Here is a 69,398-nt window from a genome sequence, read left to right as displayed (position 1 = left end):
ATGCTGCAATTTGACCTTAAAATGGATTTGACATTTTATGCAAGGAATTTATTTAGAATTCTATTATAGAAAATGATGCTGTAATGCACTCAATCCAATAAGGCTAATATAATGTGCTTATTACTTTAGCACTCTTGGTTCGCTGTGAAATGTCAACCGAATAGACCAAGCAGGCTATCGTTTACTGAGCATGAACATAAGGGGTGGGGCCACACTGTATTTTGCATTAATTTTTTCCAAATGAGAAGCAAGTCTTTGACCTATAGTTTTAGGTAGCTTCTGTCTGTCAGTTGTCATGGGTAATATATTGTCTTTGACCTATAGTTTAGGTAGCTTCTGTCTGTCAGTTGTCATGGGTAATATATTGTCTTTGACCTATAGTTTAGGTAGTTTCTGTCTGTCAGTTGTCATGGGTAATATATTGTCTTGGAGAAAATGCTTAATAAGCTATTATGGTGACATTGATGGCCACCTCTTCAGCACAGGACATGTGCTGAGGTCCACAACCACGTATAGTCAATAAGGATCATTTACATCCAGCCCTGCCTTGTGTTTTGCATCATTTTATACATCTTTCAAAATGATTTTACTAGTGGACAAACACTTCTTGAACCAATTCTACCAGAAATGCTCCCTTAAAATGATGTTCTTGAGGGAGGGTTAGGAACTGGAACGTGTGTCCAGACAACAACGGAATGGGTTGGTGACTGCCTGGCAAGGTGGATTGCATTGCACATACTGTCCAGAAAGCATTGGGGAAAGGAGGAAACCAAAAAAGGGCCATTTCATGATATCAGTGGGCGATGGTGTATCATCCCATCCCATGATGCCCAGTCCTCTCCTCTCCCACCCTGGTATCTGATGGTGATGCACCACCACCAACCCCTCAGTGCTTTATTGGCTAAATGAGCAGCTGTGCCAGGAGACTGGGACCCACCAATTTCCCCTGGTCGCCTTCCATTAGTGCTGTGTGATCCATCTGGTTGGAGGTTCCCACCGGGAACAATGACCCAGTTAATTTCTCCTCTCCCTAGCCTAGTAGATGGTGATGATGTGGATGTTCCTGTTTGTTTGTGTATGTGGAGTTGGAGGCCTTTAATAACATGGCACATCTGATGTGAGTGTTAGGTAATGTTAACATTGAGGCACTGGGATTAGAGGAAATATGGAAAATGTGAACACTAAATGTGATATTACCTGACACTGCTGTATGGGCAGTGTATCTGTCTGTGAATGCATTTTATTTTTTTACAAGTACCGGTACACCGCCACCGAAAGAGGTACAGTATCGACAGGGATGCAAATCGAATGTGCAAAGCAAAGTACAATGGTCAGAGGTATTTCATCGGTGTCTTAACGGATTTGAATAGGCCCACAAACTCATGCAAATACTAGTGCCAATTTTTGAGTAGGATTTGAATGTGAAACCTCTCTCTTCGAATTCCCTGTGCATGTAATCAAAAACACGTCTGTAGTGCTAATCATGTTGATATGGAAGTGTATGGTACAACAAATACTGTTTTGGTGAATTTAAATAATACAAATAGGCCTACCATAGTATTTTCAGTCACATTCAACTGTGACGGTAACAATCGAGGTCTAGCGGGCGGGAAATGTAGTAATTTGTAAATGTAGTTTGTGATAATGCTAGTGTCAGCCATTTTCAGTGTATTTCACTAGATGATTGAGATCTTGCTGTAAAATAGTTTTAATTCGTTTTGATACTGCAGCTTAAACAATGACATTTTGTGTCCACTAGAATCGACCATAATCGCAGCAATGTTGAATCATTAACAAGTCCTTGTTAAAACATAGTAATAGCCAGATAATAACATAGTAATTATGCAAATATCCACTGGCAAATTCCAAATGTAATGATAGCTATGCTAAATAGAGATTCAAAATGTCATTTTTATTTTATTTATTCAGGTAGGCAAGTCAGTTAAGAACAAATTCTTATTTACAATGGTGGCCTACCCCAGCCAAACCCTAACCCAGATGACGCTGGGCCAATTGTGCGCTGCCCTATGGAACTCCCAATCACATCTGGTTGTGATACAGCCTAGAATCGAACCAGGGTCTATAGTGACACCTCTAGCACTGAGATACTGTGATTTAGACCGCTGCGCCACCCGGGAGCCCCCTTTTAGAACACAACACAAACACGCATACATTTTGTTCAATGTGCTTGTAATGAATGATAAATGCCTGCCTGCCTGCCTGCAGTAATCCTAATCTTGTTTCTGTGCATTAAGTGGTTCGTGGATATCAGAGAGAGCCCATTAAATGATGAAGCTCTCTCTCAGATTATACCAGATTAGAGATTATTCTCCACAGTTAAACCAGACAAGGCTGTACTAGCATAAATATACAGATTACAGAGCTTTACGTATTTTAGATGTGCTATGTTAGTAAACCGTGCACTTAAAATACTGAATTAAGTATTATTTTATATGCCCAATTTACTCTGATTCTAGCTGCCGCTCTGCAGCCATGTTTGTGATGGTGTTAAACAACTAGCCTCCAGGTGAAATATGCCAAAATGATTAGGATCAGATCAAACCCATTGATCAGGTTGAGACCAGCAGAGGACCACGAGACCTCTGATGTAGTTGGAGTCGATTACTCACCATGATAACACTGCAATCAAATCATGCAATCTGATACGCATGCCATGTACAAACATAGCGCATATTACATTACAAGCAGATTGGTTTGTTCTGACGCAGGCACTGTCCATCATTCTAATTGGACATTTCTGCTCTTAGATGGAATCCTAATTTTGAACTTGATATCTCAGTCTGGGCGATCTACATGAATGTTTTAAGTTTAAATTCTCATGCTGTTTTTCCATCCTTTGTCCCCACCAGGTGACTGACTGAGTGACAGAGGACTTCGACGAGGCCAGGGACCAATCCAAAATGAGCGAGCTGGAGCAGCTGCGTCAGGAGGCGGAGCAACTTAGGAACCAGATAAGAGTATGTGTGTCAGAGAATGTTACTGATCTGGGCACACATTTACAAAGAGTCCCAAAGGCTAGGCATGCTGATCTAGGATCAGTTTTGCCTTTTCGATTACAGGATATATCCTAGATCAGCAATCCTACTCTGAAACGCTTTATGATCTCAATGAAAGCAGTAAAACCATTGGGTCTAGAAGAGAAGGGGGTTGGTGGAAAAGGGAGTAGGTCTAACACACCATATTGAGAGGTGGGATATTTGCCTGGGTGAGATTGAGAGAGATTGCTGATGCTTGTCTAACCACTCTCTGTCTCTTAGGATGCCAGGAAAGCATGTGGGGACTCAACCCTGACACAGGTATGTATCACAGATACCCACATAAAAGAGAGTATGGCTGTGTTTTGACAGCCAGCCAAATTCTCATCTTTTTTTCAATAATTGATATTTTGCCCAATCAGATCAGCTCTGTAAAAGATCTGATGTGAAAAGATCTGATGTGCGAAAAAAGATCAGAATACAGTGCACTACATTGACACAGTAACCCTGTGATGAACTTGTCTTCTTTACATTGCTTTTCTGTGTGTTTGTGTGTCAACCAGATAACGTCAGGTCTGGATCCCGTGGGGAGGATTCAGATGCGGACGAGGCGCACTCTCCGTGGCCACCTGGCTAAGATCTATGCCATGCACTGGGGCACAGACTCTAGGTGGGTGTAACGTTATGCCAACCCATGAGGGGGCTTCTCCCTCTCTTCACACTCTCTCACTCATATACCACACATGGCGGTACAAGTGGTGCTTTTTTTGATGAGGTATAACACAATGGCTCTTTGTCTCCGCAGGCTCCTGGTCAGCGCCTCTCAAGATGGAAAACTGATCATCTGGGACAGCTACACCACTAACAAGGTGAGATCTGCTCCCAAATAACAACATCTCCCCTGGTCTCACCAAGGGGCCTGGAAAGGTTGACTCACTCTCAGCAAACTAGGCAGCCTTCAGGGATTGGAAATTAAATGGGAGCCGACTGTGTGTTTTGACTCATCTCATACTTCTACTTACATCATAACCTACCAGAGTCACTTTGCCATTCAAACATTGTAAATTATATTATGCAATGGCTCCCCCTGAAAAGATTCCACAAATTCAATACAGAGGAAGCACAATGAACTACTATTCTGCTCCTGCTCTGTCTGGATGTGGACTTGGGTCTGGACTCCTGCCTGGCCCCGTTTACGATACTACGCTCTCCTTGTCCATGCCTTTATTCTGTGACACACAGTGACCAACTCTTATCCCCCCCTCCAGATGCATGCTATCCCCCTGCGCTCCTCCTGGGTGATGACCTGTGCGTATGCCCCCTCTGGTAACTACGTGGCCTGTGGAGGTCTGGACAACATCTGTTCCATCTATTGCTTGAAGACCCGCGAGGGCAACGTCAGGGTCAGCAGGGAATTACCCGGACACACAGGTGAAGAAGAATTACTACACACAAATACCTATGTGACTAAGCTTGAGTCATTTTGTGTTCATTTTTATTGAGAAATCATGGAAGTGTCTTAGCTAGGTTATGTGAGTTTATTTGATCCTCCCTGATTCTAACTTCCCCAGTGACACTACATATGGTTGTGTATGCAGTTCAGTTGAGTATTCCTACCTGTTCCCTCTCCCACTGGGATCCCCAGGTCCCAAACCCCTAAACAAGGAAGACTTTAATTCACATGGCTAATTAGTCACAGGGCAACACAATTATAACGAGCTGAGACATCAGCCTGAAAACCTAGTGAGTCCCTTAGCTGTGTTACAGCGCTAGCTCACCTGGGGCTTTTAAATTACTCACATTCGGGAGTACGGGTATTGTTGAAATGAAGTCTTCCTCCTCGATCACACCTACAGCATCATTTCGCAAAATGGTACGCAGCATCATCTGGATATGTGTGCAACAAAAGTTCCAACATTCACGTTCTGCTACCATTTCTGTCAAGCCGTCTACGCATACAGTCTGACGCACACACACGTTCAACGTATGCACAGCACAGAACGCACTGCAACTGCGTCTGCAACTCAATGCTGCAAGGCAAACGCAGCATTCCATTGGAAATGAATGTACTTCTGGTGTACCAAAATGTAATGAAGCTGTTTGTGTGATGGAGGCGTTAGTAGGAGCACCATACATTGATATGGTGTGGTCAGTGTTCTACTAGATGTTTTTATTTGTGCTACAGGTTACCTGTCCTGTTGCCGTTTCATCGATGACAACCAAATCATCACAAGCTCAGGAGACACTACCTGGTGAGTCCTGATGGATCGGTAACCAAGGCTGATGGAGAATGCAAATATAAATATACTACAGTATATTGTCTATACGTAACTAGCTATGAGCTAGCCTAACCTTACACTCAAAATGATCTGATAGCAGTTGTTAAATCCAGTGGGTCGCTCTTCTGTTCTCTTACCCAGTGCACTGTGGGACATCGAGACAAGCCAGCAGACCACGGTGTTTTCTGGCCACAGCGGTGACGTCATGAGCCTGTCCCTGTCTCCAGACTTCCGCACCTTTGTGTCCGGAGCCTGTGACGCCTCCATTAAGCTGTGGGACATCAGGGACAGCATGTGCCGACAGACGTTCACGGGCCATGAGTCTGATATCAACGCAGTCTGTGTGAGTGTGCTGACCTGCTTTCTGGTTCATGTCATGGCAGTAAGCCAGGAAACCATACTCTAAGACATGTCACCTTTCCCAAAGTCCTTCATGTTAGCTGCACTAGCTAATTCTGAGTGTCTAATGTACCTAATGCTAGCTGATATAACCCATGGCTGTCACTCCCTCTCTCTCTCCTCTACAGTTCTTTCCCAACGGCAGCGCCTTTGCCACCGGCTCCGACGACGCCACCTGCAGGCTGTTTGACCTGCGCGCCGACCAGGAGCTCAGCCTGTACTCTCACGACAACATCATCTGTGGCATCACCTCCGTGGCCTTCTCCCGCTCCGGACGGCTGCTGCTGGCCGGCTACGACGACTTCAACTGCAACATCTGGGATGCCATGAAGGGAGATCGAGCAGGTCAGTGGGGTGTGGTGGGGTGGAGTAGGAGCGAGCGCCTGTCATTTAGCTGGCAGCCATTGTTGTATAGTTGTGTCTGGCTATGCATCAGACCCGTGACTGAAAACAACTGATCAAAAAGGGAACGTTATATCTTCTAATTTCATTGAGATGTTAGACTTCAATTCACAAGCTGATCTCAGTCAAATGTAAATCAACCCTCAAAGGGGTCCCCGTGTTAACAGTTCAGGGGTATTTCAAGATGGTAGATTGATGATATAGCTAACCAGGACCACCATATATTAACACTTGTTTGTTTGTCCCTCTCTGTGTCAGGAGTGTTAGCCGGCCATGACAATCGCGTGAGCTGTCTAGGTGTGACTGATGATGGCATGGCGGTGGCCACTGGGTCCTGGGACAGCTTCCTCAAGATCTGGAACTGACAAGTTACCTGAGCCATGCACACACACACATTACACACACACACATAGACACATACATACAGACACACACATAGACACACACACACATACCCACACGCAAACACAATATTGATCATACAAAGTATTCACATCTCACATTTTGGTACACATAGTTTGCACACTGTATTCACACTGTACGTAAAGATGTACACATACACACATACACATTAAAACATTGTACATAATATATATATATAACGCCAATTAGGTATGAGTTTACACAGACACACAAATGCCACTTGCAATTGTACATGTTACCAATCACATTGTATGCAGGAAGAGTCCACCAGAATTACAAACAAATGCCCACACTACCCACAACAGATATATAGGTACACAGTACACACACAGTTATAATACATTTGTAATTGGAACTACCTTTAAAGACGTGACCAAATTCAATAAAATCCTGACATATGCTAAACTAAAACACGCATTTGAAATGTCACAATTTACCAGATTTTTCAACACAAATGTATTCACACACACACACACAAACTTTAAGTGCATGCACACATACATGCACACACACACTTTAAGTGCATGCACACATACATGCTCACACAAACATACAAAAATATATACATGCACACACATCTACAGTACATGTTTATTTCTGAGTGAAACTCCAACTCTTGAGCTAAATGGGGGAGACAATTCTGTTTTTCGTTTGTTTACTCTGAAGTCCCAAATATCCTTAAATCTGATTTTCTGTGCTACAGTAGGTTTGTGTGTCTCTGTAACAGGGTGAAAAAAGTCACAGTTGAAGGAATAGAGAGTGATGGGCTGGAAAAGCATGGTAATAAGTGAATCCAATAACACTCAAGACACTACAGACAGGGAGATAGAGAGCAGAAAGAATGCCCAACTTTCCACAGTGACACTGTTAAAGGAAAATCAAGATAAACCAACAATTCTTAAAGTTTCTTCTGGCTCAAACAAAATGCTATCATGTAGTTACTGTTTTTATAGATATGTACACCCACATATATAAGTAAATATATGATAGTTTTGATTTTGATGTTTTTGTTGTATTAATTTTTTACGCCTATTTTATTCATGTTTTCCCTGTGTGCCTCAGATACACTTTAAGGATAATTAATAGAGAATAATGATGAAATTAAACTAAATGAAATCAATAAAACGAGAGATTCATAAGGTGAGCGAGATTATCAAGAGACAACTCTCAAATAAGCAGGGGGCAATATTCATACTTTGACTTTGTCAATATATTATGTCAACTTTATGATGGTATACATTGTACATACTATTAATAAATACACGTAGCCTCTCTTGCCAGTTTTGGCCAGTTGTGTACTTCTTTTTTAACATTGTAATTTCTGTGTTTAAAACCATGCATGGTAGTTTTCAAGGGAGATATATGGGGATCCTGTTCAGCACACAACTTCAACATAAACAGTGAATTTTACATGCTTTGATGACCCAATTTAACCTTGATGAAACCTACCTGATGTCCAGATTTCTGCTCTAATTTCTCAACACACTACTTACTATAGACTGATTAATGATATAAATAGTTACTGGTCATTTTTAGAATGCTCAGATAATGTATTCATGTTGCGTTCTGATTCTTTACCCTTTTTCCAGAAGTGTGCACCCGTTCCCTCCCCACATGGGGATTGGATTGGTGCATACCAAGACCAGGGAGGGAGTTCCCAACAATAGTTTATATATACACACTAGATGAGAACCTGTTTTGAAGCCACTGTACCTCCATCTTGGCACACCCAACCGTTGTAAAACATATTTTGGAAGCTAAAGAAATGCACTTTTTTAACGTCTAAATTTGTATTGACAAGTTTATTATATTAGACGCTTTAATGCATACTTATATGTGAGCTAAACATACAAATAAAAAAAATATTCAAATGTTTTCCTTAAAGTATAATTGTTTAAAGTTCTAATGTTACTGTCCCCACTACATTATTTAAATACATGTCATTTTGTCCTTGAAACATTTACTTGAAATACTGTAGAATTCCATTCATTAATTTGGACTGCTTCATCCGGAGTGCCAATATGGCCGACCAGTGGCGTCAAAGCATCTCATTCGCCAATACATAGCATCAGCAATCCAGGGTTTATATACATCACTGGTTTCCACCATGTTCTTTAAACCAGTCTATTCCTTTTAATTCCACAAGGTGGAGTATAAATCCACACTTCAGGGAAATGGTTGAATATTGGACAGCAAGCATGATAAATGTGTCTGTTGGAGTGAAGTCCTGCATGATGGTGGTTGGGAACTGGAGGCCATTTATACAACACATGCTTAGCCCATTCTCTCATTGGATTCATTGTTCCTCATGCTTTACACCCAATCTATGAATACGGATACTATTATAGACCGTTTAAGATGAGATCAATATAGTTTTATTTTTCAAACAATTCTTCATCAAGACTTTTACAGACTCATGAGTTCATTCAACACAATCTTTTAAAATATTAAAGTTCATCAGTCTAATACAATCTGAAGTTAACCCCTCAAAGCAGAAACACTAAACAAACATGGTAAAAGACATTTCATTTCTCAAAAACAAGAGATTGAAAAAAGAAAAAAAAGTAGAAGAGATTATAGACCCATCCAAAGAAATCAGCTTTTTCAGCTTTCAGACGTTCACCTGTACTGGTTCCCACAAGCACCTATTAAAAATCACAAATCCATTCATACTTTAATCTTATTCTACAAGATCCAAGATTATGTTGTACAGCAGGGATTCCCAAACTCGGTCCTGGGGCACATTTTGGTTTTTGCCCTAACAGAACAGAGCTGATTCAAATAACCAAACCATCAAGCTTTGATTATTTGAATTAGATGTGTAGTACTAGGGCAAAAGCCCTGTTGTACAGTATTACTATATAATATATGTGAATGGAGTGTCTGATTAGTGTGTGACTACATTGGGTGGAGCAGGTCATTGCCTTTATAGCAAGAGGCAGGTAATAAAACACTACACAGAAGCAGGAAACCCACCCAACTGATTATCATGTATTATCATTTATCATTCATTTATTCATCCTCCTCATAAAGGCAATTACTGGATAAACGCATCAATGCAAAACTAGAATCACAACTGTTAGTGATGTTTGTGTATTATGCTGACTGTGGATTACAAAGTAGATTTTCTTGGGATTAAGACAAAAAAACAGATTAAGCAGTGTATGGGTATCTCTCAATTATGAGACACAGACAAACAGTCCATCTTACATTCAGTTTGCTAAAGGCCACGATAAACACCCTCCCACCAAAGTCACACAGACAGAGACAGCAGAGAATTCAATTTAACACTCATATTGCTTATGAAGGAGAAGTGTCAACATTTGATAGGGCAAGGACAGCATTCGTGATATGCCTGTTTTGTGGGGCTGAAAAATTTGATTCATTTAACAAAGCCCATTTTACTGTTACAACTTTGTCGTAACACTACACTTGACTGATACTTTATATTTAGGATTGACAATAGAAACGTTGCTATACAAAAATTAGATGGCTCACTTGATGACAAATTGTTGACCCTCTCCATCCACCCACCTTTCTGTCTCAACTGGCTACTCCTGCATCGAACAGTACATGTCTTCAATAGACTGGTCACTCCCTCTCAACCAATAGCATGACTACTAGTTAGGCTGTATCAAGAGGAATCTGTACTTCACCTGGAAAGACACGCAGCTCAGCCATCACTCTCATGCATCTGTCACACCCCCAAAACAGTCCAAACATTCAGTCTTAACGTACACCCACATTCATAGCTTTCCCCTCACTACTGTAGATTAGAATACATTGTGCTTAGATTAATTAATATACCAGACAGTAAAGTATGTTATAGAAATCTGTTTTATAGATATACATTCATTTATTTAAATCTCTCAATATAATTGACATATCCTTTAATAAAATAGTTCTTTCAGAATATATTAAGTTGGTTACTTTCCCACTGCATCTCAGCCAGCCCACACACTTGACCACCAGCAAAAACCTGCTTCTTTATCGCCATGTTTCTAGCCCCTCTAACACCACACAACAAAACCCAGGTCACTGGCTTCAGTTTCATTTCAACATATGAAATACTATTCAACTATTCGCAACAAATGTAAAGTAGCATATGGCTTTTCTATGGTATTTTGGCCCCCCTCCCACCGTCTAGAGAACCATCAAATCAAGAGATGCATTTTTATAGGCATATCATTTTCTACATTCCAAATTCGTTTGCTGCCATCAACTGCACATTCTCCCTGTGCCTATATTCTAGTCACATGAATGTGTCATACAAGCAGATTGTATGCATTGAATTAAATTGCATGAAATTAACGATGGTTGAAATTCTCTAGAGAATGTTTCCTCTTCCACATGGTGGCAACAGATACAATCCCTGTAACTGGTGAGTCCATTCAATGTTTAAAGAGCAGTAGGTAAACATTGCAGTTATTATTACAGAATGAAATATATAATCATTGACAATGTAAAACATTAAAAGTTGTTGAAACATATTGGGCCGTTCTGGTTTCTATTTAAGTGCACTTAATTGGCACAGAACACCATTCTTAACGAGGGAGGCAACTATTTATTATGTTGTTCCGTCTGTCAGTAACACCTCTTCTTCATGAAGTTCAGAGTTAGAAGATTGAGTGGGGGGGGGTCATATTCACCCCTCCCCCAACACCCATCTCCCAGTCTCTTCCCTACTCCAAGGCACTGCTTAAACTGTAAACATGGCAGTTTGGCTAACTAAGATATGAGGACTTTTTCACAGCTGCCAGAGGTACTTGTTGAGTGTGTGTAAAATGTGACATTTGCGATATCAGTCACAAATGGCACACAGCTGATATTGAATGCACTAGGCTAGCGAGAAACTCATCTCAGAATTGATACGGAATTGTGATACAGGATAAATGGCTCAGATATGTGCATGCAAGCATGCTCACATAAGAGTAAAATAGACTAATTGTAACGGAACTAAAAAAGTGTGTCAATCGATTCTGTTCTTTACACCCTTATATATTTTAATATATATTTAATGTTATAATATATATAACATTAATTTAGCATAAACTACATAACATACCCACAGCTTAAGCATTTCCCCTGATCTCTAAAATAATCAAAGCAGATTCATGTATGTCCAGAGGACAATTGGGAACTTTGGTAGGGAAAACAATAGCAATTACACTATATTCAACAACTTGTTGCCTTACAACTAGTTTGGTAAGATGATAAATGAAAGTGCCCAATGAGTTGGAGTCCTCTGGTTCAGTATTGCAGAGACAAATATGACACAAAACTGGGCCTGCTAAAGCATCAGTGAGTGGATTTCAACACTGGCTCAAGAATCACACAGCTATTGCTTGGAACCACACTGATAGCTCAGTATTATCCACTGCAGCCCTATCCCTACAAACCAACATCTGAGTACAAACGTAACAAGATCCATACCAATGAACATAAAATACATCAATAACAGAGGTTACAGACAGAGTAGATCTAGCAAGAGGGAACTATTTTTCACTGGATTACAGCCGCCAGATGAGAGCCTGAACCCCAGCACTATCCCCCAGGTAAGGATCATGGACACCAGCTGCCATTATAATATTCTAACAAGCACATCACTCGCTCACCCAATTCCTATGTCCTCTATATTACGGTCACATCAAAACCTTCATACTTCATCACCCCTCGACCCCCACATCTTAAGTCACCTCACTGCCTACCTCTGGTACATTTTACACACAACAAATTAATTCAACCTAAACTCCCCTCTCGGAACAAGAACTGCACTAGAACAGCATATATATTGCAATATAACGGCAATATAACAGTAGAGAGTAAAAGTAAGAATGCCAGTTAGGCTAATACCAAATACAGAAACAGTACAGATAATATCAATTGTTTGCAGTGATATTGTTTAAATTCTTAACAAGAGAAAAGTTTAATATCATAAGTCTGTTCGATAGGCTCCTAAAATGGTAAATAGCTCCATCCCCGATATGAAACACGGGGAGAATAAAGACATATGAAAGAATGACGCTAGAACACAGCAATATGTTCCATTTTACCAGGGACTAGAATGTTACTATGTTCACATAATGGATAGTCTGTCTTCCGAGGAGTTTAAAAAAAAAAACTCCTTCCAAAAAAACCCATCAAAATAAAAACATGAAATCAAGTTTTAATCAAATACCTATTTTTCTTTTTGAATGATGAGTTGAATAATTAAACCATAGGGAATCTGAAGCATGTTGAGTGTTGCAACAATACCTTAGGGTGTGCCAGTGCAGTATATATATCAGGTCAGTGGCCACACCCTGAATGGAGGCGCTATATACACGTCTGCCGGTGACTTCAATCTACCCATGTTCTCTTCCATTTAAACATGTTAGATACCGTCTATTTACAATTCAATCTGGACTTATATTGGTTGAATCTTGCTTTCTTTAAAATGTATTTCACCAGGAAGGAATGTTTTTAACATACCCCTAATAAGAAGGAACTAACTACGGTAGTTTACAACTAAAACACAGGCGCACCAACTGACTGAGGTACAACAATACAGGACAAGTATATACAGTACAAAGTAGAGATACTACATTAGAAGCCTGTAGTGATGTCTCATAGGTAGCTACCATTCCAGAGGGAGATCAATCAGACCAGGGGAGTCAGAAGATGGCAGGTGAGATGGACTCATTGTCGTGAAGCTTTAGGCTGGAATGGATTTACAGTATGCTTGTGTGTTGGCGAGCGTGCGTATGGGACTATGTTGCTTCACCAGTTCATGATGCAGTTCCTGTTCAGGGTCATGAAGTAGACCTGGCTGCTGCCTCCGGAGCGCACAGAGGCAAAGAACACCTGAGACACACATTAACAAGACATGAGGCTTATTACTCATATTCAATGAGACTCCAGTGCCTACAGCTGTACGTACCGGAGGCATAAACATAGATGACTTAAGTAATATTTTGAATACCAATGTGTGTGTGTGACCCACCTTGTCATTCCTCTCACAGAGGAACTTGAGCCTCTGGGCTCTCTTGTGCATGAAGACTCCGTCCAAGTGGCCTGTCTCTACAGCACGGATCTCTATGGCCTTTTCTCCCCAGCCCATGATCTGGTTAGAGCAGATATGTGCTGCACACAGGGAGAGAGAGAGAGAACTCAGAACATGCCAATTTCAAGAGAAAGAAGTGTGTGTGCCTGTGCCTGCGTGCAGGTACAGATGTGCCATACCAACGGAGGTGGGCATCTCGCCCCACTGCAGCACCACATCTTTGATGATGCGTCCGTAGGTGTTGACGTAGACTCCCTCGTCCTCGTAGCACAGCAGCATCTCCATGCCGTCTGAGCTGGGCAGGAACACGATGGCATGTGGCATTATCTGGATCTGGATCTGGGGACACACAGGGGCGAAGGACTAGAATCTTGTTTTACCTAACAGTTGAATGCACTGATTCTACGTCGCTCTGAATAAGAGTGAAGTGGCTAAAATATTAAATATATGTAAATCTTGAAAGAAAGTGTTAGAATCTGAGGTTTTCACATCAATACCTTTCAGGTCTGGGCATCTAATCAATGAAACGTATCATTATTCATGTTTTATAGATGTTTTAGGTGTGAATTAATTCCAAAGCTTTATTTGATTTGTCTGCGTGCGTCTTGTTCCATGAGGAACTCCTCCACTCACATGCACTGGGATGTAGATGTCATAGTTGTTCCCAGAGTCGACATCGATAGCGTGGAAGCCAGCACTGGAGCCGTAGATGACCTTCAACCTCTGTCCTTCCTCCACTGTGAGGTCAACCAACTGGGGCCTGTGGGGCAGGTCACCAAAGGACTAGAGGAGAGTGAGAGAGGCAAAGAGAGAGGAGAACATGGGGTGTTTTGAATGTTGTTCTGGTTGACTGGCTGAGGGGAAATAGAACTCCTGGCATTTAGAACAATGAGGCAGGAAAGGTGAGACCTACCTTGAAGGCCATGAATTTGTGATAAGGCTTGGGAGCCCAGGCGTATACCTCCACCGCGTTCTTCATAGCTATCACCAGGAACTTGATCCTCTCATATTTCACTAGACACATAGAAAGCGGGATTAGAGCCATTATGTGCCACTATAAATAAACAGTGCCAAAAAGGCAAAACCAAATGTGTAAATATACATTGTTAGAAAAACAGAATGCATTGATAATAGATACACGGTTCAATAACGGGTCACATCACTGTTACTCCATCTCCTCCCTTCCTTTACTCACCCACTTTGTAGTGGACACATCCCTCCATCTCCCCTACAGTGGTCCAGCCCTGCTTCTTCTCCACCTCCGGGTCATTGTGAAGGATCTTGTTCCTCAGCCAGGCCAGGTAGTACACACGCACCTTGTTCTTCTTACCTGGGATGGACACACACACAGTTATATAGTGGATAAAGGGCTTAGTAGCAACAGATGGAGTTTGTGATGCACAGGTCCTTTTCCACAGGTTTATTAAATGAAGTGAAACGTTCAGAACGTCACAGATAGAAATGCTCAAGTCAGAATCCTGTTAGCTCTAGCTGAAGGTTTTGTGACGTTGCACTCTCCCAAACAGACCCCAGGTGAGTGCAGAGCAGTACTAATCAATCACCTGATATGGTGATGAGCAGGTTGAGTCCCTCCAGGACGTCCATCTGTTGGAACCTGCGGGAGTTGATGAGGGAGTAGACCTTCCCCTGACCACTACGGTCCAGCAGCTTCAGACCGTTCTCCGTCCCCACCAGCAGGTTCACACCTGGGGACCACACACGCTTAGATACAAATATCCCCCTTAATGCAATCAATCAGGACGTACAATGTGTGAAAAATGTGATATTCAAGCTGGGTGGAACAAAGCATGTTACACGTGGTCATTGAAATGCATATCATTCTATATTTCATTTGAATTCTGTGGCTCATATGATTAGAGTGTGGGCTATAGCCAAGACCAGTGTGCCGTCTGTCTCACCCCAGAGAGCAGCACAGAGGATCTCAGAGTTGAACCTCTTCTTGTACTTGCGGATCTCGGGGGTGTCGCTGTGGGGGCGTGTGTTGGTGGGGTTCACATTCACCATGGAGCCTTTCCTCACCTCCATTTTCAGCTGCTCAAACCTGGAGCCCAGGCCTGGACACAGCAGGAGCAGAGTTAGAAGGAGGAGAGAAACACAAGCCGTAGTTCTCTATGAATGCTAAAACTTCCTTAAGGGAATGATAATATTGAATCAAGCTACTGTGGGCAACTGCTGCCCTCCTGCTGGTGAGACATTTCCATGAGTTAGATTTACCAACAGCAGTAAGTAAGAGATGCTGATGATTGTGAGCCGAGTACTGAAAATAGAGACACTGGAATAGGAAACTAGGTAAGTGAAGGTATATAGAGGAACCTCATTTAACCCCTTATGATAATGACTATTGTCTGTACTTACTGCTCACAGAGATGGCATCCACAGGGCCTGGTGGTTGGTACATGCCCAGGTCGACAAAGGTGGTGAAGGAGGACTTGCCACTTGACGCCTTGACTAGACCCCTGGACTGATACTGGGGGAAACAAGAAGGGAGTGAGAAATACCACTGGGAATGGGGTTTACGGCAGAGAAACATGTACATGGAGAGACAGATTAGAGACAGATTAACAGTCAGAGACAGACAGTCAGTCAGAGACAGACAGTCATAGAGAGACAGTCAGAGACAGACAAATGGTCAGACAGAGAGACAGACTTACATCATAGACAGAGTCTTTCCCAGGGGAGGAGTGGGAGGCGGAGTCAGTGGGGGAGTGGGAGGGCTGCACCACGTCAGGCAGGTTGGTGTATCCATTGTGGCTCCGCTTCTCTGGTGTCTGCCAGGCAATGGGGACAAACCAGTCAAACTCCCAACACAACCGCTACATAAGAGTAAGCTAACCACCCACACACCCCCCCCCCACGTCAGTCCTATAGGTGTGTGTTTAATGCAGATTAGTCCAGTAGGCTACTTCCTGAGAGACAGATGACTCACCCTCTGCACCAGCATGGTCTGGTCCCCGTAGCCTCCAGCCTGCCCCTCCTCCCCTCCCTCCCCCTCCTCCTCATGAACCACCATGGTGTTGACTGAGTCAGAGTCTGCATCCCGGGGACTAAAGAAAGACAGGAGAGGAAGTCAGGGAGGAAGACGGGAAGGAAACAGAGGAAGGTGACAGAGCAGAGGGCAGTGGAGGATATGGAGTGGACAGGAAAATAAAAAAGACAAGGAATGGTCAGGGTGGCGGTAAAAGTGGACAATGGGCTTTCAATAACATTAAGTAGCTATGTCTCTAGAAAGCAGTTCCTTTTTTCTTCTTCCTGTTTGTCTGTGTGCCTCTCCCACCCTGGTACTGACCGGTCTGTGGGGCTGTCCTCCTCCTCATTCCCCTCTCCACTCTCACTCTCCTCACTGCTCTCACTGCCTTCGGAGGATGAAGAGTAGTCGTTGGCCTTCACCGGAGGTCTGGGCTGCTCCTCAGGGCGCTCCTTAGCATACAGCCCATGGTCCTGAACACAAACAGGCACACACGCAGACGACACAGACACGCAACAGACATTAGGGAATCATAGAGCTGGGCGTTTCCTCAATAGTTAACATACTTTGCCAGCATACCAGGACTATGGCAGGCTTGTGTAACTTTTAACACAGCAGCCTGACATAGTGGAAGCAAAAACATATCACAGCACACACAGAGATACTAACCTCTCCTATTGCTCTCTTGTAACTCTGTGCATTGGAAGAAGCAGTGGACAAACAGGGAAGTGAGTGCAGAGGAAAGGGTGTGATCAACAGGTACAGAAAATAGGATCATAAAAAGAGAGCAACTGTTAATGCAGGTGTCAATATCCAGGTGTAGGGATTGGGAGTGAGTGCAGATATTACAATAGTGCAGAATAGTCAGTGAGGAGAGCAATATAGATTTCTACAAGTGATAAGCTTAAAAGAAGATGAGTGTGATAAGGGTGTATAAAGTGTTGTCTGATTATCCATCACGCAGTGTTCAGAGTGAGGGGGTTTTACAGGTGAGGGGTACTTACAGCAGGGCGACTGGGGCGGGACGAGGTGCGAGACTCCCCTGGCTTGTGCCCCTTCATGCGCCCGTCATGGCCTAGTATGGGGGAGTCCATTTTGGAGGAGCCTGAAACCAACACACTAAATATCACATCATTGTTGGGGTTTGCTTTCATTTCGTAAAAGGGATCAAGAGATGGAGAGAAAAGCAGAGTCAGCAACAGTGTGATTTACTCACTGAGTATGCGGTGCCTCTCCAGAGAGCCAGTCTGGGGCAGATTGGATACAAGGTGCATGCTATCTCCTCTCTCCCAGCGGTCGTTGCGGCTGAGGTCTGGGTTGCTGTTAAGGAAGACACCAAATCAGTTATCTGGCCTCAGCAGTCAATATCATAACTGTGTCATGATCTACCATCATTCATGTGTCATGATTAGAATCAGAGTAATCTACCCTGACATGCATCTAAAGGCACATCTGTGAGAAAGGGAGTAAAACAGTTTCTGATGGGTGTGTTGGAACACCGTCAGCTGATTATTTTGATGAATCACGATAAACCAGATGTGTTGCTTAGAGTGGGAACAAGGATTTTAGCCACAACTCTAATAAACACGGCTTACCTGTGAAATATTTTCATGGAAAATGTCAGATACCTCCATGTTGTCAGCTTGCAGCAAAAAATATGAATAAACATAGGTGGACTTTCTGGAGAAGGAAGGAGGGACTGGGCTTTGGCAGAGGGAGGCACAGGCTTTGTTGAGACAGATTGGGAAGTGTTTTCCTCCAGAACCTAAATCAAGTAGTGGGAAATTGTGCGTTCTTGACACCGAGATTAGACAAGAGTAGCTCAAATGTGTCCTCCTGAGTTACCTGGCTCTGACTGGATGCCTGATGCCAGACGAAAGGTTGGTGTTGAGAGCTGTGGCAATGGAGGCTGTCCTCTGGGGAATCTGGGAAAGATACAGTGAAATACCACATTAACATATAGATCTATATACCCTTTAGAGAGCTCCAGACTGCGACCATTTAGTACCATTCTGTGACCCCTCGACTTGGCTGTGCGAGTACATTTTTTTAAATTCTACATGGTCGCCTCTCTCAAAACGTCTAAACCCATGATTTGGTCAAACAGTAAAGCACATTATCCTTATGATTCCTGTCATTAAAGTGTCTGCCTGCCCCTGTAAACTGGGGCCTGCTGCTGTGTCGAGGGGGGAAAAAAATGCGGCGGGATAATTTTTCTTTCTGATTGTATAAGATTTCAAAATCCAATTGCGGGGAAAACACAGCTATCCGGTTGTCACGGTCAAAGAGGTGGTTCTCAGCTTTCTGTAGTATCATTTATAGAAACAAGAGAAAAGTAACAAGTAATTAATGAGCAGCAGTAAAAAGTAACAATATATACAGGGGGGGGCACAGAGTCAATGTGCAGGGACACCGGTGAGTTGAGGTAGTATGTACATGTAGGTAGAGTTAATTAAAGTGACTATGAATAGATCACAGCAGAGAGTGGCAGTGGTGTGGAGAGGGGGGGGGGGGCAATGCAAATAGTCTGGGTAGCCATTTGACTAAATGTTCAGGAGTCTTATGGCTTGAGGTTAGAAGCTGTCTAGAAGCCTCTTGGATCTAGACTTGGTGGTCTGGTACAGCTTGCCATGCGGTAGCAGAGATAACAGTCTATGACTTGGGTGACTGGTGTCTGACAATTTTTAAGGCCTTCCTCGAACACCGCCTGGTATAGAGGTCCTGGATGGCAGGAAGCTTGGCCCCAGTGATGTACTGGGTCATCCGCACTACCCTCTGTAGTGGCTTGCGGTCGGAGACTGAGCAGTTGCCATACCAGGCAGTGATGCAACCAGATGCTCTCGATGGTGCAGCTGTAGACATTTTGAGGATCTGAGGACCCATGACAAATCTTTTCAGTCTCCTGAGGGGGAATAGGTTTTGTCGTGCCCGCTTCACGACTGTCATAGTGTGCTTGGACCATGTTAGTTTGTTGGTGATGTGGACACCAAGGAACTTGAAGCTCTGCTCTCAACCTGCTCCACTCATCCGTCGATGAGAATGGGGGAGTGCTCGGTCCTCTTTTTCCTGTAGTCCACCATAATCTCCTTTGTCTTGATCAAGTTGAGGGAGAGGTTGTTGTCCTGGCACCACACAACCAGGTCTCTGACCTCAGCCTGTAGGGAGGTCTCGTTGAAGTCGGTGATCAGGCCTACCACTGTTGTGTCATCGGCAAATTTAATGATGGTGTTGGAGTCGTGCCTGGCCGTGCAATCATGAGTGAACAAGGAGTACAGGAGGGGGCTGAGCATGCACCCCTGAGGGGCCCACGTGTTGAGGATCAGTGTGGCGGATGTATTGTTACCTACCCTTAACACATCCTTAGCTTAGTGATGAGCTTTGAGGGCACTATGGTGTTGAACGCTGAGCTGTAGTCAATGAATAGCATTCTCACATAGGTGTTCCTTTTGCCCTGGTGGGAAAGGGCAGTGTGGAGTGCAATAGAGATTGCATCATCTGTGGATCTATTGGGGCGGTATGTAAATTGGAGTGGGTCTAGGGTTTCTGGGATGATGGTGTTGATGTGAGCCATGACCAGCCTTTCAAAGCACTTCAAGGCTACAGACGTGAGTGCTACGGGTCGGTAGTCATTTAGGCAGGTTACCTTAGTGTTCTTGGGCACAGGCACTATGGTGGTCTGCTTAAAATATATTGGTATTAGACTTAGACAAGGAGAGGTTGAAAATGTCAGTGAAGACACTTGCTAGTTGGTCAGCGCATGCTCGCAGTACACGTCCTGGTAATCCGTCTGGCCCTGCAGCCTTGTGAATGTTGACCTGTTTAAAGGTCTTACATCGGCTGCGGAGAGCGTGATCACACAGTCTTCCGGTACAGCTGGTGCTCTCATGCATGTTTTAGTGTTATTTGCCTCGAAGCGAGCATAGATGTAGTTCAGCTCATCTGGTAGTCTCGTGTCACTGGGCAACTCTAGGCTGTGATTCCTTTGTAGTCTGTAATGGGTTGCAGGCCCTGCCACATCTGACAAACGTCAGAGCCTGTGTAGTATGACTCAATCTTAGTCCTGTATTGACGCTTTGCCTGTTTGATATGGCTTTGGGATACGGAGCGCCGGAGATGCGCATAGGCCACTGCGATTGCACAGGCCTTATGTTTATCGGGACATTAATGTTAGATTATTATGTGGCTACTAGCAGTGGGTATTATATTTAGAGTTAACGATCTAGCTAATGTGTTTTGAGTTTCCACTTACTCAGGCAGTGAACTAGCCCCAAATAAATGTAAATATTGGTAATTCTGTAGCCCTGTTTTAACAGTAAAATATAACAATAGCTTAATTGTCAACCCAAAATGCATGACAATCACTGGATTAGGTTGCATATTAAAATATTTTGAATCACAACATGAAAAGATGACAAAAAAGTATTTCTTGAATACTGTCTCAGTAGTCTATTACACTTAAATAACGCACTGAGAGTGACTTTATAAGATGATCAAAAGATATATATATATTATGTAACGCTGTGAAAAAAATTGGTGTGTCCAAATCCTGGGCTGGTGCCACCAACTGAAAACTGTAGTGGCACAAGCGCCACCAGGGAAATTTTAGTCTGGAGCGCTGTCTTTAGTCAACATCTAAAGACTAAAACCCAGCAGGTGGTCTCTGACCTTGGGCGGCTGCTCCATCTCTGGCAGGCGGATCCAGGGGCCGCGGTCCTCCCTTGTGCGAGGCTGTGGGGCGGGGCTCTCGGAGGTGGGGTCGGAGTTCTGTCGGACCAGCTCCCTGGAGTGGACAGGGCGGGGGTGGGGGTAGGGGATGGGTCCTGGGTGGGGAAGGCGGACATGGTCTTAGTGGGCTGGTCACACAGGGACTGGGAGCGGGGGACAGGGGCAGCGTAGGGCTTCAGCGGAACCAAGTGGGCCATCTGGAACTGCAAGGGGGCAGCGGTGAGGAAGGAGGGAAGGGAGTGTGAAGGTGGAGGAGCAGGCAGGGTAAGGCAGTGAGAGCAGGCAGGATAGAGTGGGACAGGATTGTGCATGTTGAGGATTGAGGATTGTGCATGTTTTAAGATGGGGAATAGAGGGATTTTTGCCATTTTATGAAATGTCAATAAAACAATATGAAAGCAATAAGAAGGGGAGAGGGTGGGTCCAGGAGGAGAAGGGAGAAAAGGAAGGTAAATAAGATTGGAAATAAATACAGTTCAAAGAAGCATTATTAGACAGAGGGTAATGCAGCTCAAGAAAGAAAGACAACGCAGTCGCCACTGTGCTAAACCAGTATTTGACCAAATTGTCTGCAATGATGTAACACGGGAAAACATACAAATAAAGTACACACTGACTAATACATTTCCAGATGAACACCAACACACCTTGCCCTGTCCCCCCTGAGGTTCAACAGGCCGCTGCATAGGCGGGGTCTGAGTAGCCTGGCCCCCTCCGGATTGGCTGATGGAGTCGGAGCGTGATTGGATGGCAGTGTCAGAGACAGTGGTGCAGATTTTGGGTGAGCCCTGCCTGTTGAGCTTACTGCGCTCCTCCACCTGAGACAAAGGGAGAGAAGGAAAGGGAGGCAAAGACGGGGGACAGGGAGAGGGAGGAAGAGAGCATATCACACAGAGATGTCGATTCAGACTAACTTTCAGGAAAAAAAGATGACACCTAAGGTGATACTACATAACTGCTTGTATATGCTAGCTTGTTACAGGGAAATAGCTAAATGTATTCCACTGGTATTAGTCTATATTACTCCAGGTTATAAAACACTATGTAATGAAAGGTGTGGTTCATAGGGTTATCTAGGAAGTAAGAGCATGTTCCACTGTTCCTGTCTGTGTGGTTATTGTACCTCTCGGGCCCAGGCGGGCTTGTTGTTGGGCTCCAGGTTCTTGCTGTAGTGGTATAGGGGCTGGGGCTTCTTGTCCTGTTGCTGCTGCTGCAGAGACACCAGGTAGGCATGCTCCTGCTGCAGCTGCCTCTGCAGACGCTCAGACTGCCTCTGCTCCTCCAGCTGCTTACGTTTGTACTCCTGCACACACACCATGATACGGTCAAAGCAGACTTACCAAGGACTGAGCATGGCTAGTACACAATACACAACGCTTTGACATGCCCCCAAAACAGACACAATCCCACATACAAAGATGGGGACATCATGCAGGGTACACATAGACAAGGGCTGATTCTCCACTTCTCTCAAGAAACGTTCTCATCAAGTAAAAAGCAACATACAGAACATGGAGTGTTTGATGCCTCTAGTGGTGAGAGGTGTGAAGTGCAAGAAGGAGGAGGAGGGTGAGCAGTATGCCCTGCAGGCAGAGGTAGGGGTAGACTAGGGCTGAGGAGAGGAGGTGACTGCAGGAGAAAGGAAGGAAGAGAGTTACCATGAGCAGTGCCTGCTCCTGAAGCAGCTGCTGCTGAAGGATTTCTAACTGCCGCTGTTCCTCCTCTAACTTATTTCTTATGAACTCCTGAAGAGAGGTGGAGGGGTGAAGAGGGAAAGACAATGGAGAAGAGGATAGATATAAATAGACCACGATGTAGGCGGGGGAGGGGGGGGGGGAATTTATGACTGTCATACACTAGTTAGTATACAGCCCTAGTGATTTGTCGTGGCTTTAAAGTTATACATTCACACTAAAAGCTAAAATGGTATTAGCTATTTTCTATTGAATATCTACTGTGAAGACTACAATACAGTTCCATATAGGCATCACATCTATCAGTACTAGATGCAGGTTAGTTATCGTGAAGAAACGGGCCATGGTAGGAGAGTTAAAGGTTGGAGAAAAGAAGACTAGGAGAGTAGATTATAAAACGTAGGTTGACTGTGATATAATGCCAGTCACTGTGTGGTAGAGGTAGAGCGGAAATGGAGCAGCAGAAACTGAGCTCTTGCACAGAAAACACACTAAATTAGATCCCGGCTGCCATGGCAACCAGCACACGGACATTCCACAGCTAGAATGGCTTGCAGTAGGCTGCAGAGTAGGCTACACCCACACCTCTCCCCAATTGGCTGATTGTGCTCCTGTGCTTCTCGTGGTTGGTTACCTGCTCCCTCTCAGCCAGCCTCCTATCCTCCTCCCTCCGTATATCGTCAAGTCTCCGATGGGGACCCTTTTCTTGCTGTCTCACCATCTCTCGCTCTTTTCTCTGTTGCTGAGAGGGATGACAGGAGAGAGAAATTTGTGTGGAGGCCACATTTTTTTACATTAGTTGTGGTTATAATGGATGCCTTGCATAAACCTTTAGTTTTCTTCCCCCTCCACCGCGAGAGGAAATGGAAAGAGAGAGAGGAAATGGAGAGCGAGCGAGCGAGCGAGCGAGCGAGAGAGAGAGAGAGAGAGAGAGAGAGAGAGAGAGAGAGAGAGAGAGAGCAAAAGAAAAGAGCGAGAGACAGCAAGAGAGCAAAAGAGTGAGCGAGTGTGAAAGAGAGAAAGAGCATGTTAGGTGTGAGTCACTGCCAGCCCCCGTTACCAACAGCCACTGCAGCCCTGCTCCTCTGCTAAGACCGCACAGCTCCCTGATTCAAACACTTGGCCAGTTGTTCTTTTAATTGTTATCACCCTGAATAGTTTTAAGCCGCCTTCTGAAAAGACAGCCTCCCATTTAAAACAACTCCCTTAAGAGAGGATGCCTCTTAGAATTAAGATAGCACTTGCTAATGACACGTTTTACATTTAAATGTCCGTCTTCTCTTTTGTTGTTGAGAATTAATGATTAACAATCTCGAGACAATATTGAGCTATCATTTTTAGTTCTCTCCCTGACGCTAAGTTGCTTCCTGACCTTGTGATAATCAACTCCCATCTACTCCACACTGTATGCAGGTAATCCAACATTAATTGAGATTTAAATCCAGTGGAAGTATTTTAATTGGCACAGAAATGATGTGCAATTATTCATAATTATCATTAATAAAAAATGTATTATAGATATCATCAAACCGTTGGTGTTACCAACTTGCTAAATTAGCAAGCTTCATATCCTGCTGTATTACGGTATCTCCCTAAACAGTGGCAATGTACATAACAGCTTAGTACAATCCCAGTAAACCGGTCTACTGTGAAAGCCTTAACTTGGAGTGACATAAATAGCTAGATAAAAGGCTTGCGATGATTCATTCTTTGTAAGGTGGGATCAAGTCAGCTGAACCATGTTGGTCACAGGTTTTACCTCAAAGGGTAAAAACGTGGTTTGATTAAGCAAGCTAAAGAACACAAACTGCAGTTGATAAGGTTGTCAGTGAGTCTGTGTGTGTATATATGTGCATGTGTGTATGCATATATATATTATATATATACACACACACACACACACACACACACACACACACACACATATATATATATTAGAGGTCGGCCGATTAATTAGGGACGATTTCAAGTTCATATAACAATTGGAAATCGGAATTTTTGGACACCAATTTGGCAATTTTTTTTACACCTTTATTTAATCTTTATTTAACTAGGCAAGTCAGTTAAGAACACATTCTTATTTTCAATGACGGCCTAGGAACGGTGAGTTAACTGCCTCGTTCAGGGGCAGAACGACAGATTTTCACCTTGTCAGCTCGGGGGATTCAAACTTGCAACCTTACAGTTAACTAGTCCAACGCTCTAACCACCTGCCTCTCACTGCACTCCACGATGAGATTGCCTGTTACGCGAATGCAGTAGAAGCCAAGGTAAGTTGATAGCTAGCATTAAACTTAACTTATAAAAAACAATCAATCATAATCACTAGTTAACTACACATTGTTGATGATATTACTAGTTTATCTAGCGTGTCCTGCGTTGCATATAATCGATGCGGTGCATATCGTTGCTCCAATGTGTACCTAACCATAAACATCAATGCCTTTCTTAAAATCAATACACAGAAGTATATATTTTTAAACCTGCATATTTAGCTAAAAGAAATCCAGGTTAGCAGGCAATATTAACCCGGTGAAATTGTCACTTTTCTTGCATTCATTGCACGCAGAGTCAGTGTATATGCTACAGTTTGGGAAGCATAATTTGCAAGAATTTTACATAATTATGACAAAACATTGAAGGTTGTGCAATGTAACAGGAATATTTCAACAAATGGATGCCACCCCTTAGATAAAGACTCATGTTAAAAGGAACCACAAGCTTTCCTATGTTCATGTTCTGAGCAAGGAACTTAAACGTAGCTTTCTTACATGGCACATATTGCACTTTTACTTTCTTCTCCAACACATTATTTTTGCATTATTTAAAACAAATTGAACATGTTTCATTATTTATTTGAGGCTAAATTGATTTTATTGATGTATTATATTAAGTTAAAATAAGTGTTAATTCAGTATTGTTGTAATTGTCATTGTTATAAATAAAACACTATTTTTTATATAAATCGGCATCAGCTTTTTTTGGTCCTCCAATAATCGGTATCGGTGTTGAAAAATCACAATCGGTCGACCTCTAGTGTGTGTATATATATATGTGTGTGTGTGTGTGTGTGTGTATACAGTGGGACAAAAAAGTATTTAGTCAGCCACCAATTGTGCACGTTCTCCCACTTAAAAAGATGAGAGAGGCCTGTAATTTTCATCATAGGTACACTTCAACTATGACAGATAAAATTAGAAAAAAAAATCCAGAAAATCACATTGTAGGATTTTTTATGAATTTATTTGCAAATTATGGTGGAAAATAAGTATTTGGTCACCTACAAACAAGCAAGATTTCTGGCTCTCACAGACCTGTAACTTCTTTAAGAGGCTCCTCTGTCCTCCACTCGTTACCTGTATTAATGACACCTGTTTGAACTTGTTATCAGTATAAAAGACACCTGTCCACAACCTCAAACAGTCACACTCCAAACTCCACTATGGCCAAGACCAAAGAGCTGTCAAAGGACACCAGAAACAAAATTGTAGACCTGCACCAGGTTGGGAAGACTACCATCAGTAACACACTACGCCGCCAGGGACTCAAATCCTGCAGTGCCAGACGTGTCCCCCTGCTTAAGCCAGTACATGTCCAGGCCCGTCTGAAGTTTGCTAGAGAGCATTTGGATGATCCAGAAGAAGATTGGGAGAATGTCATATGGTCAGATGAAACCAAAATATAACTTTTTGGTAAAAACTCAACTCGCCGTGTTTGGAGGACAAAGAATGCTGAGTTGCATCCAAAGAACACCATACCTACTGTGACGCATGGGGGTGGAAACATCATGCTTTGGGGCTGTTTTTCTGCAAAGGGACCAGGACGACTGATCCGTGTAAAGGAAAGAATGAATGGGGTCATGTATATTGAGTGAAAAACTCCTTTCATCAGCAAGGGCATTGAAGATGAAACATGGCTGGGTCTTTCAGCATGACAATGATCCCAAACACACCGTCCGGGCAACAAAGGAGTGGCTTCGTAAGAAGCATTTCAAGGTCCTGGAGTGGCCTAGCCAGTCTCCAGATCTCAACCCCATAGAAAATCTTTGGAGGGAGTTGAAAGTCCGTGTTGCCCAGCAACAGCCCCAAAACATCACTGCTCTAGAGGAGATCTGCATGGAGGAATGGGTCAAAATACCAGCAACAGTGTGTGAAAACCTTGTGAAGACTTACAGAAAACATTTGACCTCTGTCATTGCCAACAAAGGGTATATATATATATATAACAAAGTATTGAGATAAACTTTTGTTATTGACCAAATACTTATTTTCCACCATAATTTGCAAATAAATTCATTGAAAATCCTACAATGTGATTTTCTGGATTTTTTTCCTTCTCATTTTGTCTGTCATAGTTTAAGTGTACCTATGATGAAAATTACAGGCCTCTCATCTTTTTAAGTGGGAGAACTTGCACAATTGGTGGCTGACTAAATAATTTTTTGCCCCACTGTATGTGTGTGTATTACCTCTTCCAGGCGGCGGCGCTGTTCTTTCTGCTCTTCGATGCGTTTCTGTCGGTCGTGCAGCAGCTGTCTCTTGTGTTCCTCTGGGTCTCTACGCTGGGCAGCCAGCTGGGCCTGCTGTCTCTTCAGAGCCTCCGAGCGCTCCTTGTTCTCTTGCTGAAGACGCAAGAAGTCCCGCCTCAACGTCGACTCACCCGGCACATTCAGGATGGAGGTACTGGAGGAGAGAGAGGTGGAAGGGTTAGAAAGGAGGATTTAGATGTGGAGGAATATAGCAGGATGAGGTGATGAGAGATCATAGTAGAGAATCAGGAGATTGTGTCATTAATCTCAGGACACTATATTATTATATTACGGGGGTAGTAATGCTATATGGGTAGTGTTGTGTTACCTGGACTCCCTGTCTTCCCCACGGTTCTCATCCTCCTCATCACTGCCACTGTATTCATACTCTGTCTCCTCTGAGACAAAGGGAGTGAGAGAAAGAATTAACAGAAATGAGAAAGTATATCATATAGTTGTGAAAACATACTAGGTAACTGCCAAAAAGGAAACACATGAGTAAATGAGGGATACAAAGTATATTGAAAGCAGGTGCATCAACACAGGTGTGGTTCCTGAGTTAATTAAGCAATTAAAATCCCATCATGATTAGTCATGTATAAAAATGCCCAGTTGCCCATTATTTTGGCTACTATGGCTAGAAGAGATGTCAGTGACTTTGAAAGAAGAGCCTTAAAGGACCGCAGGGGGATTAAAGGGTGTGTGGTTGTGTCTCAGTCACCAGATCTCAACCCAAATTAACACTTTGGAGCTGTGCCTGAGAGAGCATTTTCCACCACCCTCAACAAAACACCAAATTATGGAATTTCTTGTGGAAGAATGACATCACATCCCTCCAATAGAATTGCAGACACTTGTAGAATCTATGCCAAGGCGCATTGAAGCTGTTGTGGCCCAATGACCTATTAAAGACACTATTTTGGTGCTTCCTTTATTTTGGCCGTTATCTGTATGTACATATAATGACAATAATCCACCCAATCTTCTCAGTCAACCTCAACCCTCCAACCATTATGCACACAGACATGTGCAAAACACAATATCTCATGCCCAACCCAAACAGGCCTCAGTCGGGCCCAGGCCGGCCCTTCCCTCGCTCACCCTTCTCGCCCCTCTTCTTGCGTGTGCGGTCGATGTGATCTTTGAGCTGGATGCGGACCTGGCGCTCCGTGGGCTGGTCCCGGATGAACGAGTGCTTCAGGAGCTGCTCTGTGGTTGGCCGGCTGGTGTACGTCTTCACCAGGCAGCCCTCTATAAAGTCTATAAACTTCTTAGACCTGGAGGTGGGGTGGGTGGGTCAGGTGAGGAAGAGGGGAGTGTTGAGTAACAGGTGTTTGGTGGAGAGAGATGGGAGAGCTGGTGTGAGTGGGAATTTTAGGAGGCCTGGTATCTCCTGTAGGTCGCATGTATTTGGGAATGAAAACTATTCTAAGATGAGTGTTCAGAAAGAAAGGAGAAGAACAGGGAAGGTCTGTGTGCGTGGGAGTGAAAGAGAGACAAAAAGACAGTCCGAGTATCCATACATTAAATGTACAACAGTGCCTCTAAATCGGTAGATTTTTCGCTGCTATTTTCATTAGGATGTACTAGGGTGTATCAATTGCAGTAAAGTTGTCCACATGACTTGTCTGGAGGCCAATAGCTATCACTAAGGTATGTACTATAGGTCAACCAAATTAAACATGTGCATTGAGCAACAACTTCATTCAATACATTCTGGTCTTAGTCATTGAATAATTTGTATGAGTAGTTTAAATATGTGATTTGCAGATGACTCGCTTGTTTGAGGTCTAAGAATGTCTTCCTACATGCCTGGTTTGTCAGGGAAAGAATAATGCAAGTAAAAAAAAACAGGCTACGTTAGTTTAAGTTAGGGCTGTTGTGGTGACCGTATTACCGCCACACCGGCAGCCACAAGTCAGGAAGGCAGTCAAATTCTACATGACCGTTCAGTCGCGGTAATTAGGCTTCTCCAAGAACTGCTGCTGGTCATTAGTAGCCTAACAAACTTACTAACTGCCTGGCACTCAGCACTGTTGTCCCTCTAAAATCAATTCAAATTTTATTTGTCACATGCGAATACAAAAAAGGTGTAGACCTTACCGTGAAATGCTTACTTACAAGGCCCTTAACTCCATTTATTGAACTGCATTTTTGGTTAAGAAAATATTTACTAAATAATGTACATTTAAATTCAAAAAGTAACAAGAAAATTACATAACGAGGCTATATACAGGCGGTATCGAGCCAATGTGCGGGGGTACAGGTTAGTAGAGGTAATTTATAAAGTGACTATGCATAGATAAGCAGCGGGTAGCAGCAGTGTAAAAACAAGGGGGAGGGGGTCAATGTAAATAGTCCAAGTGTTAATTTCATTAATCGTTCAGCAGTATTATGGCTTGGGCGTAGAAGCTGTTAAGGTCCCAAACGTGACTCTCCGGTACCGGTTGTAATGCGGTAGCAGAGAGAACACTCTATGACTTAGGTGACTGGTGTCTTTGATTTTTTGGGACTTCCTCTGACACCGCCTTGTATAGAGGTCCTGGATGTCAAGAGGCTTGGCCCCAGTGATGTACTGGGCCGTACGCATACCTTACGGACAGATGCCAAGCAGTTGCCATAACAGACAGTGATGCAAACAGTCAGGATGCTCACGATGGTGCAGCTGTAGAACTTCTTGAGGATCTGGGGATCCATGCCAAATCTTTTCAGTCTCCTGAGGGGGAAAAGGTGTTGTCGTGCCCTCTTCACGAGGTGGTATGCAAATTGGAGATGGGTCTAGGATTTCTGGGATAATGGTGTTGTGAGCCATGACCAGCCTTTCAAAGCACTTATTGATGAAGCCAGTGACTGATGTGGTGTCCTCCTCAATGCCATGGGAAGAAACCCGTAACATATTCCAGTCTGTGCTAGCAAAACAGTCCTGTAGCTTAGCATCTGCGTCATCTGACCACTTTTTTATAGACCTGGTGCTTCCTGCTTAATTTTTGCTTGTAAGCAGGAATCAGGAGGATATAAATATGGTCAGATTGGCCAAATGGAGGGCGAGGGAAAGATTTGCATGTGTGTCTGTGTGTGGAGTTAAGGTGGTCCAGAGTTTTTTCCGTCTGGTTGCACATTTAACATGCTGGTCGAAATTAGGTAAAACAAATTTAAGTTTCCCTGCATTAATGTCCCCGGCCACTAGGAGTGCTGCCTCTGGAAGAGCGTTTTCCTGTTTGCTTGTGGCCGTATACAGCTTGTTGAGTGCGGTATTAGTTCCAGCATCAGTCTGTGGTAGTAAACAGACAGCTACGAAGAATATGATAAACCCTCTAGGTAGATAGTGTGGTCTACAGCTTATCATGAGATGCACGCCTGAGGTAGAGTAAAACCTTGAGTCTTCCTTAGATATCAGCTGTTGTTTACAAATATACATAGACCGCCAACCCTTGTATTACCAGAGGCTGGTGTTCTATCCTGCCGGTGCAGTGTAAAACCCGCCAGCTTTATGTTTTTCATGTCGTCGTTCAGCCACGACTCAGTGAAACATAAGATTACAGCTTTTAATGTCCAGTTGGTAGGATATAGGTGCTTTTAGTTTGTCCACTTTATTATCCAGCGATTGTACGTTGGCCAATAGTATCAATGGCAAAGGCAGATTAGACACTCGTCACCGGATCCTCACAAGGAACCCTGATCTCCTTCCGCATAACCTCTCTTTCTCCTGTGAATGACGGGGATGAGGGCCTGTTCAAGTGTCTGGAGTAAATGCCTCTCGTCCGACTCATTAAAGAAAAATGATTTGTCCTGTTCAAGGCAAGTAGTCACTGTTCTGATGTCCAGAAGCAATTTTCAGTCATATGAGACGGTAGCAGCAACATTATATACAAAATAAGTTAAACAATGCAATATATGTATTTTTTGCACGGTTGGTTAAGAGCCCATAAAACGGCAGCCATCCCCTCCGGCGCCAATACACAATACACTTCACAACGGTCTTGGTGTATTTGGACCATGAGACCTATAGTCCACGATCAATGCAAATGTATTTGAAAATATAAATCAAACAATTAATGAGAGCCCATGAGCTCATGTTGCAGAACATTTCTATCCCATTAGCATTCTATAGACTAGGCTATGTTTATTTCTCAGTTTTCCTAATATTAAGCAGATTGCTTATATTTACATCAGGAGTACAGCCTACCTGGCTGGCATGCAGAAAAAAGAAACAGGGAAAAGCATCCTCCATTCGCCATTTAAGTACATAGATGACATGTATTTTTCCCGCTGACCGTTTCGATACAGGTGCTTGATAATGGTCCATTATAAATCAAAAGTGACATATTATTTAGTATATGTGAAGACAAGATTAAACAAGTGTAGTCTGATGGGGGATAATATTAGCCTATCACTTGAGAATGATGCCCAGCATAAGAAACAATGCCTTTTTCTTTGCCACTTGTTTGAATCATAGCCCATAGGCCAGAATGTTCTAACAAGGTTTGTAGCACAACTAAGGTGGTCAAATAACTTCTTAGAATTAAGCAGATTAAGCCGCTTTACAAGGGTTGTAGAGCCTAACTGGCACATATAACAAATACTTATATCTTGCACAGAATAGGTTGACTTTTGTACTATGGGGGACAGTGGATTGACATAGGCTAGTGCTTTTGCTGTTCGTTAGGCCTACTCATCTGGTTGGCTGATGAAAAGTACATTTTGGACAGTTCTTCCAATATCTTCAATATGCACTTTGGAATTTGGATTAGGACGCGGGCATTTGTGTCCCAGATGTGCCTGTCTTAATTTATAGCCTATGAGAAAGACCCGATCAGGTGATGGAGATCCGCGCGAGTGAGAAATGCCTCGGATTGGGCAGCACACTCAGGGAGAAGGGCACAAAGCAGCACTCCGGGCCGCTAAAGGAATGGATTTGTTTAGGGTGCATTACAGCCACAAAGGGGATGCCACCGTGAAATTCGAGGCAATATCAAGTGCTTGTCAAATTGTGAATGGAAGACTATTGGAGTGTGTACAGCCTGCGCAAATAAACAAAGCAGAGCTCATGCCTTTCAAGCAACTTTTTTCAAATCCTCATTAGAGTCGCATCATGCAGCCTTACAATGTATTAAAAATCAAAACATATAGCACAACGTTTGTAGAACAACTAAAGTTACAATAATAACTAAATTAAGCACATAGGAGTACCTAAACCTAAGAAAAAGAAACGTCCTCGCACTGTCAACTGCGTTTATTTTCAGAAAACTTAACTGTGTAAATATTTGTATGAACATAATGTTCAACAACTGAGACATAAACTGAACAAGTTTCACAGACAAGGTGGGGGGTCAAAATCAAAATTAACAGTCAGTATCTGGTGTGGCCACCAGCTGCAATAGGTACTGCAGTGCATCTCCTCCTCATGGACTGTTTGATGTTACCCTACTCTTCCACCAAGGCACCTGCAAGTTCCCGGACATTTCTGGGGGGGAATGGCTCTAGCCCTCACCCTCCGATCCAACAGGTCCCAGACGTGCTCAATGGGATTGAGATCCGGGCTCTTCGCTGGCCATGGCAGAACACTGACATACCTGTCTTGCAGGAAATCAAGCACAGAACGAGCAGTATGGCTGGTGACATTGTCATGCTGGAGGGTCATGTCAGGATGAGCCTGCAGGAAGGGTACCACATGAGGGAGGAGGATGTCTTAACACAGCGTTGAGATTGGACTGAGCTTGTCATTGCAGGCAATGATGCTTTGACACACCTCCCCAGACCATGACGGAACCTCCATCTCCAAATCGATCACGCTCCAGAGTACAGGCCTCGGTGTAAAGCTCATTCCTTCGACGATAAACGCGAATCCGACCATCACCCCTGGTGAGTCAAAACTGCGACTAGTCAGTGAAGAGCACTTTTTGCCAGTCCTGTCTGGTCCGGCAACGGTGGTTTTGTGCCCATAGGCGACGTTGTTGCCGGTGTTGTCTGGTGAGGGCCTGCCTTACAACAGGTCTACAAGCCCTCAGTCCAGCCTCTCTCAGCCTATAGCAGACAGTCTGAGCCCTGATGGAGGGATTGTGCGTTCCTGGTGTAACTCGGGCAGTTGTTGTTGCCATCCTGTACCTGTCCCGCAGGTGTGATGTTCAGATGTACCGATCCTGTGCAGGTGTTGTTACATGTGGTCTGCCACTGCGAGGACGATCAGCTGCCCGTCCTGTCTCCCTGTAGCGCTGTCTTAGGCGTCTCACAGTATGGACATTGCAATTTATTGCCCTGGCCACATCTGCAGTCCTCATGCCTCCTTGCAGCATGCCTAAGGCACGTTCACACAGATGAGCAGGGATCCTGAGCATCTTTCTTTTGGTGTTTTTCCAGAGTCAGGCCTCTTTAGTGTCCTAAGTTTTCATAACTGACCGTAATTGCCTACCGTCTGTAAGCTGTTAGTGTCTTAATGACCGTTCCACAGGTGCATGTTCATTAATTGTTTATGGTTCATTGAACAAGAATTCCTTTTTTGCTGAGTTTACTTCTTTGATAACTGCTCAACACAGAATAGTTGCATGTGCGCACGCCCTCAAATCATTGAGAAAATATTTATATTTTATTCAACTTTGTTCAGTTGTAATCGTCATACTATAAAATAATATAATGCCACAGAATTATAGCAAATATTGTCTGCTAAATGAACTAGTGTAGCCCACAGCTATTTGTCATAGCCACATCAGGACCTAACACGGACAACTCAGAGTATGCTATTCTGCTCTTCTGAAATAGACTGTTTTCTTCATATGCTTCTTTAGAACTGTCTAAAATAGATAATGGATTTATTGTGAAGGTGTAGGCTATATCACATGGATTTATTATGTGTGGAAACTAGGAGATGCTAAATGTGTTTATGTTAATTAACTGTCAACTACCTTAAGATCGACAGTTACTTGCTTGACAATCATCAGCTGATGAAATTTCGTGACCACCACAGCCCACCACAGTGATAACATTTCTGTCATGCCACTGTACCAGGGCCAGCTGGTGTTGGACGTAAATAGCTCAGTAAAGCACAGCAGGGCTATGGTAAGGAAGGAATCTTATCACTACAAAGGGAGGGCAATAGAGGGTGGGGAGCCAAGAGAAAATAGTTATGTCCTAAAATAAAACTGAAGTTTAAGGAAAAACAACAGCAGAAACCAAACCGCACACTCACCACTTCTTGGACTTAAGTTTGGGAGGGGGGTTCCTCGGGATGAGGAATAGAGCTCTCATAGGGTGCATGTCACACAGAGCTGGGGGGAGAGAGAGAGAGGGAGATAATGATGGATTGATACAAAGCATTTCAATCAAAAGAGCATTAAAATATTGCTTGTACACTACTATACAGTATAAGCATGTAATGATCACATAATCCTTATGCATACAACTGTAGTCCCAATCAATATAATGTGCTCCTGATAAACCCGATCCTTATCCTTTCTTTGTTGCCTCACACCTATTGCTCCATTGTCTTGTTTGAGCAACACGTACGTATTGTCTTCCAAGCATAGCTAGCTTAACCTGTCTGGTTAGGTTATCAGCACAACAATAAAATGCCCTTTGTTAGGACGAATACATTGACGTTAGTTCTGATACTGCCCAAGGCATTCAGTACTTTCAGTGACTACATGTGGACTTCAGGAAACAGCAAAGGGAGCACCCCCTATCCACATCGACGGGACAGTAGTGGAGAAGGAGGAAAGTTAAGTTCCTCGGCGTACACGTCATGGACAAACTGAAATGGTTCACCCACACAGACAGCGTGGTGAAGAAGGTGCAACAGCGCCTCTTCAACCTCAGGAGGCTGAAGAAATTTGGCTTGTCACCAAAAACACTCAAACTTTTACAGATGCACAATCGAGAGGATCCTGTCCTCTCGATTGGATCCAGGCTGCATCACCACCTTGTACGGCAACTGCTCCGCCCACAACCGCAAAGCTCTCCAGAGGGTACTGAGGTCTGCACAACGCATCACTGGGGGCAAACTACCGGCCCTCCAGGACACCCAGACCACCTGATGTCACAGGAAGGACAAAAAGATCATCAAGGACAACAACCACCCGAGCCACTGCCTGTTCACCCCGCTATCATCCAGAAGGCGAGGCCAATACAGGTGCATCAAAGCTGGGACCAAGACTGAAAAACAGCTTCTATCTCAAGGCCATCCGACTGTTAAACAGCCATCACTAACATTGAGTGGCTGCTGCCAACATACTGACTCAAATCTGTAGCCACTTAATAATTAAAAATTGGACGTAATAAATGTATCACTAGTCACTTTAAACAATGCCACTTTATAGAATGTTTACATACCCTACATTACTCATGTATATACTGTACTCTATACCATCTCGCCTATGCCGTTCAGCCATCCCTCATCCATATATATATATATATATATTCTAATTCATTCCTTTACACTTGTGTGTGTACAAGGTAGTTGTTGTGAAATTGTTAGACATTACTGAATGGTCAGAACTAGAAGCACAAGCATTTTGCTACACTCGCATTAACATCTGCTAACCATGTGTGTGTGTGTGACCAATAAAATTTGATACATGGTGATTACACGACCAGTTTAAGTATGTCATTCTTGACAATGTTTGTGAAGTATAAAAACAGTTTATGTGCATCTGTGGGAACTTTTTATGGGGATACATGTACCAACGTGCACACTTCACCGTTTGGCACATTAAGTCACATGAGTTAAATCAGTCTGCTCATGTCAGACCAGAGGGTGGTTTTATCAGGTTTTGAAAAACAACAGCAATGCTAGCTAACAATTAGCCAGTAGCCTCCCAGTCACCAGTAGAAACTCAGTGTTGGTGAGAATGTGAGAAAGTCCGTATTGCATAATTCATTGACAACAGGCATCTGACGACAACAGCCCTCGACAGTCTGCCTGTCTGGGCTGTGTCACGCATACTGGGTGGGTAACAGCAACAGCAGGAGCTCCAGGGAGAGAATACCTTCTCCAGGCATCCCACTTCAAAGCTGCCTATGGTGGGAGCAGTGTGCAGTGATATGTGCTTGTGTTATGCGGTTTGATATAGAGAAGGCTCTCTAACACCACAGATCAATAGCCCCCTCACCTCGTATCTTACATGAGCAGCACAGTGGTGAGTGAGCCATCTCAAACACATGGCTTGATTTATGAGCCAGTGACGAGACAGGAGTTTCATAATGTGGGAGATGATTAAATCTCTCCACTGCAGGCTTATGTTATGCAGAATGTGCTTTTGAGAGTTTAGGAGATAAATATCAGCTGTTTGAGTGTGTGGGTGGGTGTGGATGAAAAGGGTAATAAAGTGGAGATAGATGCGTGTGGGTGGGTGTGGATGAAAAGGGTAATAAAGTGGAGATAGATGCGTGTGGGTGGGTGTGGATGAAAAGGGTAATAAAGTGGAGATAGATGTGTGTGGGTGGGTGTGGATGAAAAGGGTAATAAAGTGAAGATAGATGTGTGTGGGTGGGTGCACTGAGCTGTACTTACGAGGAGCTCCCTCTGCTGTCTCTATGGCTGTGATCCCCAGGGACCAGATATCGCTCTGTGGAGACATGTGAGATTTACTACCCACTCTCACACACAGACAGACACGTTAGGATGGAAAGGGGTCAATACCCTGTAGTCATAGGTAGAGTCAGGGTTCTCGTCACAGGCGATGACCTCAGGGGCCATCCAATAAGGTGTGCCAATGAAGGTGTTCCTGCGCCCCACGGTCCTGTCCAGTTGAGCACTCACTCCAAAGTCCACTGCACACAGTGGAGGACAGAGACTCAGTATTACTGGCTACATTTACATTTTTCAAGTCTTGATTAAGTTAAGTTGTAGATAAAACCATAATACAAATATATAGTGTGCTTGATGGTGAGACAATTGAGCACTTTATTCAGACTTAGGGAAGCTACTATAAAACACAGACTGGAAGATTACATATGGAAACAAAGAGCAGGAATACATATTCATCACAACCAGGGATTGGACCCGGTTCAGGGAACAGAACCAAAATATAACTAAAATGTTTAAGGAACGGTAACAGAACTGGGAACGAAAGTGATCTCTAGTGTTCTGGAACAGAACCGTTATTTTAAAATCTTGAGAACCGATTAATAATGTAATTTTTTTGGTACAAAAATATTCCTGTCTAGTATATAATTGTCATTTGGTGTAGTTATAATACTAGTAATAGCTTAAACACAGTCCAGTTCAAATGACGTCATGATGTTCAGCGCATCAAGCCAAGCCCCCTCCATGTCCACCCCACTCCCTCTCGAGCTCTCCCCACCAGTGAAATTCCAATCGCATCTTGCGTCTGCACTTTTTTGACCAATTAAACGTGTAAACAACTAGCTTACGCGTTCCATAGAAAGCTTCTCTATCTGTGCTAATGGGTCGAGTAAATTAATGAGCCATTTTGTAAAAACAATGTTGATTTCACAGGTTCAAAAAAAGAACGAATATGTACTATGAACAGTCACGTTCTCTTGGTTTGAACCAATTTCATAAATGTATTTTCTGTCCGGAAACACTGGAACGGAAAACATACAAATGTTTGATTACAACAAGCCCACACACAGTACAGAAACACATGTAAACAACAAGCAACGGCAGAGCAAACACATTAACAGTTTAGAATCAATCATCTCACCGAGTTTGACCTCTGCGTTCTCTGTCAACAGCACGTTCTGGCCCTTGATGTCTCTGTGGATGACCTTGTGTTGGTGGAGGTGCGAGAGGCCCTGGGTATTAGAGAGGGGTCAGAGTTCAGTCAGGGGTTTGAGGCCCTCTGGAGGGCGTCTGTAATGGCACTTTTCCAATACAGGGATTTACACTGGTGCTTGGCCTAAAAACTGTTTTGTAATGGTTCTATAGTGGGTGCACTGTGGTTCCTCACCCTGAGGATCTCTCTGCAGATGTAAGCAATCCAGTCCTCCTTCAGAGAGTTGCCCTTGGTGTTCTTTACCAGGTCTGTCACTGAGCCTGCCCCACAGAACTCCATCACCAGCTATACACAGACAGGAAGGAACTTAGCACATATAAATACAATATTCAGTGTGTCTGTAATAAATAATATATGCTGCATGCAATAACCCTAATCTAGTTTCTGTGCATTATGGGGTTCATGGATATCAGAGAGAGCCCTATAAATGATGCTGCTCTCTCTCAGATTATACCACCAGACAGGGACAGAATCCATCAGACTGACCCAGAGCTGGTCATCATGTCCAGGTGGGCTCTTCTTGACGAAGGCTCCATAGTAGGTGGCAATATTGCGGTGATGGCTGTACTTCTTCAGCATGTTGATCTCAGCCTTGATCTCTTCCTCTTCCTCCTCAGTCACGTCCATCACCTTGATTGCAGCCAACTGGCCTGTCTTCACGTGACGCCCCTGATTAAAGGCAGAGCAGACTTGATCATCTTATCTGGTCAATCGAAAACGAGAAAATTAAGTGAGTACAACAGATGTCTGCTCTGAAAAATATATCCTACATTTGAGCCAAAAATCTCTAATAGTTCAACAAACTCCTACCCTGTTTTGAGAGTGATTATGCTGGGTTTCACCATGTCATTTACTCTTCTTCTCTCCCCTCTACTTTTTAGTTCTCTCCATATTATCTAATTACCACTACCCGTCTCCTGGGCTCCTCAAACTGACAGCCTTAGCGTGGTCCAGCACAGGTGCACTAATCTGGCCTAATCTCAGATTTACTACCACAGCTGGAGTTTGAGACACTCAGGGGAGTAACTCAGACAGCCTCAATCTGAGTTTCAACCAGCTCTGTGGTTCATCTGACTCATCCCCTCAGTGTCTCAACTGGGTCGCTGGCCCAAACTCATCTTACCTTGTACACCTGTCCATAGGTCCCATTTCCCACCACCTCCACCAGCTCAAAGATCCCTGCTGGGTCCTTGAAGAAAGAGTGATAGATTCATTAAGATTGGTTGCTCTCAGAACACCAGGCCAGACAGACAGAGACAAGATGCAGAGACAGACATGGTACATTTAAATAGACTGGCAAATATATAGGCCTAGACCACACAAGCAAGGAGGCCTGAGCGCTATTGAGATGTTTTGAGATACATAGAAGCTCTAGACATCCATCCACCACTTATGTTATAGAACAATTTGCAAGAATGTTTCTATTTTTCCCCACCATAAGATAAAACCACAGGTGATGTTCAAAATGGCTAGTAGCTAAATGCTAAAATTAGCCATCGCTTTTTTCCCTGGATAGGGCAAAAAGACACCCAGTTCCACTTTCACAGTGTGATTCATTATGGCCTGTGTAGGATCTGTGGGCGTTGGGGCTGCTTTGGGATGGAAGCATACAGCGTGACCATCCTGCTTTCATCTGGTTCCAATAATGGGTCTGTCTCCTGACTTATTCAAGTGTTTGTCTTTAACAGAGAACGCATTTAAGGAGAGGAGAGAGGTGTACAAGAGAATGAGGCATAGATAGATGTGAGCATTAGGGCTAAGGGGGTTGAGAGAGAAATGAAATAAACATAATGGGAATGACAAATCGTCCAATTAGTGCATCTATGCTGTGTGTAAGAGGAGCACTGAGAGCAGGAGAAGCAGGATCAAACTGACAAAAGGGTTGGAGTAAAAGCGCTGGAGTACAAGTGTACAAAATAAAGAGAAAGAATGAGATGACAGGGGTGAGGGGGGGGGACGATGGTATAGAGGAGGCTAATGCAATTATCCAGGGGGAAGAGAGATTGCAGCATCGCCCACGTCCAACGCAGAGGGAAGGAAGAAAGAGATGAGGGGGGGGAGCTAGGGAGTGTGGAGCGCTGTACCAGCAACAAAACTGTCAACATTGATCAGAAAGTGCATGAGAGGAATACACACTGTGGACCTGTTAACGTCACTTCAGTCAACATAACTTGGGTGCATAAGTGCAAACTCCACCCATGAATAATGCTGTTGGATCTTTGTGTCTGCCAGAAGACTCCCCCTAATATCTGTACTTACCTAAAGAAAAACAGCTTTTCCTCTCTCCCTCGACAAATAGGCCTATCAAATTCACAAATAATTTGGCCTTTAGACTCACTGTCTACTATCAAAAACTAAACTCACAGAAACCATGAAAAAATGTCAAATCGAGAAAAACAACTGTCTGCAAAGGGGTCGGTCGCTCAAGAAATAGCCTAGAACAGATTTGGAAGTTGGAAGGTAAGCGTTGATTCAATGTGTGTTGACACTTGTCCTACCACCTGACATTTGTTGATATGGGGACTCAAAGAATCCAAGGGATCCCCAAACAAATCCATTACACAAAGCCTGTTCTACTAGCTAACTTTTGAGTCTTCCACAGAAAACAGTCATGCACTAGTACTAGCCTAGATTGTACTTGTAGGCTATGTGAGTGTATGTGTTTATGTGTAGCAGGCAGAGTGGGTGTTATATAGGACAGCCATCAAACAATGAGCTCTAGTGAATCATCCCTCTCAGAGCTCTCTCTCTCATCCCTCTTCTCTCAGAACGGAAAATTAAATAGCATTGCCTGGAGAGGTCTGGCCTGTAACTCGCTGTACTGAAATCGCAAAAGTGTGTAGGTGAGATATACCGGTAGATATTAAATCTCCCTTTCTCGAACTAAAGTGCCTCTACTCTTTGTTTTGATGATATACTGACACTGGATCATGGTATCAGAATGGTCAACCTCCATGACGTTCCACATTACAAATAGATAACTTGAATGTCTATGGTCCTGGATAATGAGCTCCCAGGTCTGGGTTTATTAATTCTTTTTGTTCAACTTCTAATTTTGATGGTTTTGGAATATGCAAAACGGGAGTTTCACAATACACTTGTGGACCATTGTGTGCATGTCAGAGAGAGAGAGTGCAGTCAAAAACTCGGTGAGTTTTTGAATTCCCACAAATCTATTTCAAATCATGCTTTGACAGCTATTGGAAAAAATGTTTGAGATTACGTTTGTATTACTTCAAATGATACAAAAAAGAAAAGCCTACGAGGAAGTCTTGTAGCACACCACACTGTGGTAAATACGCTTGTCAACACCTGTGTGTTGTGGTCTGTGAAGTTGTATGATAATATACGGGTAAAAAGTACACACGATACAGTTCAACCGTTTGATAGATAGACTAGAAATCGATCAATGTGGGCTAGTTTTAAAAGAATAAATGCAACTGAGATACAGGCCTGTTTTAAAAGCCATCGATCAAACGAATCAGGCCTTCATCCTACTCACCCAAGCATTTACAAAAATGAACTCAGATGGACCAAGGTGATATGGAAAAAAGCAAGATAGTAGAGTCAGTGGTGACATCCAATAGACTCAAATCTCGCAACCCTCTCTGTGCGTAACCCACAACTAGCCATTTGCCTAAATATAACATTAGGTAGCTAACGTTAGTTAGCTCAAGCAAGCACCTCAAAACGTGCAGCTCTAGTTGTTGCAAGTTTCCAAAAAATGTATCATCAGTGAACTTTTGTCACGCGCATTGTGACAACTGGCTGCAGCTTTGAACTAACCAAGCTAACTAGATGTACAGTAGCCACTTACCCTCAAAGCTGCGAGGTCTATGTCATCCAAGCTTCGTGTGGTGGCGTTTTCAGACATGCTGGCAAAAGTCGTAGCTAACGTTAGTTAGCTAATAATTTAGCTACAAAATAAAAGCAGCAGCCAGTAGAAAATCCAGGTGGCCCAATGTTTAACTTAACTGTGTCCTGAGCTGTCAAGTCCCGCTCAGAACATCAATCCCTGATGAGACTCGACTTGCTAGCTTAACTAGCTAACATAAACAAATGGCTGCAAAAATGGCAAGGTAAAACGCAGTTATCTAGCTAGTATACTAAGTTCAATTGCGTTACAGAGACCCAATCGTGTGCGGCACTCTCTTACTGCGTTCATTCTGGCAATAACGTCACTGCGTATATGCTGTTTGAAGGTCGTCGACAGATCATTTGAATGCTTCTAACTACAAATACAATGTAATTGTAATGTTTGTGAGATTAAACAAGTAGATAGCTAGCTTGCCAAGTTAGCAGGCTAGATAATAACAGCGTAATACAAAGGTGGTCCGCAGCAGAGCTGTCACTTTTCAGTCTGCCACAACATGAACGCTATTCGCTAGCTAGTTAGCTACCCACGCACAAATCAAAAATAAGATTTATTGTACTTAAACATGGATTTTAACTACTCGCAATTCCCATACTACAAATACTTAAAATGTTCCACAAATGAAGTAGCAAATGGCGAGCCGCACGATCAATGTGGAATGTACGGCTAGCCACGTCAAATGATCGATATCCGTACACAAACTTTCATTCCTTTCGCGTTGACAGTGATCACGCCGTGCACTGCCTGTACCGACCGTGAAAAAACAAACTGTGCAGTTCCAATTGACCCTCAATCGATAAGCGTCATGGAGCTGATTCGTACTTCTACAATAGATACTTTAGCTAGAATAGTTGGTACCAATGATTAGGCAATTAATTTTCCGACAAATATAGTGCATACACTTATTTCCTCGCCATGTTTTGGTATGGCCCATATGGATAGTCAGAGGACTCAACATTGTATATGTTCTATGGCGTCTGTGATCGCATGGGCAGTGCATTCTTCTTCTATGGTATTATGGGGATCCGTAAACAAATGTTAGAGGTGCATGCCGCCGCCAACTGGACGGGGGTGAATAAATACACAAAAGAAAAGCAAATTCGTTTCAGGAATGGGGAAAAAACATGGATCTCTAAAAAAAACTACCCAACAATGATCATTAACAAAAATGTTCCCACTCCTTCAGATAACTCATTCTTCCCTACTCAGGCTCTAGGGCCTGAGAGGGTGGGAATGCTCGAGACAGTACTCCAAGCAGCTCTTCAGATGTAAAATATTTTAATATTTTCCACTAAGCTATATGGTATTGTTTTAAATCATTTTGCGATTTGATTTGGAATTTTAATTATTTGATTTAATTATTTGAACTTTGATTTTGAAGTTTCCATTTATATATATATATATATATATATATATATATATATATATATATATATATACACACACACTATTGTTCAAAAGTTTGGGGTCACTTAGAAATGTCCTTGTTTCTTAAAGAAAAACACATTTTTCGTCCATTAAATTAACATCAAATTGATCAGAAATACATTGTAGACATTGTTAATGTTGTAAATGACTATTGTAGCTGGAAATGGCTGGTTTTTAATGCAATATCTACATAGGCGTACAGAGGCCCATTATCAGCAACCATCACTCCTGTGTTCCAATGGCACATTGTGTTAGCTAATCCAAGTTTATAATTTTAAAAGGCTAATTGACCATTAGAAAACCCTTTTGCAATTATGTTCGCACAGCTGAAAACTGTAGTTCTGATTAAAGAAGCAAAAAACTGGCCTTTAGACTGGTTGAGTATCTGGAGCATCAGCATTTGTGGGTTCGATTACAGGCTCAAAATGGCCAGAAACAAATAACTTTCTTCTGAAACTCGTCAGTCTATTCTTGTTCTGAGAAATGAAGGCTATTCCATTTCAGAAATTGCCAAGAAACTGAAGATCTTGTACAACACTGTGTACTACTCCCTTCACAGAATAGAGCAAACTGGCTCTAACCAGAATATAAATAGGAGTTGGAGTCCCCAGTGCACAACTGAGCAAGAGGACAAGTACACTAGAGTGTCTAGTTTGAGAAACAGATGCCTCACAAGTCCTCAACTGGCAGCTTCATTAAATAGTACTCGCAAAACACTAGTCTCAACGTCAACAGTGAAGAGGCGACTCCGGGATGCTGGCCTTCTAGGCAGAGTTCCTCTGTCTAGTGTCTGTGTTATTTTGCCCATCTTCATCTTTTCTTTTTTATTGGCCAGTCTGAGATATGGCTTTTTCTTTGCAACTCTGCCTGTTATATTCGGCGCATGTGACAGATACAATTTGATTAGATTTGATTCACACAGTCTCCTCTGAACAGTTGATGTTGAGATGTGTCTGCTACTTGAACTCTGTGAAGCATTTATTTGGGCTGCAAATTCTGAGGCTGGTAACTGAAATCATCCTTTGCAGCAGTGGTAACTCTGGATCTTCCTTTCCTGTGGCGGTCCTCATGAGAGCCAGTTTCATCATAGTGCTTGATGGTAGAAGTAGTATCAAATGAACTTTTAACAAGGCACACCAGTTAATTGAAATGCATTCCAGGTGACTACCTCATGAAGCCGGTTGAGAGAATGCCAAGTGTGCAACACTGTCATCAAGGCAAAGGGTGGCTACTTTGAATAATCTGAAATACAACATACATTTTGATTTGTGTAACACTTTTTTGGTCACTACATGATTCCATATGTATTATTTCATAGTTTGATGTCTTCACTATTATTGTAGAAAACAGTAAAAAAAGAAAACCCCTTGAATGAGTTGGTGTGTCCAAACGTTTGACTGGTACTGTACGTGTTCATGAGAGTCTCATCTTTACACATCGGGGTGTGGTCCAAACTGTTTGGACGCTACAGACAGAAGTTGGCAGATCGGCTGTACCGACTTCAGATGAGTCCCAAGTCGCTTTTCACATTCTTTTAGACAATTGTCCATTCCTCCTTGTTTCCACCTCCATAAGATTTAAGTTCACCATCTGCTTCCGCCATCTCCCTGCCGTCCATCCACCTCCCATAGTCCTCTACTCCGGAAACCGTCATCCTCCCTCTCCATGGGCAGTGCCAATGAGGCCATCTCCATTTTGAAGTATTCAATGTTCTTCCTCCACTACTTCTATGAGTTGGTAAACAATCTGAAAGCGTGCATACTGCCACCTGGAGTGTGTTGTTTGAACAGTCATAAAGCCAAGGTTGGCGATTTACTGCTACCTGCAGTTATGGAATGTTTTCTCATGAGTATAATTCACTGGCTGACCCCTCCTGATGACCTGGATGGAATTATGTGATCCTTCATTAACACAAAAATAGTCCCACCCAGTTGACTATTTCAAAATGGTGAAAGTGCTCAATGGCGCTGCCCTGCTCAAACATGCATTTGGGCACTAAAATTCCTCTATCGCTGTTGTACAGCCCTTTTCATCTGTGTGGTCGGCTATTTCATCCCTCTCCAGCAAGTGTGTATACAACACCCTTTCCTTTCTACTCTTTTATTTGTTATCTCTTCCCACTCCCCTCTGCCTACTGAAGAGTCTTCAAAGAGTCTTCATGAGACTTCAAAGTCAAAACCAGAGGCAAGTTAACTAATACTGTTCATACTAAAACTTTAAATGTTTAAATGTTAGGATGTTTATTAAATGTTACAAAGATACATTCTCACACATGATCATTGAAAAACAAATAAAGCAGAGGCTATAACCTAGTTATTATAATAATTAAGTGATACATACATTTGATGCACATTAAAAGGTTTTAAAACATAGTGAAAGGTAGGCCTACACTGTTTAAAAGGTGGAAGACATGTTTGTGAATAGACAGTAAATCTTTAACATTACCATCTATAAATGGGGTTTAGACTCAGCATAAAGTATGCATGAACATAATAACCATTGATAGAGTTGAGAAATTACACATTTTATTTGGTGAAATGAAAATATGAAACCAATGCCAAAATCTAAAACTAAATTAGTAGTAGTTGTAGTAGGCATAATATCATCAAATTAAATCAAATGTTATTTGTCACAGACATATTTAGCAGATGAAACAGTAGCAGTAGTAGGGGGAGGAGGAAGAGGAGAAGTAGTAGTGGTGGTGATAGATTAAGTAGTATCACTAAATAAACATTACCATTTCAGTTAGTCTAAATAACTTGGTAAAATAAATTGGTTAAGCCTAATAATTGTATTATGCTGAGATAGGGACAACATGCTAGAATTCAGCATCCACATGAGACTGTCAATGGAAACATAAACCTGTTACATGCATATAAAGACTATGTCAGAAAATAGAACATGCCTGCTCCTTGTTCACCTGTCACTTGATTCCTCCCATCCCAGATTAGAAACGGTGCTTTACAAAAACACTATTTCCTTGCTCCCCTAGCTCAAAATGAAGTGGAATGTTCTGGACCACAGACAACCGGGTAAGTAATGTAACAATAATGTACTTGGTTGCCATGGTGACTGCAAAAATACACAACAATTAAAGCACGCCAGGTGCACCCCCTGAATATCTTTTTCCTCATTCCCCTCTATTCACTCAATTACTCTCTTATGGTCCTTTGCCTTCCTCTTTTGCCATGGGCTCTCTCTCACATCCATGTCTTCCATATCACCTTCAATCTTTTCAGAAACCTGTTTGATTCAGTCCATAGCTCATCGTACTCTGCCCCTGTTTAGCTCTCCTTTCCTCTTTGGCCACAATCTAGTCAGCTCTTTGTAACCATCACCATAACAACCACAAATGTTCTGACAGATTTGCTGGTACTGCATTGAGAGGGTAAGAGAGAGAGAGGCAGAGAGAGAGAGAGAGAGAGGAGAGCCACCCACAACCTTGCAACAACACATGTACTCGATGTTCTTCAATCATCTGAGACTCTTGACTTCTGATCTCCATTCTTGCCCCTGCCTATCATACAGTGGCATCCTGTTCCTGTTGTGTTCTATAATGGCAGACCAATACCTAAGCCCTTTGAAAAAAGAAATACTCAGGTTCAGTATTATATCAACAAACACATTTGGTCAGTTGAGTACAGCAATGATCCAACATCGTAAAAATGGACTTTTAACATTACAAGAGTGGTAATCCTTCAAATAGCTATGTCTCAAAGTCACTTGGAGCACATACAAGGCTCATAATGCATTAGTATAGATTATCATCTAGTGTTTAATTTTTTCTTCCTCCATTTTAACAGAGTTCAAATTCACTCTGTATCATCTATGTAAACATCCTAAATGCCTTGCATTTATTTGCATTCTTCAAAGACACATCAGTTAGTGTAGGTGAGTTGAGTATACATTTTGTTCCAATCTTTTGATTTACAATGGAGTGGAATCTGGTCAATGCGATACAAATCTATAAAGCTCTCTCCTGCTGCACTGGGCTTTTCCAGTGTCATCTTGGTCCTTGTGGCTGGTAGCCTGGTACTCTTATGTCCAGAGTTCTGTTGGAGCCATGCCCTCCTTGCTGCCCAGTGGGGGGAGCAGATTCTCCTCAGACAGGAAGTTGAGGGGGAAGTGGACCAGTAGCCCCCTGACGGCCTCCAGCTCCTCTTTAGCCTGCTGGGGGTGTGTGTCACACAGGCGTTCCAGGCCTGAATGCTCCTTCAGCTCCCTCATGTTGTGGACAGAGTTGCAGGGGAGGCAGCGGAAGACCTGTTCCGGGTCAAGGGACGGAACAGTCCATAGGGAAGGTGAGCAGCAGAGACGACAGGGAGAAGGGAAAGAGAGAGTGGATGTAATTGAGGATGCACATAAGAGAACAAAAATAGCTTTTAGTTCTATTCATACCTTGTCATAAATCATAGCATTCAGTTTTGCCGTCGTGTTCCACCCCACAAAGAAGAACGGGTCACTGATCGGGTCATCGATGTCGATCTGGGGTTCAGAATCGGCTCCTAAAAGCACCCTGGGAAGTACATGCACATAGAGTTGTAAGTCAGTTACTGCCAAGCAGCTATGTTAACTGCACATTCAAACTGTTGCTAGAGTGACAGTTCGTATTACAGTATCTGAGTAGAGGTTAATGCAAAAAATTCATATTTAAAAAAAATATATATATATTTCCTTCATACAGAGAATGATGACCACGCCTGCGCAAAATTGTCGTCTGAGATGGTTCCCTTGGAAACTAGAGGATATACTTGGTAGCTGCTGATTCGAAATGAATAGCTCTGCTGGCATAATAGGCTGCATACAAGCTCTGTGAGAAGTATGCATATTCTGTCTAGGATCTTTAGGGACAGTGTCAGTGCATCACAAATGCCAACAATTGCTAATCAATAGATTAATCCACTAGCAGTGGAGTCAGGGTTATTAGTATGTCAGTGCAGGGACCTTGGTTACAACCTCCCTCGCTAATATAAGGACGGCTATGTGAGAGTGGTTCATCTCGTTAGAAACCTTTCATGTCCAAACACCCCAGATTCAACACAGACACACCACATGACCAAAAGTATGTAGACACATGCTTGTTGAACATCACATTCCAAAATCAAGGCCAATAAAATTGATTTGGTCCGCCCTTTGCTGCCATAACAGCCTCCACTCTTCTGGGAAGGCTTTCCACTAGGTGTTGGAGCATTGCTGTGGGGACTTGCTTTCATTCAGCCACGAGAGCATTAGTGAAGTCGGGCACTGATGTTGAGAAATTAGGCCTGGCTCGCAGTCGACATTCCAATACATCCCAAAGGTGTTCGATTGGGTTGATGTCAGGGTTCTGTGCAGGCCAGTCAAGTTCTTCCACACCGATCTCGACAAACCATTTCTGTATGGACCTTGCTTTGTGCATGGGGGCATTGTCATGATGAAACAGGAAAGGGCTTTCCCCAAACTGTTGCCACAAAATTGGAAGCACAGAATCATCTAGAATGTCATTGTATGCTGTAGCGTTAAGATTTCCCTTCACTGGAACTAAGGGGCCTAGCCCAAACCATGAAAAACAGCCCCAGAGCATTATTCCTCCTCCACCATACGTTACATTTGGCACTATGCACTGGGGCAGGTAGCGTTCTCCTGGCATCCGCCAAACCCAGCCTAGTCCGTCGGTCTGCCAGATGGTGAAGGGTGTTTCATCACTCCAGAGAAAGCATTTCCACTGTTGCAGAGTCTGAGCAGTTGTTGCTCCTAGACATTTCCACTTCACAATAACAGCACTTACAGTTGACCGGGGCTGCTCTAGCAGGGTAGAAATTTGAGGAACTGACTTGTTGGAAAGGTGGCATCCTATGACGGTGCCACGTTGAAAGTCACTGAGCTCTTCAGTAAGGCTATAACGAGTGCGCTGAGAGTCGGGAAGCAAGTTCAGGGAGTGAGTGTTTTAATAAATAAAAGAACCACAAACCACGTAACACAAACAACGCACCGACATGAGAACAGAGTGAATAACACCTGAGGAAAGAACCAAGGGGAGTGACAGATATAGGGAAGATAATCAAGGAGGTGATGGAGTCCAGTTGAGTGTCATGAGGCGCAGGTGAGCGAGACGATGGTGACAGGTGTCCGAAATAATCAGCAGCCTGATGACCTAGAGGGAGTATATGTGACAAAGGCCATTCTACTGCCAATGTTTGTCTATGGAGATCACATGGCTGTGTGCTTGATTTTATACACCTGTCAAGCAATGAGTGTGGCTGAAATAAACACATCCACAAATTTGAAGGGGTGTCCACATACCTTTGCATATAGTGTATATCATTCCCATACCACTCAACCTCAGTAAACCTCTATCAGTGAACTGCCATACAACTCTCCTTCCGTGGCCTCCAACTGCTCTTAAACGCAAATAAAACTAAATGCATGCTATTCAACCGATCATTGCCCGCATCTGCCCGCCCATCCAGCATCACTACTCTTTTTTAAATGTTTTAATTTTACCTTTATTTAACCAGGCAAGTCAGTTAAGAACAAATTCTTATTTTCAATGACGGCCTAGGAACAGTGGGTTAACTACCTGTTCAGGGGCAGAACGACAGATTTGTACCTTGTCAGTTCGGCAGTTTGAACTTGCAACCTTCTGGTTACTAGACCAACGCTCTAACCACTAGGCTACCCTGCCACCTCTGGACGGCTCTGACTTAGAATACGTGGATAACTACAAATACCTAGGTGTCTGGTTAGACTGTAAACTCTCTTGCCAGATTCACATTAAGCATCTCCAATCAAAAATTAAATCTAGAATCGGCTTACTATTTCACAACAAAGCTTCCTTCACTCATGCTGCCAAACATACCCTCGTAAAACTGACCATTCTACCGATCCTTGACTTCGGCAATGTCATCTATAAAATAGCCTCCGACACTCTACTCAGCAAACTGGATGTAGTCTATCACAGTGCCATCCGTTTTGTCACCAAAGCCCCTTATACTACCCACCACTGCGACCTGTACGCTCTCGTTGGCTGGCCCTCGCTTCATTGTCATCGCCAAACCCACTGGCTACAGGTTATCTACAAGTCTCTGCTAGGTAAAGCTCTGCCCTATCTCAGCTCGCTGGTCACCATAGCAGCACCCACTTGTAGCACACGCTCCAGCAGGTATATCTCACTGGTCACCCCCAAAGCCAATTCCTCCTTTGGTCGCCTTTCCTTCCAGTTCTCTGCTGCCACTGACTGGAACGAACTGCAAAAATCACTGAAGCTGGAGATTCCCACCTCCCTCACTAGCTTTAAGAACCAGCTGTCAGAGCAGCTCACAGATCACTGCACCTGTTCATAGCCCATCTGTATACAGCCCATCTATCTACCTCATTCCCATACTGTATTTATTTATTCTGCTCCTTTTGCACCACAGTATCTCTACTTGCACATCCATCTTTTGCACATCTACCATTCCAGTGTTTAATTGCCATATTGTAATTACTTTGCCACCATGGCCTATTTATTGCCTTACCTCCCTTATTTGACCTTATTTGCACTCACTGTATATAGACTTTGTTTTCTTTTTTTCTACTGTATTATTGACTGTATGTTTTGTTCATTCCATGTGTAACTCTGTGTTGTTGTATGTGTCGAACTTTGTCTTAGCCAGGTCGCAGTTGCAAATGAGAACTTGTTCTCAACTAGCTTACCTGGTTAAATAAAGGTGAAATTTAAAAATAATTTTAAAAAATAAACTAATTTAATGTAAAATCACAGACAGTGCAGAAGTGTATGGACTCTTTTCCTGAGTCCGAACCTGAAACACTCTTTGCGCAGGGCCAGAGTGAGGGGTCCAGCCTGGTACTCCTCTCCCCCCATAATGGAGGGGATCCTCTCCTCATCCTCCACCAGCACAGCCAGCTCACTGTCCCGGCTCCCCAGCATACTACGGTCATTGATGTTAGCTGAGCCTGGATGGAGGGAGCACAGAGAGAGTGGAGGGAATAGAAACCGGAGAGGAGAGAAAAAGAGAGAGAGCCAGATACAGAAAGAGATAGCGTGTTGTGGCACTAATATCAGTGACGATGGCCATAGATCTTGCTTTCAACAAAGTATATGAGTTGGTAGCAGCAAACTTTCTTAATACCAAGACAGAGAAGATAGAAGGTTAACAAAAAACATTGTTTATAAAACACCTTTCCTGTGTTTCAAGGACTCATCCTTATCTAGCTGACAGAAGCATCATAATTACTGTACCCTACCCAGTCCCAGTGTAATCATAATAATATCATAGCATGGAGCCAAGCAAGCTCAAGAGTTTCAGTGGGTTGTACCTACATTACACAGTGTGGAGTGCATGTTTTTATATAACGATTCCAATACAATCTACCTCGGGAAAAAATGCATTAATCTTCAATGAGGGGGGTGCCGTTTAAGTTCCCCTTCCCTCCCCCCCCTAAAGTCCAGTATGTTTTTATAGCTGAATATCATTCACCTTGTGATTATTATGCAGAGACAGTAATTAGCAGCCTGTGATTGATCCCAGTGATGAGTCACAGTCACAAGCTGCGTTGGAAATGGAACCCTATTGCCTATAATACACTACTTTTGGCGAGAGCAAAGGTAGTGTACTACAGTATATAGGGAATAGGGGGCCATTTTGGAAACAGCCAAAGTGATGCCCCATCCCGTCTCATCTGTAAGTGTGGCTGTGATGACAGTGACTCACCGATGATGTAGCGGCGGTCGTCAGCTATGAGGGTCTTGCTGTGTACGTAGATGAGCTCTGTGACCAGGGACTGGGAGAGCTGGGAGTGTGTGCGTAGGCCACACAGGGTGATGTACTCGCTCCACTGGTCCTCAACTGGGGGTAGGGAGACACTGGTTGGCTGACACACTGGCATGGAGCTGAAGCCAATGAATAAATGAACGCTAATGAAACAGGACCACAATTTAAACATGAGAAGACAGATGGGCATTATAGGAAAAGAGGATGAAATGATTAAGTATGGGGAGAATGGAGAACTATACTATAGATAATATAGATAGTGAAGTTAGATACCTAGTATGAGCCTTCAGTTAGCGGAAGGGTAAGCCATACACAGGAGAGAAAGAAAAGCAGAAATATTATCAGAGATGAGACAGACAGACGGACAGTAATTCCAGATATTAGGTTGAATTGGAAATAAGGAAACAAAACTCACGTTCTCTCAGTCTCATCAGTATGGAGTACTCTCCACGGCACATGGTCCTGTCGTGAAAAATACATATTACTTACACCATCAAATCGACAACAATCTTTAAAGTTGTTTTCTTAAAACACAAATCACTACACAAAATGTATGTTTTAAAATTATGCAGTATGATACTGTAAGTGATTGTGTGCTACTTTTTGTGTGTGTGTGTGTGTGTGTGTGTGTGTGTGTGTGTGTGTGTGTGTGTGTGTGTGTGTGTGTGTGTGTGTGTGTGTGTGTGTGTGTGTGTGTGTGTAGGCCCATAAGGGAGGGTTCTGACCTGTAGGTGAAGTGTAATATGGCCTGGATGGCTTTCCCACCCCCCTCGCTGATGTCTCCTTCAAACCCAGGAAGCAGGGGCACCACCACAAACACCCTGTACTTCTTCTGCTCACTGAGGAACAGCAATAGTTAGGGAATGTGGTAGAAGAGGAGAGGGGGTTATATATAATTTAATTCAACATTGTTTTCAGGGAATATTCCATGAGTATGGAAATCAGCTCTCCATCAGGGCAGGGATAGTAGTGATCTTAACCATTATCGGCCCATTTCAAGGCGCCGCGTCTGGCTAAGATTCTTGAATCCTGGGTAAATGTACATTTTATCTAAATGTATTTTAAATGTAAAGCAATCAGGGTTTAAGCCTGGGCACAGCACTATTAAAGAAACAGCTTTAGTTGTTAGTGACCTTGTCAATGCTTTCGACACTAAAGTGAAATGTGCTACTTTGTTTGTGGACCTGTCAAAAGCTTTTGATACTGTTGCCTGAGCTCTGACGCGGGGTTCATAGTTTCATGATTATCTCAGTGAAAGAACTCAGGCCATCGTGATACAATACCAGTCAGAAATTCAGACACACCAACTAATTCCAGGGTTTTCCTTTATTTTTACTGTTTTCTACATTGTAGAAAAATCAAAACTATGAAAAAAACACAGACGGAATCGTGTATTAAGCAAAAAAGTATCAAACATTTTTTTAGATTTGAGATTCTTCAAAGCAGCCACCCTTTGCCTCGATGACAGCTTTGCACACTTTTGGCATTCTCTCAACCAGCTTCATGAGGTAGTCACCTGGAATGCATTTCAATTAACTGGTGTGCCTTGTTAAAAGTTAATTTGTGGAATGTCTTTACTTCTTAATGCGTTTGAGCTAATCAGTTGTGTTGTGACAAGGTAGGGGTGGTATACAGAAGATAGCCCTAATTGGTAAAAGACCAAGTTCATATTTTGCCAGAACTAGCTCAAATAGCAAAGAGAAACGACAGTCCATCATTACTTTAAGACATGAAGTTCAGTCAACCAACCCGCAGCACGCGCTCCAGCAGGTATATTTCACTGGTCACCCCCAAAGCCAATTCCTCCTTCGGCTGCCTTTCCTTCCAGTTCTCCGCTGACAATGACTGGAACGAACTGCAAAAATCACTGAAGCTGGAGAACCATATCTACCTCACTAGCTTTAAGCACCAGCTGTCAGAGCAGCTCACAGATCACTGCACCTGTACATAGCCAATCTGTAAATAGCCCATCCAACTATCTATTTTATTTATTTAGCTCCTTTGCACCCCAGTACCGCTACTTGCACACTCATCTTCTGCACATCTATCACCCCAATGTTTAATTTGCCATACTGTAATAATTTTGCCACTATGTCCTATTTATTGCCTCACCCCCCTTATCCTACCTCATTTGCACAAACTGTATATAGACTTTCTCTATTGTATTATTGACTGTAAATTTGTTTATTCCATGTGTAACTCTGTTATAGTTTGTGTCGCACTGCTTTGCTTTATCTTGGCCAGGTCGCAGTTGTAAATGAGAACTTGTTCTCAACTAGCCTACCTGGTTAAATAAAGGTGAAATAAAATAAGAAAAACTGAAAATGCAGAAAATGGCAAGAACTTGTGTTTTTTTCAAGTGCAGTCGCAAAAACCATCAAGCGCTATGATGAAACTGGCTCTCATAAGGACCGCCACAGGAAAGGAAGACCAGAGTTACCTCTGCTACAGAGGATAAGTTCATTAGTTAACTGCACCTCAGATTGCAGCCCAAATAAATGCTTTAAAGTACAAGTAACAGACATCTCAACATCAACTGTTCAGAGGTGACCGCGTGAATCAGGCCTTCATGGTTGAATTGCTGCAAAGAAACCACTACCAAGAAACACAAGCAATGGACATTAAACTGGTGGAAATCTGGTCTCCAAAATCACCCGACCTCAACCCAATTGAGATGGTTTGGGATGAGTTGGACCGCAGATTGAAGGAAAAGCAACCAACAAGTGCTCAGCATATTTGGGAACTCCTTAACCCTAACCCTCCCCATGAAGCTGGTTGAGAGAATGCCAATAGTGTGCAAAGCAGTCATCAAGGCAAAGGGTGGCTATGAAGAATCGCACATAAAATATATTTTGATTTGTTTAACACTTTTTTGGTTACTACATGATTCCATGTGTGTCATTTCATAGTTTTGATGTTATTCTACAATGTAGAAAATTGTATATAAAGAAAAACCCTTGAATGAGTAGGTGTGTCCAAACTTGACTGGTACTGTACAGAAAGGTGAACCACAGGTAGATTATTTCTACATTTATATAAACAGCATTGGTCAATCTGTTAAAAATTGTAAACTTAATCTACAGTATATATAGTGTATTATACAGGGCGCATTTGGAAAAGAGAACTAGGTCTCAATATGTCTTCCCTGTTAAAATAAAAGGTTAAATAAAACATTAAGAAATATAAAAACAAGCAACAATGTGGTATGTGACATTAACAATATTGAATCATGATTATTTAACTTGACTCGATACAGACCATCAACTAACAAGCAAGTATAAAACATGTATAACCAGGGGTGAAAGTAAGTAGATACGGCAAAATAAATAGTTTGGGTACGCCATACCGGTAAAATATGAGCCTATCACATTTATTAAAACAAATTGTATATCAAACTGTAAGCTATTACACCACTTTCTCATTACCGCATGTCAGAGGCATGAACAATTTGAGAATGGACTTGAAAACAGGTGGTATAGCCTACGATTCAAAATGCAATGTGCCAAGGCAGAGTTGAGTGGCTGACACAGATCTACGTGAACAGCAGTGGACTCATACATTCTGGCCTAATGGCAATCGTCAAATGTCAAGACACTTTGTGGTGTTTTGTGTAACAGATGTCTCTTTCCGTTCACCACTTTGTTTGGAGGCTGGAAATATGTTGTGAGTGGAGGAAGGTGCGTGGGGAGCCTAGTGAAGGAGTCCTTTGACGTGACTACTGACAATCAGATGAAAACATCAGGATCGATTTGTTGTGACATGAACAGGTAATACTTTTTAAAAGTTAAATGACAAGCATTTACAACTAGGCCCACAGAGGTGCTATTGAATGAAAAGGGATTCTGTATGTAATTCTATGAATGGGCGCAAGCATATATAGGAGGTCCCGAACCAGAAAGAAATGAATTCTACTTTCAACCCTGTGCATAACCCAGTGTGATGATCAGTCCAGAAAAATCATGTTATACAGTAAACCCTGCCGTGTGCTGACTGATTAAACCCAGACAGACAGAGCGAGAGACACGGTGGTAGAACCACACCTGTGTGCACGTAGTATCCTCTTCACGATTGCGTCACCGATGCCATTGTGCACGTTCTTCCCATCAGCACAGCTGATGAAGAACTGGTTCTGAGAGCAGAGAGGGGGACATTTGAGAATTTACACCACAACCCATACATTCAATTGGACTTGATAGGACCATGTGGACTGTGAAGGCATAGGGGACTGCCGTTAATCACAACCTTGAGCTCCAAGTTGACTTTATTACAGAGATAGTGACAAGACAGCATGGGGGAGGCCAGGGCACTGAATACCTTCTTGCATTACAAAAAACAACCTTGCCTCCTGGTTGATTTCTATGCTTTTACAGCAATCAAACAGATAGATATGGCATAGAATTAGCATGGGTTTGACTCTGGTAAATTGGTGTAATGAGTCTGGTAAGAGTCTGAGTCCGAGTCTGGTAAATGGGTGAGATTAAATAATGTATGTAGTGTGCTGGTAGCAGAGTTACCTCGATGTAGATGTAGTGTTCGCTGTTATCGATGGTATGGATGTAGGCATTGAGGATAGAGCTGTCACAAGTTCCGGCGGACCAGCGATCCACAGAACGCAACACCTGAGAGACAGAGAAGATAATGAAAATCAATATACAATTGATCAAAAAAAGGAGAATGAGAGACATTTCTGTGAGCTTGTATGTGTCCGAGTGGGTTTGTTCACTCTTATGTGTGAGCATGTGTACCTGCACGGAGGCCTTCCCAGAGCCAGGCACAGTGAATGGCAGTGCATCAGCAGTACTGTGAGACTTGGGAAGGAGGCAGGGGAAAAACGTGCTTCTAATGTTCTTGTACTTAAAGATCTGTAGGCAGACAAAACAAAGATAAGAGCCAGATGTCTCTATCACATAACCCGAGTTGTGTCTAGGGTTGTCCTTTGGAACCTAGCTTAGAAGTAGTGTATGTACATCCAAGTAAAGCCATGAAAGAAAGATCCTTAGGAACCTCTCATTTGACCTCTGACCTTGGCAAAGTTCCAGCGCTGGATGAAGTGGCGGGCCACGTCTCTGGCAGCTTTGCCATGGAGGGCAGCAGACAGGTCACGCCACGGCATACGGGGCACCTCAGTGCGGTCAATGTTGTCTGAGAACAAAACACATTAAAATTAAGGATTATCCCTCCGGTGTGTGTGTGTGTGTCTGTGTGTGTTAGTAAGTTACAGAGAGAGTGGTAGTGGGTGTTATGAATGGGGGTATAATGTGTGTATGCTGCACCTTCAAATGGGCGGTCCAGTTGGACCCAGTCTCTCTTGATGAAGTTGCTGTAGTCCTTGCCAAGCCACAGCTGGGTGTTGTTCTTCAGATCCTCAGCATTGACCTCTTCTGGCTCTGGAGGCTTTGGATCCTGGGCTGAGTTTGACCCATCCACCTGGTCACCTGAATCAGCTGCCTAGGAGGCAGAATAGGACAGTCTGGCAATGAAGTCACTGCTTAACACCAGGTAACAATATGAACTATGGATTATCAGAACACAGGAGAAAGAAAAAGAAAGATTAATCTTGACTTTGTCTTGAGATGTATCACCTCTGGCTCAGAAATTGGAGCCTTTGGCACTTCTTCAGAGATGTGATTGGCTGTCTCCGTGGGAACTATATCAGTCAACCGGTACTGGCTGTCGTCCCATCTCCCAAAGGCCAGGTCCAAGCCTCCAACGAAGGCCACTGATTGGTCGATGGCCACCATCTTCTCATGATGGGCCCAGAAAAATACCACAGCGGACATGTGGTTGGGGTGTCGCATCACCTGTTGGAGAGACATCAGTGAAGCTTAGGACACAAATCTAATAACGTTTTTGGAATTTTAAATAATGACACAGTATAACACCAGCAATGAAAGCATGATGATGCTATGTGGGTTGGTTTATGAGGTGTATAGCACCACCAGATTGCAGAGCAGAGATTAGTGTCTCTGACAGACCTTGATGTTGGGGTGCATGTCCATCAGTGTCTTCTTGCTGTGGCCACTGTTTATACCCAGTGCCATCTCCACCTCCTTGTACAGGAGCACACACACTTTGACACCTTGTTCCTGCACAGAGAAAAGAAAGGATAGATATACACAAAAGGTGGGAAGGAGGAAAGGACCCAGCTAGAATATTTGGTACCTTGGATGTTGCGGGAAAGTATGTTTTTGGTTTCAAATTGGTTGTGGGAACGAAGCCCAGTAAAACAGAATGTTTTTTTATATTCTGAGGACAGAAGTGAAAATTTAACCTGTTCTGGGATTGTTTATTTTTAAGTTGCAGGGAGGAGTGCAGAAAGCTTTACTCAAGTTCATTGAACGTTTTATTAACGTTCTGAGATCTGAAAATATAGGTTATTTGAAGGTAATTAAATAACATTCTGAGAATATTCTCTAAATGCTGTGAAAGTTTTGTTATGGTTATTATTGACTCTAAGAACTACATTTTTAGGTTATTTAGAGGTTTTTGAACAACTTTCACTGAATGTTTCAATAAGACTTAATAACAATGCTAGCTTACTTTGGGTTCACTTTTTTTCTAAAATGTTCTCTGAATGTTACTAAAGTTCTCTTGTGTTTTTTTATGGAAAGTTTTCTTCATGTTCAGTTAACGAAATGTAGAGCTTATTGAGATTAATGGGTACAATACATTTTTCAGAAGACTTCCAGAATATTGCCAAGAACCTGCATAAAAGAGAACCAACCATACATTCTCTGAATGTTCTGGGAACATCCCTTAAGTCATAATTTTTTTTAGAACATTCCTAGAATGTGGGAAAAATATGACATAAAATAGAACCGCATGGGAACTTGTGGTGGAATGATCTGTTAAGTACTGAAATTCCCACAGAAGAACATTGTTTCTTGACATTCTCTGAACTATTTGAGAACACTCCCAATGTCAAACCATTTGGAGAATGTCCCTAGAACATTAACAAAAATGAAATTAAAACGTAGCCATGTTTGACTTTTTGGAAAACGTATACTGTTAAATGAAATACCAAGTAAATAATGTATTTTTTTTGTGAAGTTCCTTAAATGTGCTGAGAATGTTCCAAAGTCAAGCAATTATCCTGCACCATTCCCATAAAGTTGAGGAAGGTTGTATGCAAAATAACCAATAGGATAACTACACTCTCAGCAAGCTCTAAGAAACAAATGGTTCTGAGAACATTATGTGCTGGCTGGGAAGGGATTAACCTTCAGTGCTTACAGAGGAGAGGAGGGAGGAGAACAGGTATAAGCGAGACTAGAGACATACAGTGGGGAGAACAGGTATTTGATAACCTGCAAAATCGGCAGTGTTTCCTACTTACAAAGCATGTAGAGGTCTGTAATTTCTCATAGGTACATTTCAACTGTGAGAGACAGAATCTAAAACAAAAATCCAGAAAATCACATTGTATGATTTTTAAGTAATTAATTTGCAGGTCATTGACCAGGTCCTGCCGTGTAGTTCTGGGCTGATCCCTCACCTTCCTCATGATCATTGATGCCCCACGAGGTGAGATCTTGCATGGAGCCCCAGACTGAGGGTGATTGACCGTCATCTTGAACTGATTCCATTTTCTAATAATTGCGCCAACAGTTGTTGCCTTCTCACCAAGCTGCTTGCCTATTGTCCTGTAGCCCATCCCAGCCTTGTGCAGGTCTACAATTTTACCCCTGATGTCCTTACACAGCTGTCTGGTCTTGGCCATTGTGGAGAGGTTGGAGTCTGTTTGATTGAGTGTGTGGACAGGTGTCTTTTATACAGGTAACGAGTTCAAACAGGTGCAGTTAATACAGGTAATGAGTAGAGAACAGAAGGGCTTCTTAAAGAAAAACTAACAGGTCTGTGAGAGCTGGAATTCTCACTGGTTGGTAGGTGATCAAATATTTATGTCATGCAATAAAATGCAAATTAATTACTTAAAAATCATACAATGTGATTTTCTGGATTTTTGTTTTAGATTCCGTCTCTCACAGTTGAAGTGTACCTATGAGAAAAATTACAGACCTCTACATGCTTTGTAAGTAGGAAAACCTGCAAAATCGGCAGTGTATCAAATACTTGTTCTCCCCACTGTATGTTGTCAGGAGAAAGGTGGGAAGTAGATTCGTACTGCTTTGCGTTTGAGGATCTGGTCCAGACGCCAGTATGTTCCTGTAGCTGGCCTCTTCAGGAAAACCTCTGGACTGAGCCTTGGAGGGAAATAAATATTCACCATGCAATATTAATAATGAACATATTTACACTGTGTCCTGCTGTTTACAGACTAATTAGAAACAAACCTAATAAATGTTGGAAAAAGTGGTCTCCGTTGTTATTGAGAGAGTGAAATCAAACATTTGTTTTGTTTGCTGTATGCTGTAATTTAGCTAACGGCAGGGCAGAGCCATGTATACAGTATACCATATAGGGCTCTGGATAACCTCTCTCTGTAATTACGGAGAGCACTGTGCTTACTGTACATGAAATTTGGAACACAGAGTATTCCTACTAGCCATCAAGATATAGTGTAGAATAATATAACGTTCTATTCTATTTCGATTGTGCTAGCTCTGCTCCTCACCACCAGTCTGTGATGAAGATCTCCTCCTTGGCCTGCTCCAGAGCATCAGCCAGGTCTGCAAAGTAGCCACTGCCATTTATATACCTTTAATACAACCAATTCATAAACAGAGACATTACATTCAAGTTAAGGGAGCACAAAGCTATGGATGTATACAGTATGTACAAATACCACATCATCATCCAATGTAAAGCAATGCACACACACACACATCTGACCATTTAGTGAGTGTGTTCTCCCGTGGCGGGGCAAAGCCCCCAAAGCGTTGGACCTGGAGGAATTCACAAGGCTCAGCCAGCCTGTTGATCTCATGGCTCCACCAGTGAGCCTGTCTGTAGCTGTTACACTTGATGACCAGATTCCTAAAACACACACACAACGCTCATGTAAGAACACACATACACATGAGGCAACACAGCGAGGCAATAGGGGAGAGTGGGATATGTTGAACCAAATAATTATTGAGCCACCCTAATTGTTTCTAGAAAACCATACACAAAATGAATCATGTGGCCAAATATTTAGGAAGAGTTCATAATTTCATAGAGTATGTGAAGGAAGAAGCCATATGGGGAAAGTGGTAAGCAAGTTAGGTCCAAAAAACTGATTTTCACAAAGTCAAATGAATTTATTGTGTTATGGGTTTCATGATGCTTGTATCTAAACCAAAGTATATAGTTTAAATAATGTTTTATACATCAGTTGAGACTATAAGTTAAAATATGAGATCCTAAACATAGCATGAAAGTGTATCCTTGTAGCTGTGTGGGCTAATATAGTCAACATATTTGCTTTGGGGTAAGTTATGCCAATGGCCATGGGGTAAATTGAGCCAACCTCCACCATACCCCATACATATTATCATCACATTTAGTCAGTTTCGTGCAAAATATGCATAGTATTTTTGCAATGTGTCCTGTATGAACTCAAGATGCATATTGTATTGTTATATAGCAGACATCTTCATGCCCCCTGTATACACACATAAAACAAGCAGGGGTCTGGCCCCCCTTGAGATTCTGGAGAGAGAAGCGAAGGAAGAAGTGAGAAAGGAAGAAGTCCATTTGAGCAGCAGCAAGGGATGAAAAAAATTGAGTGAATGACACGGAAGAGGTTCAATGACAAAAACCAAAATGAACATGTACCTGTGCGAATGAGGCTATGACAGAGTAGCAGAGTCACACAAGGTCTTATCTGATGACATGGAGTCTGTGCTTCCTAAACATATCAAGAATCTTGCGGGCCAGTTTCATGGGCTTTGTAGCCTCAAATGCAGAGAACTTGCCTACTAATTGACACATTGAAACATCCCTGTCCCAGACAACTGGTCAAGATATGGAAGGTTAAGTGATATTGAACAGAAAGATCTATTTCTGAATGTAGGCATACATTTAAGATATACAATACACCACATTAATTAATTAAACGTTGACCTATCAGCACCATTACCCACTGTCACAGGACACCATCAACCACTTTACCCCAAGGTGACTCAACTTACCCTGTCCCATTCTCAACTTACCCCAAGTTGTGCCAAGAGACCACTTTTTTTTGGACAAGCTATGTTTTCAAAACTGTTATGTTTATATGAATTCAGATTATTTCCAGGGATACACAACATCCGGAAATATATGTAGATATCTTTGTTAGAAATAATACTGTATGTGACACGTTCCAGGAATCTATGTGTATGTTGCACGTCACTACTACACAGGAGAGGCATTTTAACGTTTATTTACATTTTTTTTAATCAAAATAAGTTCTGGGGGAGAAATGCCTTCTTGAACATGTGGACTGTCATTTGCCTTAATAACAAACGTGCATGCCATCTGTAAATAAATCAAATTAAAATAATAAATTACAAGCCTAGTTGGTTTAACAACGAAAAAAGACAGGAACCTTCCTGCTAGCCAAGATTGGCTGAGATAATGGTTGGGCTGGACATGAGTTCGGATTGGTCTGTCATGTAGTATTCTTCTGTTTATAACACGAGTTGCTCATTATGTGTAGATAATCCTTTCTACCAAGGATTTTTTTTAAAGATATCATGAATAACTGAAAAAGTGTTGCTACTGCTCAGTGGGAAGAAGTTGTGATGGACTACCATTTGCATTGCTAGTTATAGCCTAATGTTAGCTAGTTAGCTAACATTGAACCTAGTTGGTTAGCTTAAGCTACCTGCAGATTCATGCATGGTGCATGGTAGTATGGGTTAGGATTAAGGGTCTAAACAAAAGAATCCACTATGCAAGTAATCATTTCACTGTACCGTTTACACCTTCGGTATCCTGTGCATGTGACAAATAAACTTAGATTTGATTTAATTTAGGTTGTGTTTACCAGAGACGGTAACGAGAAGAACAACATGACCTGTCACCAAAGTCAGAATAGGATATAGGCCAAGGACTAGATAAAGTATATTTGTGCTAATACTTTTTTCTACTACTTTTACCACTTTCAGTCTTAATCTTTGGTTGTTTACTACAATACCTTACTCACTCTGTTAAGTACATGGCCTCACACGTGCATCCTTAAGATGGGCGGGGCTAAGGCTTATATGGGTGATAACGATGCTGAATGGGTGAAGAAAAATAAGAGCTCTCCAGTTGGTGTAACAACATTCTCAAAAGTAGTGTTACAAGTTTATCAACTTTCAAAGCAGAATTACTTTCCCATTGTTCCTCTACTGCAGTGTATGATATACAATGTTCTATCTCTGAGTCTCTACTTTTATCCAATGTAAAAAAACATACATTCAAATTTTGCTACATAGGACCGAATCAAGGAGGTGGGTCACATACTGTATTCCCCTTGACACAGTGATGCCGAATGTAAAAAGAAAATCTCAATTTACCACACTCTCCTCTTCCTGCCTGCACGAATACACACACAGCTAGGGATTGACTCATAAATAAACAATTAGGTATACAAATGTGTACTTCACAAGTGTGATCTGTATTTGAGTGTACACTTTATGGGTGTGTGCCTACAAATAGATAATAACATTTTGGACACCACTGTGGACTTACCTGGTGAAGTTCTGAATACAGACCCCATACTTGGTATCAGTGTATGCACGGCCCACTTGAACTTTGAACTCTGGGTCAAAGACCAGTACAAAGCAGACAACCCCGTTGTCCCGGTTCATATAGAGCAGGAAGGAATCCTTGACCACCAGCCAGCGCTTTGACCAGCGGAAGCAGAACTGGTGATGACCAATACAGTTCAGCCCCTGGATACGATGACCTCCTGACCTTTTGAAGATGGAACCCTCCCTGAAATACAATGACATCACTAACATTGCTCACACGGACAGAGAATTAGTCACATTAAAATATACTGAATCACACTCACTCTCACTTTCTCGTATACCATCACACACTCTCATAGACTATTAATATTGCTTACAGGCCTTTGGGTCCAAGCTCACTGACAAAAGAGAGAGCACTGACATCAAGGAATTCCAGCTGGAATCAGAACAAGACAGACAGTGATGACAGCTCATCCTGACACTGAATGAAAATTGGTGAGTGTGTGTGTGTGTGTCATCTTCACTCACCATGCCGTGGAAGTTCTTACAAAAGGAATTCTCCAGAAGGCCATTTAGATATTCTTCTAGGTATTTCTACAACAGAGAAATCAGAAATCAGGACTGATAGCCTACTAGCCCGCAGGGGGTTCTAAGAAGAAAAAAAAGTATATATATACAGTATATACATACAGTTGAAGTCGGAAGTTTACATACACCTTAGCCAAATACATATAACTCAGTTTTTCACAATTTCTGACATTTAATCCTTGTAAAAATTCCCTTTCTTAGGTCAGTTAGGATCACAACTTTATTTTAAGAAAGTAAAATGTCATAATAATAGTAGAGAGAATGATTTATTTCAGCTTTTATTTCTTTCATCACATTCCCAGTGGGTCAGAAGTTTACATACACTCAATTAGTATATGGTAACATTGCCTTTACATTGTTTAACTTGGGTCAAACGTTTCGGGTAGCCTTCCACAAGCTTCCCACAATAAATTGGGTGAATTCTGGCCCATTCCTTCCGACAGAGCTGATGTAACTAAGTCAGGTTTGTAGGCCTCCTTGCTGGCACACGCTTTTTTAGTTCTGCCCACATATTTTCTATAGGATTGAGGTCAGGGCTTTGTGATGGCCACTCCAATACCTTGACTTTGTTGTCCTTAAGCCATTTTGCCACAACTTTGGAAGTGTGCTTGGGGTCATTGTCCATTTGGAAGACCCATTTGCGACCAAGCTTTAACTTCCTGACTGATGTCTTGAAATTTTGCTTCAATATATCCACATACATTTCCTCCCTCATGATGCCATCTATTTTGTGAAGTGCACCAGTCCCTCCTGCAGCAAAGCACCCCCACAACATGATGCTGCTACTCTCGTGCTTGCCGGTTTGGATGGTGTTCTTCGGCTTGCAAGCCTCCCCCTTTTTCCTCCAAACATAATGATGATCATTATGGCCAAACAGTTCTATTTTTGTTTCATCAGACCAGAGGACATTTCTACAAAAAGTATGATCTTTGTCCCCATGTGCAGTTGCAAACCGTAGTCAGGCTTTTTTATGGCGGTTTTGGAGCAGTGGCTTCTTCCTTGCTAAGCGGCCTTTCAGGTTATGTCGATATAGGACTCGTTCTACTGTGGATATAGATACTTTTGTACCTGTTTCCTCCAGCATCTTCACAAGGTCCTTTGCTATTGTTCTGGGATTGATTTGCATTTTTCGCACCAAAGTACGTTCATCTCTAGGAGACAGAACGCTTCTCCTTCCTGACTGGTTTGACGTCTGCGTGGTCCCATGGTGTTTATACTTGTGTACTATTGTTTGTACAGATGAACGTGGTACCTTCAGGCATTTGGAAATTGCTCCCAAGGATGAACCAGACTTGTGGAGGTCTACCATTTTTTTCTGAGGTCTTGGCTGATTTCTTTAGATTTTCCCATGATGTCATGCAGAAGCACTGAGTTTGAAGGTAGGCCTTGAAATACATCCGCAGGTACACCTCCAATTGACTCAAATTACTCTAAAGCCATGACATAATTTTCTGGAATTTTCCAAGCTGTTTAAAGGCACAATCAACTTAGTGTATGTAAACTTCTGACCCACTGGAATTGTGATACAGTGAATGATAAGTGAAATAATCTGTCTGTCAACAATTGTTGGAAAAATTACTTGAGTCATGCACAAAGTAGATGTCCTAACCGACTTGCCAAAACTATAGTTTGTTAACAAGAAATTTGGGGAGTGGTTGAAAAATGAGTTTTAATGACGAAGTCAAGGATCGGTAGGATGGTCAGTTGTACGAGGGTATGTTTGGCAGCATGAGTGAGGCTTTGTTGTGAAATAGGAAGCCGATTATAGATTTCATTTTGGATAGGAGATGCTTAAGTTCTTATGGCTGCAGGGGTAGTATTGAGTAGCTTGGATGAAAGGTGCCCAGAGGTGCCCAGAGTAAACGGCCTGCTCCTCAGTCCCAGTTGCTAATATATGCATAGTATTAGTACATTTGGATAGAAAACACTCTGAAGTTTCTAAAACTGTTTGAATGATGTCTGTGAGTATAACAGAACTCATATGGCAGGCAAAAACCTGAGAAAATGTTGTAGTAGTTTAGTTTTTGTAGTTTTTGAACTCAGCCCTATCGAATACACAGTGGGATATGGTTCAAGTTGCACTTCCTTGGGCTTCCACTAGATGTCAACCGTCTTTAGAAAATTGAATGAGGCTTCTACTGTGATGTGGGGCCGGATGAGAGCTCTTTGAGTCAGTGGTCTGGCAGAGAGCCAGGTCCTGGTCATGCGCATTTCACATGAGAGCGACCTGCGTTCCATGGCTTTTCTACAGACAATGGAATTCTCCGGTTGGAACGTTTTTGAACATTTATGATAAAAACATCCTAAAGATTGATTCTATACTTAGTTTGAAATGTTTCTACGACCTGTAATATAACCTTTTGAACTTTTCGTCCGACGTTCGATTGGACCTGCACGAGCGTTTGGATTTGTGTACTAAACGCAGTAACAATAGTTAGCTCTGTCCTAACATAATCGTTCACAGTGTCCTATTCGAAATCGGACACTGTGGTGGGATTAACAACAAGATTACCTTTAAAACGGTGTAAGATAAATGTATGTTTGAGGAATTTTAATTATGAGATTTCTGTTGTTTTGAATTTGGCGCCCTGCACTTTCACTGGCTGTTGTCATATCGATCCCGTTAATGTGAGTCTGGAGAGTTTACAGTCTAACCAGACACCTAGGTATTTGTAGTTGTCCATATATTCTAGGTCAAAACTGTCCAGAGTAATTATACTAGTCAGGCGGGAGGGTGCGGGCAGCAATCGGTTGAAGAGCATGCACTTAGTTTTACTAGCATTTAAAAGCAATTGGAGGCCACGGAAGGAGTGTTGTATGGCGTTGAAGCTCATTTAGAGGTTTGCTAGCACAGTGTCCAAAGAAGGCCAAATGTATACAGAATGGTGTCGTCTGCGTAGTGGTGAATCAGAGAATCACCAGCAGAAAGAGCGACATCAGATATATACAGAGAAAAGAATCCTGAATCCTGTGGCACCCCCATAGAGACTGCCAGAGGTCCGGACAACAGGCCCTCCGATTTGACACACTGAACTCTGTCTGCAAAGTAGTTGGTGAACCAGGCGAGGCAGTCATTAGAAAAACCAAGGCTATTGAGTCTGCCAATAAGAATGCGGTGATTGACAGAATCGAAAGCCTTGGCCAGGTCGATGAAGACAGCTGCACAGTACTTTATTTGCAAATAAATTCACTAAAATCCTACAATGTGATTTTCTGGATTTTTTTTCTCATTTTGTCTGTCATAGTTGACGTGTACCTATGATGAAAATTACAGGCCTCTCATCTTTTTAAGTGGGAGAACTTGCACAATTGGTGGCTGACTAAATACTTTTTTGCCCCACTGTAGGTCTGTAACAGTTTGGGTCTAGAGTGTTTTTCCCCTTTGAAGAGGGGGATGACCGCGGCAGCTATCCAATCTTTGGGGATCTCAGACGATATGAAAGAGAGGTTGAATTGGCTAGTAAAAGGGGTTGCCACAATTCAATTTCGGAGGGTGATTTTAGAACGAGAGGGTGCCGATTGTCTACCCAGCTAATTTGTAGGGATCCAGATTTTGCAGTTCTTTCAGAACATCAGCTGTCTGGTTTTGGGTGAAGGAGAAGCAGGAGGGGGGTTGGGCAAGTTGCGGCAGGGGGCAGAGATGTTGGCCATGGTAGGGGTAGCAAGGTGGAAAGCATGGCCAGCCATGGAAAAATGCTTATTGAAATGATCGATTATTGTAGATTTGTCTGTGGTGACAGTGTTTCCTAGCCTCAGTGCAGTGGGCAGCTGGGAGGAGGTGCTCTTATTCTCCATGGACTTCACAGTGTCCCAAAACTTTTTGGAATTAGTGCTACAGGAAGCATATTTCTGTTTGAAAAAGCTAGCCTTAGCTTTCCTAACTGCCTGAGTATATTGGTATATTGCTTAGTTCTACATTTTTTGAATGGGGCATGTTTATTTAAGATGGAGAAGAAAGCACTTTTGAAGAGCAACCAGGCACACTCTACTGACGGGATGAGGTCAATCCTTCCAGGATACCAGGGCCAGGTCGATTAGAAAGGCCTGCTCGCTGAAGTGTTTTAGGGAGAGTTTGACCGTATTGATGGGTGGTCATTTGACCGCGGACCCAGTACGCACGCAGTCAATGAGGCTGTGATCGCTGAGATCCTGGTTGAAGACAGCAGAGGTGTATTTAGAGGGCAGGTTGGTCAGGATGATATCTAAGAGGGTGCCTATGGTTACGGATTTAGGGAAGTACCTGGTAGGTTCCTTGATGATTTGTGTGAGATTGAGGGCATCTAGCTTAGATTGTAGGACGGCCGGGGCGTTAAGCATGTCCCAGTTTAGGTCACCTAACAGTACAAACTTATATCATCATTGGTTAACCCATTTTCAACATAGACAAACATTTTATAAGATAGGTTCTATTTGTACCTCTATTTGAACATCAGATCTTCAACGTTATATTCACTATCATTATCCCAGGATAATTGATCTACCTACAGCTTTCCATTTGGTCTCCCATCCAGGGTTTAACCAATCCCAGTACTGCTTAGCTATGACATTTGTCACTACTACCAATGTACTCCAGAATGGTGCAGCTGTCTAAGGCACTGCATCTCAGTGCAAGAGGTGTCACTACAGTCCCTGGTTCGAATCCAGGCTGTATCACATCTGGCTGTGATTGAGAGACCCGTAGGGTGGTGCACAATTGGCCCAGCGTTGTCCAGGTTTGCCTGGGGTAGGCGGTCATTGTAAATAAGAATTTGTCCTTAAGTGGCTTAGTTATGAAAGGTTAAATAAAGATTATATATTTTTTTGAATTACCGGGACAATTATTATTGAGCGATTAGAGCTATGGCGGTCATTACATTTTTTCAGACGGTGATTTTCAAGCAATTAACTGCCAGTCTCATGGTAATTGACCGTTAATTAACATAAACACATTTAGCTTCTTCTGGAT

The 69,398-nt window shown here is 42.7% G+C and overlaps 3 protein-coding genes across 8 annotated transcripts in view; 1 reads left to right on the top strand and 2 right to left on the bottom strand.

Moving 5' to 3' along the window:
* LOC112257774 (guanine nucleotide-binding protein G(I)/G(S)/G(T) subunit beta-2) overlaps nucleotides 1-7,779 on the top strand; it is a 9,199-nt gene extending 1,420 nt beyond the window's left edge. Inside the window, exons 2-10 of the mRNA XM_024431606.2 lie at nucleotides 2,871-2,978; nucleotides 3,279-3,317; nucleotides 3,560-3,666; nucleotides 3,802-3,865; nucleotides 4,265-4,427; nucleotides 5,182-5,248; nucleotides 5,417-5,618; nucleotides 5,803-6,019; nucleotides 6,335-7,779. Coding sequence (XP_024287374.1) covers nucleotides 2,922-2,978; nucleotides 3,279-3,317; nucleotides 3,560-3,666; nucleotides 3,802-3,865; nucleotides 4,265-4,427; nucleotides 5,182-5,248; nucleotides 5,417-5,618; nucleotides 5,803-6,019; nucleotides 6,335-6,441 — 1,023 coding nt within the window. The 5' untranslated portion in view covers nucleotides 2,871-2,921 and the 3' untranslated portion in view covers nucleotides 6,442-7,779. The remainder of the gene's footprint in view (nucleotides 1-2,870; nucleotides 2,979-3,278; nucleotides 3,318-3,559; nucleotides 3,667-3,801; nucleotides 3,866-4,264; nucleotides 4,428-5,181; nucleotides 5,249-5,416; nucleotides 5,619-5,802; nucleotides 6,020-6,334) is intronic.
* A 1,072-nt stretch (nucleotides 7,780-8,851) lies between these two features.
* Nucleotides 8,852-43,064, bottom strand: LOC112257773 (misshapen-like kinase 1). The gene is given in 33 exon segments (XM_024431600.2): nucleotides 8,852-13,342; nucleotides 13,482-13,621; nucleotides 13,721-13,880; nucleotides 14,175-14,324; nucleotides 14,455-14,555; nucleotides 14,737-14,871; nucleotides 15,104-15,247; nucleotides 15,461-15,616; nucleotides 15,918-16,029; nucleotides 16,214-16,330; nucleotides 16,489-16,606; nucleotides 16,849-17,000; nucleotides 17,197-17,220; nucleotides 17,532-17,632; nucleotides 17,744-17,847; nucleotides 18,373-18,452; nucleotides 21,193-21,305; nucleotides 21,308-21,455; nucleotides 21,900-22,070; nucleotides 22,376-22,555; nucleotides 22,911-22,997; nucleotides 23,581-23,688; nucleotides 27,415-27,628; nucleotides 27,803-27,872; nucleotides 28,576-28,751; nucleotides 34,658-34,736; nucleotides 36,977-37,031; nucleotides 37,106-37,236; nucleotides 38,133-38,223; nucleotides 38,379-38,489; nucleotides 38,691-38,873; nucleotides 39,328-39,393; nucleotides 42,022-43,064. Coding segments are annotated over 33 exon segments (3,918 nt in total). The 5' UTR covers nucleotides 42,079-43,064; the 3' UTR covers nucleotides 8,852-13,258.
* A 2,657-nt stretch (nucleotides 43,065-45,721) lies between these two features.
* The window catches only part of LOC112257772 (phospholipase D2-like), a 31,851-nt gene continuing 8,174 nt past the window's right edge, over nucleotides 45,722-69,398 (bottom strand). For 5 of the 6 annotated variants that reach the window (XM_042326787.1, XM_042326784.1, XM_042326783.1 and 2 more), the window contains exons 6-24: nucleotides 64,394-64,459; nucleotides 64,243-64,301; nucleotides 63,864-64,109; nucleotides 61,053-61,196; nucleotides 60,835-60,918; nucleotides 60,385-60,463; nucleotides 58,235-58,345; nucleotides 57,842-58,060; nucleotides 57,533-57,707; nucleotides 57,283-57,401; nucleotides 57,005-57,121; nucleotides 56,774-56,878; nucleotides 56,300-56,388; nucleotides 52,985-53,098; nucleotides 52,675-52,721; nucleotides 52,200-52,334; nucleotides 51,288-51,441; nucleotides 47,905-48,022; nucleotides 45,722-47,769 (exon numbers count right to left, since the gene is read on the bottom strand). In XM_042326787.1, the coding sequence (XP_042182721.1) occupies nucleotides 47,545-47,769; nucleotides 47,905-48,022; nucleotides 51,288-51,441; nucleotides 52,200-52,334; nucleotides 52,675-52,721; nucleotides 52,985-53,098; nucleotides 56,300-56,388; nucleotides 56,774-56,878; nucleotides 57,005-57,121; nucleotides 57,283-57,401; nucleotides 57,533-57,707; nucleotides 57,842-58,060; nucleotides 58,235-58,345; nucleotides 60,385-60,463; nucleotides 60,835-60,918; nucleotides 61,053-61,196; nucleotides 63,864-64,109; nucleotides 64,243-64,301; nucleotides 64,394-64,459 (2,406 nt within the window). In that variant the 3' untranslated portion in view covers nucleotides 45,722-47,544. Of the gene's footprint in view, nucleotides 47,770-47,904; nucleotides 48,023-51,287; nucleotides 51,442-52,199; nucleotides 52,379-52,674; nucleotides 52,722-52,984; nucleotides 53,099-56,299; nucleotides 56,389-56,773; nucleotides 56,879-57,004; nucleotides 57,122-57,282; nucleotides 57,402-57,532; nucleotides 57,708-57,841; nucleotides 58,061-58,234; nucleotides 58,346-60,384; nucleotides 60,464-60,834; nucleotides 60,919-61,052; nucleotides 61,197-63,863; nucleotides 64,110-64,242; nucleotides 64,302-64,393; nucleotides 64,460-69,398 lie in introns of those variants that run through there. The other variant, XM_042326788.1, reaches the window with a different exon arrangement.

Source organism: Oncorhynchus tshawytscha, linkage group LG09, assembly GCF_018296145.1.
Source record: "Oncorhynchus tshawytscha isolate Ot180627B linkage group LG09, Otsh_v2.0, whole genome shotgun sequence".
Classification (NCBI taxonomy): Eukaryota; Metazoa; Chordata; class Actinopteri; order Salmoniformes; family Salmonidae; genus Oncorhynchus; species Oncorhynchus tshawytscha.
Note: the sequence above shows the minus strand (reverse complement) of the source record. Positions and strands in the feature narration are given on the sequence as shown.